The sequence below is a fragment of the Rhinoderma darwinii genome, chromosome 4 (assembly GCF_050947455.1).
Source record: "Rhinoderma darwinii isolate aRhiDar2 chromosome 4, aRhiDar2.hap1, whole genome shotgun sequence".
In the NCBI taxonomy this organism is placed as follows: domain Eukaryota; kingdom Metazoa; phylum Chordata; class Amphibia; order Anura; family Rhinodermatidae; genus Rhinoderma; species Rhinoderma darwinii.
Window position 1 is genome coordinate 125,387,748 of NC_134690.1, and position 67,989 is coordinate 125,455,736.

At 39.9% G+C, this 67,989-nt stretch overlaps 1 long non-coding RNA gene across 1 annotated transcript; it reads left to right on the forward strand.

The window, feature by feature from the left end:
- The first annotated feature begins 34,634 nt into the window (after positions 1-34,634).
- Positions 34,635-56,215, forward strand: LOC142760845 (uncharacterized). The gene is made up of 3 exons (XR_012883423.1): positions 34,635-34,873; positions 36,855-36,915; positions 56,044-56,215. It is a non-coding gene; the product is annotated as an uncharacterized LOC142760845 (long non-coding RNA).
- Positions 56,216-67,989: the final 11,774 nt, after the last annotated feature.

Genomic DNA, 67,989 nt, shown 5'->3' on the forward strand with positions numbered 1-67,989 from the left:
TGTCTAAATCAGTGGCATGTAAACCTAATAAAAATAACTCTTACAAAAAGGGTATGAATCCATCATTATCCTGTAGAATCATTTTTTTTTTTTATTTCTAATACTGACCTTGTGCCATCTGGATAACCCAAGAGATAAAATTTTCCCCTGAGTAATCCTGTTGCTAAATATGAATATATTTCCATATTTTCCCATAATGAATTATATGTTCATACAGATCTATTTATAAGTGTTATATTTTAGTATTTTCTCATTAAAAAAAATATCAGACATTTGTAATTTATTCAGTGCGATACTAAACTTTACTGGAAGCTACTCCTGTATCAGATACTATGAATTAATAGTTACACCGCACGTGTGTGAAGATGTGTTGATATTACAAGCTTTGGCTCCAGTGTCTCAATAAAGTCCATTTACACAGAGAGTTTATTGGTCCAGTGCCATGGATACTCAGGAGATATGAAATTGTCGTTTGTCGAATGGAAAATTGTTTGTGCATCAAAATGTGAAGTATAATATAATCAACAAAAACAAATGTATCTATTATTTCACTGGCTTGTATAAGATGAAATATATACATAATAAACAAAGGATAAAGGCACATTTGCAGGAGTTTGTATATTCTTCCCATATTCATGTGTATTTGTCCCCAGTTTCCTTTTGTGGAAAGTGGATTGCATGTGACAACAATCTCCCGTATTCGTAATAAATAGAGCGCGCAACATTTTGTTTAATGCTGTGTTACTATGCCTTGTGTATCTATGTCCATCTATGCTTGTAGCTACCTGGTGTCCACTAACACACTGTGGCAAATAATCACTGTTTTTTATATATATATACATGTGTTTTATATTTCTCTGTAATCTATAAAATGTATACCTTTTTATATTGAATTGGTGTTTAATACACTCTTTTTCGCTGTAGGTTATTATTCTTTTGAGTAAGTTAAACACCCTTGTCCATTGTAATTAATATTGGGCATATGTTTGCCACCCCTCACACACGAGATAGATATTTGGGTTAATTCCCAATGAAGTAGAGGGGGTTTATGGTTGATCTCTGTTTTGGTATAGCGTATTCTTCATATGTCTGGGCTGTAGGGTAGGGTGGCAAGACGGAAGTTTTTTCTAACAATGAAAAACATCCAAGCCCGGCTATGTTTTGCAAAGACCTACATCAAGTTTGCCAAAAGCATGTGGGAAAATGTGTTATGGTCTGATGAAACCAAGGTTGAACTTTTTGGCCGTAATTCCAAAAGTTTTGTTTGGTGCAAAGCCAACACTGCACATCACCAAAAGAACACCATACCCTCAGTGAGGCATGGTGGAGGCAGCATTATGCCTTGGGGCTGTTTTACTGCAGCTGGAACTGGGGCTTTAGTCAAGGTCTGGGTACAGTTATCTTCAAACCCGGCCGTTGCAGTGAGGTGTCAACTGTAACATATAGCCGACACCTGCTGAGTCAAATGTTGGGAAGGGGCTAAAGGGGTTGTGCCAAGATCGACATTTATTACCTATCCACAGGTTAGTACAGTGCTCGGTTTGCTACCTGAGTCCTGCAGCCTGAATGGAGTAGCAGCATGCATTCTCGACTACCGCTCCATTCAAACTCCCCCTTACGGCAGCTGTCCAGTGAGAAGGAATGAGGGGGCCCCTTCTAGTGAATGGTTGGAGTCCATCAGCAGGGCGCCGAGCGATCAGACATTTATCACCTTCTCAGTGGATAGGTGATAAATGTCGATTTTATGTTTAAAAATCATTTGACTCCCATTGGGAATCACAGTGTGTGAAAGCTGTTTGTACAATCATTACTATCATCATAATAACTGGATCTAAAGGCCCTTTACCACGAACCAATTATTGGGTGAACAATGTTTGTTCAGGATTTTTGCCATGTGTAAACAGGGCAAAGATCAGTTGATGAACAAGGACTCGCTCGTTCATCGGCTGATCGCATGTTTTATTGTTTTATGCCTCAATAAATATCATCGATGTCTGCAGCACATCTCCCTGTGTAAACAGGGAGATGTGCTGCCGACATGATGCAAATGCATGGGGATAAGTAATCGTAGCAACGATCTTTTGTCCCCATACTAAACGATCCTTTAAAGGGAGCAGTGAGAGCCGATCGAGAAGCTGTATTGTCAATTGGCGCTTGTTTTAAAAGTGGTAAACACGGGCGATATCTGCCTGTGTAAAACCACGTTTTGTCACATCTTTGCACAGTTGTTGCCTGTAAACCCAGCCTTAGAGCTTGAGGGAAATCTGTTTATCTTTTATTTCCTTTATTCAGATCAGACATACAGCATTATGAAATCAACAGTGTCATTAGATTACGCTATTGTTTCCGCTAAAAAACGGAAACCTTATGGAACGGAAACAAACAGAAACCAATTCATTACCAATGAACGGTAATGCAAACGGAAGCTATGGTTTCCATTTGACTTTCAGTTCATCGGTTCCTCAGACGGAAAGGTCGAACGGAACCCATGAACGTAAGCCGGACGCTAATGTGAACAGGCCCTAAGACTAATAGCCGTTCTTGTCCTCCCAACACTTTTTATGTAGGGGTCCAGTAGAAAGTAGATTATTTGCCACATATAATAATATGAAACATTCTAAAACTTGCATTTCCCTGCTATTGCATGCTTGAAAATGTATCACGGCTCCCTATTTTCAGATAGAGTAATTTATTGTCCATCCCTGCATGTCCTCAAACATATTATTTATATTATGATTAGTATGTGTGTTATGGGAACTAGATGGGTTTGGAACCATTTTAGTTGGCAACGAAGAATAACCTTTTTGTGTTGAGACTGATTGATTTTGAGCGCTGTTTTTGGTTATTGTAGCATGTTTGTACAACAAAGGATTGAAAAATGTAAACACAACAGAAGTTACATAAATACTCAAAGGAAGATTTGTCTTTTTTTTTAAACTTTCTGACATCATAGCTGCAGTTACTTTACGTCTACTGAGTCTCTCTTCTTCTGTAACAAAACTCTTTGTTCAATTTCAGAACTATATGTCTCATCAAAAAATATAAAATCTTGTATTTTACTGAAAAAAACGAAAGCACACCTGCACGCTACTTTATCACTTGAGGCCAGCCATACACATTAGATAGCTGTCGGAGGAACACTTTTTTGTCCGAAAACTATCTCTTCCAACTACCCAAAAAATGTGCTCACTCAAATGATCTTGCATGTTTATTCCAATAAAGAAAGGGGCTTTTTTTGCCATGGCAAAGTGTTATTCCCATTGCATAAAGTATAGCGACTGCGGCATTTAAGTGGTTTACAGAGGGAGGGGGCTCCCTCTGTCACCCATCGGTGGCCCGCAAATGCGATCGCGGGCCTCTGTTGGGGTGCCATGGCAGCTGGGGGCCTAACAAAGCCCCCCCCCCGGCCTCCCATGACTATATGCCTACTGGGCCGTGCCAGAAGCATAGCCTAATAGATTGCCTGTTTTACACTGACAGGCAATAATGCGTTGGTATACTAAGGGTATGTGCACACACACTAATTACGTCCGTAATTGACGGACGTATTTCGGCCGCAAGTCCCGGACCGAACACAGTGCAGGGAGCCGGGCTCCTAGCATCATACTTATGTACGATGCTAGGAGTCCCTGCCTCGCTGCAGGACAACTGTCCCGTACTGAAAACATGATTACAGTACGGGACAGTTGTCCAGCAGCGAGGCAGGGACTCCTAGCATCGTACATAAGTATGATGCTAGGAGCCCGGCTCCCTGCACTGTGTTCGGTCCGGGACTTGCGGCCGAAATACGTCCGTCAATTACGGACGTAATTAGTGTGTGTGCACATACCCTTAGTATAACAAAGCATTATATCTGTAATCAAAACATCGCATTGTGAACTCCCCCCAGTGGGATTTAATAAAATAAGTAATTAATGTGAAATAAAAATTATTAATAAAGATGCACAGTAAAAAAAAAGTTAAATCAAAAGTGGTTTTATTTAGTAAAAGTGTAAAAAAGAATGACCCAAACAACAAAGTTAACATGTAATTTACCGTAAGGTGAACGGCATAAAAAAAAACCCTGCAAAGAACAATGGTGGAATTGCTACTTTTTTTCCATTGCCCCGCAAAAAGTAATAAAAGTTGGTCAATAAGTCCAATGTACCCCAAAAAAGTACCAATGAAAACTATGTCTCGTCCTGCAAAAAACAAGCCCACATATCATTAAATTGACGGAAAAATAAAAAAAGTTACGGCTCTTGGAAAGAGATGATGCAACAACAAATAATTTTAGTTCAAAAGTGTTTTTATTGCGCAAAAGTAGTAAAACATAAAAAACCTATACATATGTGCTATCGTCATAATCGTACCGACCTATAGAATAAAGGTAATATGTTATTTACGCCGCACCGTAAATTCAAAACGCATAGAACTATGGCAGAATTGCTGTTTTTTTTCTATTCCCCCCAAAAAAAGGTAATAAAAGTTCATAAAAAAATTATATATAACCCAAAATGCTGATATAAAAAAAATGCAACTAATTCCGCAAAAAACAAGTCCTTTATTGACGTGAAAAGAAAAAAGTTATATCTCTTTGAATGCGACGATAGAAAAACGAAAAAAAAATTGCTTGTCATTAAATAGACTGGTCACTAAGAGGTCAATTTGCTTTTTCATATTTGAACAGCTTTTCTATGTAGGTTTCATTACTCTTAACATCAGTAGTTATTCCTTTGTTTGCATAATTATACTAGAGTTCTTTCAGATCAAATTTATAGTAAATGATGGTGTTAAAAAACAAGAAATGTATTGCTATTGCATTGTTGTGTACTACTAGAAGTCTTGTGGCTCCATCATGCAACATCACAGCATCCTCTCTACAAAAGAAGATTCAGGAATAAAGTCATTTTCACATCTGCGTTGAAGGCTTTGTTAGGAGCCTCGGTCACAGATCCGGTCCAAAATGACAAAAAACATAATGCAGTATGCTGCGCTGTTTTTTCCGGTAAAACGACGGACACCATGATGGAACCCAATGGAACCCATTGGTTCCGTCAGGGCACTATTTCTGTCCGTCCGCCATTACTTTCAATATTTTCTGCCCTCATGCTCCGTCACAACAGAAATAGCAACGCCGCAGGAGTGAACAGAGCCTAACTGTCTCAGTGAAAATGTGTTGCCCATAGTTTAGTTTAGTGGAGGAACGCAGATCGGTTGTTATGGTTAACAGGTCACTCTTATTTCTGAGACAGTTTTGATACATTAAATATTCTGTAATACAACAAAAATGGCAGGTATAAAATGATATTTCTTCTTTAACATGTTCTGCAACCACTTTGACATATGCCCTTAAATGATGTCTTTGTCTACTGTCCCAGTCGCCTTTCCACAATTTTTAGATATGGCATTACCAGAACACACATCCCTATAAATATATCCATTAACAAGATTGATAAAATAATATTGAATTGATTCAGTAGAACCGGGCCAATGGTATTTCTTAGTGTTCAACTAAATATGGTCAAAGTGAGAGACATTGGAAACACTACATGATGATGTCTTGGTAAAGGGAATGAATGCAATATATCCACTTAACTAATCCCACATTCTTTACTCAGTAGCATATGTCAAGAAAACAAAACATATTATTTGGTTTCTTTTATTTATAACCTAAATTTAGTCTGCATACAAGACAATACACTAGGCAGGTATCCTTTGTGGGCTATAGACATCATCAAATTTGTCTAAATTTACCAACAAACAGGTAATGTCTATGTCTACATCTATAGAATATTTAACAACTAAACAAACATTTATCCAAGCATTACCAACCGTAATTTCTCATGTACAGATGTAGGAACTTACTGCAGATTGATATCACACAACAAAGCCATTGAAAAGCCATTGAAAAAGTCAAGTTAAAGTTTTTTGCCACAGAGAATTTAATGCGTTAAGAGTCAAGTTAAAGAGTTCTACATCTGTACATGCACATTCAAATTAGCTGAAAGCACACATTTCTTCCATTATATCAGGGATACAGAGCAAAGGATTGCATGGGAAAAGACTATGCTATCGGATCTATGTTTATCCGTCAGTAGCCCTCACTAGAGGGTCTGCCAGACGCCATAGATTTATATGTCCCTTTTGATTGATCGGTGGTTTGAAAGTCATTTAACAAGTATCTAATGGTTATTTCCCTTAGAACGATCCTTGCTGAGACTAAATGGAATATAGGTCAATTCGTCTATAGTGAAAAACAATGGAATTGTGTATTTATTATTTAAAAAAACTGTGTATTGTTACTTTCTATTGGAATCAAACAAACAATATTTTCCTTTTCTATTTACAATCGTAGAAGAAAATGTACAAAATTTATATTTTCTCTACCTAATTTTATAGGAGTCAAGTACTCCTTGTCTACCACGTACTTACATAGATGTAGCAAGAGCTAAATGGTTGGAAATGTTGCTTTTGTTAAAATAACATTTCTCAATTTGAAAAATGGGAAGAGAATTGTTCTAATGCTTTTGAATTTAGAAATTGTGAAACGGCAACCTGTAATGACTTTCAGATGTTTTATTGCTACTAAAATGTCATTGCAGAGGTTTGACTGTGGACTTCCTTCGCACAGACATCAGAACCATTTTTCTCAGGATAAAAGAGGAAAGTGCTGATTTTGTGGTGAAGGCCAAAACCAGCATCAAAGAAGATGGAAATGATAACCAGAATGGGGAAATGAGCTGCAGACATGGCACGTGATGATTAAATTGTCCATCTGCTCCATCAGCCTCCACCGCAGCTTATGAACAAAGCGTATACATACGTTATATGTTCTACCAAATGTAAAAGCATAATTGATTTACACCACATTTACAAGATTTTGCTTTACAAATTGGGTATAAAAGGATATTAACCTAGAGGAAGATGTGGCCTTTTTCATTTTGAAGTTCCATTCTCTCTTAAAAAAAGAGTTGTATTTTTATTATGAATGTCAAAGAGATCTATAAAATAATACGTTAGAATATCAGATGATGCAATGATAAAATGACCTCATGAGTTTTATGTGGGTTCCACATCATTCCATAGGCCTAACATTTGAACTATTTACTTATTTCCCCATTCATTCACAACCAATTTCCATGTGTTAAATCCTATTGTTATTACAGCCCTACGCCATTATTATTATTATTATTATTATTATTATTATTAATAAATGTCATCAGTTGACTGGTAGATATGCTACATAACATTTGTAAAAGTTTTAGTAAATTATACATGGTATGAAATCTCGAATGGTTATTTCTTATTACAAAAGGACAAAAGGTCAACTAACTAGACAGTAACATGGCTTTTGCGTGTCTGTGTGCCTGTAAATGAAATTTTACGTTTCACTGTGTGTTTCTTATCACACGATTCCAGATGCACGTTTTCTCAGTTGCAGCCCTGCTGAATCCGTTCGTGGCCCCTCTTATGATTTTGTAAGGTTGTGTAACGGCAAGGACTGCAAGGTTAGTCACAATGATGAGAGAGTTAGGATCAGTCACATGACGGAATACAACCACGCCGATTGAGCTCATTGACTTTGATGGGGTCCGTCGGATTTCTGTCATGGTGTCCGTCATTTTACCAGAGAAATGAAAGCAGCATGCAGTGCTATTTATTCTGGAATTTTTTTTACGAATCTACAACAGAGCCTCCAGCGCAGATGTGAACATAGCCTAAGGCTTACTAAGGACACACTCAGGAATGTAATTCAACTGCCATGGAGCACTAGAACAAACTTCACTCCAACAAGTGAAGAAGGTGATGACTACATGGCAATGATTCCACTTGTTATCAGGACGCAATCTACAAAAGGTTTAACCATTAAAGTTTAATACAGTATTGTGCACACTAAACTATATAGTTCCACATTAGTCCAAAATTTATTTTTACATTCAACTTTTAAAAGTAAAAGTTAACATACAAGGCAACAGGACGCTACAGGACAGATGATTTTCGGAAGAGCTCGGTAATAAAAGGCTCTATCCTATCTAAATTAGCACTGATCAGAGGGCATCGAAAGAAAATGAGGTACAATAACATATCAGCAATGAATATTATGGATTTAATGAATAGAAAAAGAAAAAACAGAAGCTTTGCCAATGTTGATATTCTCATATCGTGCTTGAGTAAATGACTCAAATTAAATGCCATGTTCCATACAAAATATATTTCAATTAAAGTGTAGAGCGATCCGCTCATTGTGACTGCCATGCACGTTAGACTCTGTACAAGTTAAGTATTGCATTTCTGTTCTTTGTACAAATGCTCCTGGCGTGGAGAGCCAATTAGATAATTATTGTACAGTGCATTCAAGCAGGAAAAAGAGAAGCCATTGACTCTTCCACTAAAACATCCTATCTAGTTTCTCGTCCCTGCTACTGCAATCATTTCACTTTAGAATAAATGAAGTATCCAGCCTAAGTAGTTGCAAAACAGGAAACAAATTGCCTCGCTGTTTTCCAAATTACCAACTGCTTGCCCCTGCCATTATCTCTCGGAAGAACTAATGACTTTACGCACATGCAATTAAACAATTCAATCAGTTTAAAGGAAGCTCCGACACAAGACCACGGGCCTGTTGTGGTTAACTGGGGCTCCAAAACAATGTCTACAAATAGAAACAACTCACACAAATATATACAGCCTCACACATTCATATATGTGTCTTTACAAACATTTACAAAAACTCACTTTAATTGATTAAATTAAACAGTTCATTTTTTATTTTAGAAATATTTTTTGCTTTGAAGTTCAATATTGTAATTACACTTATTTTTATTAAATGCACTCAGTCTGTTAATCCTCTAAAGTATCATTGCTAAACCACAGGGATAAATATATAAGCGATCCACTATACCATTTACCTTCAAATGCATAAAGGAAGCAACTAAAACAAGATGCAGTTATTCAATTTGGTAACAAATGTCCCTGTCATTACCTGTAATAGGCAGGAGACTACGTAATTTACTGAATCCCACAGTTTCTAACACAAAGTAATTGCCTTTAAGTGACCACATAATTAAGTGGAGCTACTGAAGAATACTGGATCGGCATTTTATATTGCACAAGGACAGAGTTGGCTAAGTCACCCAGGATATACACATGCAATGACAGGCATATACAATTAGAGGGGTTTTTTTCCCCCATAAATGGATATACTACTATTGTAATGTGTTTTTTTTGCATTAAACAATAAAAAAAATATAAAAAAAAAATATATATATATATATATATATATGGACAAAAGTATTGGGACACACCTCTTAATCATTGAATTCAGGTGCTTCATTCAGTCCCATTGACACAGGTGTATGAAATCAAGCTCCTAGCCATGCAGTCGTCTTTACAAACATTTATGAAAGAATGGGTCATTCTAAAGAGCTCATTGAAATTTACCGTGGTACTGTAATAGGATGGCACCATTGCAACAAGTCAGTTTGGGAAATTTCTTCCCTTCTAGATATTCAATTGTGAGTGGTATTATTGCAAAGAGGAAGCGTTTAGGAACCACAACAACTCAGCCACGAAGTGGTAGACCACGTAAAGATACAGAGTAGGGTCACCAAGTGCTGAGGCGCATAGTGCAGAAAAGTTCCAAACCTCCTCTGGCATTAACGTTCGCACAAAAACTGTGTCCGTGGCGCTGCATGCGAGCCTTACATCACCAAGCACAATGCCAAGCATCAGATTGAGTGGTGTAAAGCACGCCACTACTGGACTCTGTAGAAGAAGAGGAAATGTGTTCTGTGGAGTGATCAATCACGCTGCTCTATCTGGCAGTCTAGTAGACTAGTCTGGGTTTGGTGAATACCAGGAGAACGTTACCAGCCTGACTGCATTGTGCCATCTGTAGCGTTTGGTGGAGGAGGGATAATGCTATGGGGTTTTTCAGGGGTTGGCCTAGGCCCCAAAGTTCCAGTGAAGGGAAATATTAATGCTTCAGCATACACAGAGATTTTGGACAATTGTATGCTTCCAACGATTTTGTGGGAACGGTTTGTGTAAGGTCCTTTTCTGTTCCAGCATGACTGTGCCCCAGTACACAAATCAAGGTCCATAAAAGCATGGTTGGGCTAATTTGGTGTGGAAGACCTTGACTGGCCAACACAGAGCCCTAACCTCAAACCCATCGAACACCTTTGGGATTAACTAGAATGGAGATTGCGAGCCAGGCCCTTTTGGCCAACATCAGTGTCTGACCTCACAAATGCTCTTCTGGATAAATGGGCAAAAATTCCCACAGACACTCCAAAATCTTGTAGAAAGCCTTCCCAGAATAGTGGAAGCTGTTTTAGTTGCAAAGGCAGGACCAACTCCATATTAATTCCTATGGATTTAGAATGGGATGTCATAAAAGCTCCTGTAGGTGTAATGTGAAGGTGTACCAATACTTTTTTTTAATATAGTGTATTACAGGCTTTTAGTCCGTATATTGTATTGCTGAGCTCAGGAAAATCCCTTTAAGTAGATTCTTGTATTTAACTATAACTTTATATAATACATGACGTATATTTGAGGCTCATCTTCAAATGTAAATGTTTAATAATAATGATAATGTGGAACTAAGAAAACATATATAACAACCTCGATACTCTGTACAGCCATACTGACATATATCAACATTGGTAATATCAATCAACTATTAATCAATTAAGAGTCCATGGGGGCCTTTGGCAAGGGAAGCAGAATTCAATTATATAAAAGGTTTTGGGGTATGCAACTTAATTACAAGTCATCATGATTTCCTTGTTTTAGGCTGTCACATTTAGTTGACAGATGAAATAAATATTTACTGTAGAAAAGGAAGCATTTATTTCCTGCCAAGTCCTTAGAACAATCATAGACTTTATACAATTGAAATAAGAAGCTAGAAAGTGATTGTCACACTTCCCTAAATTCTCCCCAAGCATTGTCTCTTCAATTGACACGATCCATTAAGCACTACAAGGCTTTCCTTATTGCAACAAGGAAACATGGAAAACAGACAAAATAAACAAAAGAACATACAAATTCTGGATTCTTATTATTGCTATTGTAATTTACAGACTCTTTCATTTAGAAACTCTGCTGAATGAACTACAGAAGAGGCACAAATTAGAAAGAACCCATTTCCTGATTAACAACACTGTGAATAGCACATATTTTATAAAGCAACCCATGTTATTTACCACTTGGAAGCTTTCAATGTGCTGTAAAAGAGCAGTGAAATACAGTATCGTGCTTTATTTAATGACTTATTATACTGTCAATTAAGTCTACTTCTAGTATACAATAATATTACAGTGACTGGGACACCAGAGAACTAAAGGATCCTCCAGTGGGCCCCAAGGCTAACTTGTTTTTATTTCGTATGGATTGATTCACAAATAATCAATTAGACCTCATAGAAGAAGCGTCCTGTGCAGGGGCAGAAACTGGTAGCAGAGGGCCCATGTGCAATAATTGTGGGCCCCACCTTCCATCAATGACAATCAAACTACAGGAATAATATATTCTTCATATACACAATTAAAGTAAAATGCATGCATGCCAATGATATGCTGTACATATGCCACACAAGTGTTATTCCCACACTGGACAAATGCCAAGTCACATCTGGTGCACACGCTCCACTTACATGCTAGGTACCTGCAGCATATATGCCACTAAGGGTATGTGCACACACACTAATTACGTCCGTAATTGACGGACGTATTTCGGCCGCAAGTACCGGACCGAACACAGTGCAGGGAGCCGGGCTCCTAGCATCATACTTATGTACGATGCTAGGAGTCCCTGCCTCGCTGCAGGACAACTGTCCCGTACTGAAAACATGATTACAGTACGGGACAGTTGTCCTGCAGCGAGGCAGAGACTCCTAGCATCGTACATAAGTATGATGCTAGGACCCCGGCTCCCTGCACTGTCTTCGGTCCGGGACTTGCGGCCGAAATACGTCCGTCAAATACGGACGTAATTAGTGTGTGTGCACATACCCTTATACATAGCACACATGATGGAAACGCCCCACTAATACACTGGACACGAGCCTCATACGCATCACTCACACACTGGACACATGCCAACACAAATACACAGACGGTACAATCACGAGAGATAGAGCGCATTGATACAGCAGCTGATACAACTTCTGTCTCAGAACCAGGTGAATAGAGGAGCAGAGCTCCCAGCATATGGCATCTACAGTATTTTATTGAATACTGTATATTTCAAACCAATATTCTATAATACAAAAACCTCAGTGTTATAAAGAACACACTGGCTTCTGAACGCACGGTTGTACAACCAAGACATATTTGAGACTGATCAACAGAATAGTTGTAGATTGACAAATAAATACCTATTAGCAAGTAAGGATACCTTGTATACAGATAGACTGTATTCGTTTTCAATTATTTGTTAATTAGATTTTAATTAGTGTTTATGTTTGTTTTATTGTGACAATAAAAGGACCACATATCTGAAAATTGACAATAACCTTTTCAACCCCTGGGCAACATGCACCACATGTATGGGTCTGGCGCAAGGATGGTGTGGGCCAGTAGCTGTGTCCGCAACAGGTGTCAGCTGTGTATTGCAGCTGACACTCTGCTGCAATGACTGGGATCAGAGATGACTCCGATCACGGCCGTTTAACCCCTCAGATGCTGCGGTCAACAGCGATTGCGTCATCTAAGCAGTTAGAGGGAGGGGGACTCATAACCCCAGAGTGAGCAATGTGACTACAAGTTATACCGAATATTTATTCATATATATTATAACTATATATATTAATTTGGCTCAGCTTCTACTGCTCTATAATATGATTCCCACAGATGCTGCTCACAGACAGTATCTGCTCAACATGACAGGTTCGCTTTCAACATCACTTGGTTCCATGACAATAAAAATGGAACTTAGAACTAGAAAAGAGGAAACATAATATTATCATATCCAATCATGTGTTCAAAAACATGCTTATTGTGTATATGATAGCTTTCATTAATGTCTTATTGATATGAGTAATTTGTTTCTGAGTTTTTAAGGAAAAAACAGTGGTGTCAAATCAGCAACAAACAGCACCTAATATTAGCGACATTTACAGACACATGAGAACTGGGAGCTAATATAATGGGGGGATGTATCAATTGATTTTCACCAGTACTATGGTTAAAGGCAGAAAATGGCGGGAAAAGTGGTGCATATCTAGGCGTGGTTTTATTTCTGCGTTTAGCACAAGATAAGTCTAAATAAATTTGATGCATTGCCCTTCAGCTTAAAACTGGCGTATAAATCTAAATAAATCTCCCTTAACAATTTCAGTCAGAAATAACAACAATTACCATTATACCACTGTTAAAACTGCTCTTGGATTGCCCTTAAATATAGAACTAATGATTAACTTTAAACTATAATGTGATGAACATGTTACAGTATTTCATGACGGCAGCATTTTAATTCTACATATAAATTAAATCCGTTAACATACATGATTGAGAAACACTGTGAACAGTACAGCGACTGCCTAATTATTCCAATGACGGGTTTTAGAAGGATTATTTATTTTCCGCCTTACAAGAGTACAACATGCGGACATTGTCCTAAACTCACTCTGTGGCAGAATCCTATATAAGAGGCTTCATGAAAGAAAACATTAGTACAAAGTAAATAATGGCTAAAATTCACTGTGTCCTGCACCTTCATGAATATGCTGAGATATTACCTCAGAAAACACCAGGCCTGTGTTTCACAATGACCTTAAAGCACCTTCACAGTAGGACATTTATTTTAGAACACAGTCAGCGGAGGCTAAATTGTGGAGTGGACAATACATTTTATTAATAATAATTATGAATCATTTATTGTATGCTAGATTGTATACAGAGGTAGGTTTACTACTATTCTTTACTTTGTCATATGTATGAAGGCCTGCCCACAATTTACCAACACAAAGGTAAATTTTTATTTGTATCAGTTAAAGTTGGCATGGCCATTGATAGGAATGACAATGAAAATAAGCTGTGTGAACATAACCTTAGGGTACCCAGTATTGATAAAGCTGCACCCAGCACACATTTTTTTTTTTTTCCGGATTTGTTACAGCATTTCAGCAGCAAAATTTTTATGCAGACGTTGCTGCAGATTTCACTCTAACTACATTAAAGGGGGAAATCTGCTATGAACATCCAGAAAAGAATAAGCATGATGCAGATTTGAAAATCCACAACATGCTCTGATTTCCACATAGAAAATGGTCAGCAGCATGTGCATGAGATTTTTGAGTTTCATTCACTTGCCTGCAAGTCCTTTGCACCCGAAAATTAATCCATCCTTGACAAATCCACTATGTGTGAGGGGCCTTTTGTGCAGCTTTATGAATGCTGGGTTGACTACTGGGGTCCCACTGCCATCGCCAAGTGAAGCTACACATTATACCCTGAAGTGATGCGGCAGGAGAAATGTTGTGTTACATGGTGCTCATTTAAATGAATGGGCAAGCATATAATATATGGTCTGCTAAAATGAAAGCCAATGGTTGCAATGGCTCTCCACTTTAGTTAATACAGGGGGTTCCTGAGCAGGGGACTCCCACTATGACATCCATATGCCCTGTGAGAACAAATGGACAGTATTGTCCTTATAGGCAAACCCCTTTAAATTAATAATTTGTGAGAATATGGTTTAACAAAGTACACCACAACTTTGCGCCTTGAAACCTCATTCAAGGTCAATCGAAATAGAAGATATTGCATAGCTAAAAAACAAGGCAACCAAAAATGAAGGGGTTTTACCAGTGGCGTAGCTGTAGGGGTTGCAACAGTTGCAACTGCGAACGGGCCCCTAAGCCTGGGGGGCCCGCCGGGCCCCCGTTACCACAAGTGTTGGTCCCGCTTCCAACTGAATCTGTGTCCACAGGACGCACATTCAGTTGGGTTTAATGCTCCAGCATTCACTCTGCCGCGAGAGACTCGGCGCAGGCAATCGCGATGTAGTGACGTCATCGCGCCTGTCTGCACCGAGTCACTCACAGCACAGTTCCGAGGAACGGGGATAGGTAAGTAATTATGTTATTATTTTTCTATTAGGTACATACATATGGGGCATTATACTGGGTATGGAAGGGGGGCTCATATGGTAGCATTATACTGTACGGGGGCATTATACTGGGTATGGGACAGCTATGGGGGCATTAAACTGTATGGGGCAACTATGGGGGCATTATACAGTATGGAGCATTTATGGGGGGCATTATACTGCGTGGGGCATTATACTGTATGTGGCAGCTATGGAGGGCATTATACTGTATGGGAATCATTATACTGTATGGGGCAGCTATCAGGGGTCATTATACTGGATGGGTCATTATAGTGTATGGGGCAGCTATAGGGAGCATTATACTGTATGGGGGCATTTTACTGTATGTGGCAGCTATGGGTGGAATATAATGTGGGGGAAGCTATAGGGGCATTATACTGTAGGGCAGCTATGGGGGGCATTAGACTGCAGGGGGCAGCTATGGGGGAATTATACTCTGGGGGCATTATACTGTGTGGGGGCAGCTATGTGGGGCATTATACTGTGGGCAGTTATGGGGTTCATTATACTGTGGGGGCAGCTATGGGGGCATTATACTGTCTGGGCATTCATGGGGTCTGTCGGGCAAGTCAGCTGGGCATAGGCTTGCACAGGGGTCTGGTGGTGTTGGGGAGGGGTAGGGGGGCCCAAGCTGAATTCTTGCACCAGGGCCCATGAGCCTTTAGCTGCGCCCCTGGGTTTTACACTGAATCACCTTTATAACATAAATGTCAAACAGACATATTATAAAAGTGTGATTTGATTGGCGACGGTCTCACATCTGGGATCCTCATTAAGGCTATGTTCACACGGAGTATTTTGGGGGAGGAATATCTGCCTCAAAATTCCGTTTGGAACATTGAGGCAGATATTCCTCTCCCTGCACGCCGATTTTCGCGGCAATTATCACGCCGTTTTTCGCCCGCGGCCATTGAGCGCCGCGGGCATAAAACAGCGAGAAATACGCTTTCTCCTGCCTCCCATTGAAGTCAATGGGAGGTCAGAGGCGGAAGCGCCCGAAGATAGGGCATGTCGCTTCTTTTTCCCGCGAGGCAGTTTTACTGCTCGCGGGAAAAAGACGCCGACGCCTCCCATTGAAATCAATGGGAGGCGTTCTCGGGCCGTTTCTGCTGAGTTTTGCGACGCGGTTTCCGCGTCAAAAAACTCGGCAAAATACCCCGTGTGAACATAGCCTAAATGTGAGGGGATACCCTTCCCTGTTCTCAATGAAGTAGTTTCTATGGAAATAATTGTTTATAAACATAGAAAGGGTAAGGCTTTGGACAAAAAAAATCAATATTTGATATTACCTTACTTAGATAACTCCTTCCCGACCGCCCACCTTCTTTTGACGGCAGGCGGTGCAGGTGCTCAGTCTACAACTACATCTTTTAGCTGTAGATCAGGCTGTGAGCGCTCAACCTCTAAGCAGGAGCTATAACTAACAGCTCCTGATCTTAGAGGAGCCTCCTGAACACAGCTGGGGTTGGAAAACATTCGGACCCCAGCAGTTTAACCTTTTGATTGCCGTGGTCCGTGACCGGGGCATGATCAAAGGAAATTTACCTCTTTGATCGCATCACCGGGATTCCCCCCAAAAATGTACCCCCAAACTGTGGGGGGAAAAAAATACTATTTCTCTCGCATAAAACAAGGCCTCATACAGCCACGTCAATGAAAAAATAAAAAAGTTATGGCTGCTGAAAGGCAGAGAGGCAAAAACAGAAACGTTTAGTTGGTCATTAAGGTCTTTTCAGGGCCGGTCATTAAAGGGTTAAAATATACATTTAAGACACAAAATTATGTAGTTATTTCATTTTAGTGCACTTGAGATTGGGTGTTTGGCTCCGGAATTTCCTCATATTCCTGAAATTAGAAATGACTATGTTCATCCAGATCCAGAGGGAGCGCCATCATCTTTTCAGAACGTCGGAGCAGATTTATCAATGCATTTATGCCTGTTTTCTGATATAAATAGACAAAATAATATGGCATTTAAGCGAAACACTGAATTTATGAAACCCCTGCGCCACTTAACACGTCACATACGAATGTGTAGGAAAAAGTGGATGGGGCTTGAGAATTGAGCTGGGCGCAACACACTTTATTAACATTTCCCACCACTTTTCTACCTTGAATTGAGGTAAAAAAAACAATGGCAGCGCTGATCTGGTGTGCCAATATTATAACATCTCCCAATTCTATCAAGATTGTTACACATTAAAGAAATGATGACACACAAATCACACATATCGCGCTTGCTGCTGGATTATTAGTAATACCTTAAATCTATATACGGTAATCTTACAATCATATTGGCATCTTGCTAATGTGTGTAGACTGTGTTCACATTTTATGTGGTATTTCTAATTATGAACAAATAGATGAAAGATTGAGAAAATAAAAGTACGTGAAAATAACAATATCTATAGAAAACAGCAAAGTAAGCAAATTGTTAATGAGGAAAGAGATAAAGTGAAGGGGTTTTGTGGTTTGGGTATGTTAGAGAACACATCTCAGATATCCTTTAAGCAAACCTCAGCCTGCCAGCTCGTGGAGTTAATGAGCATTCAAGGCATAATTTACCTCTTTAATAGGAAGCTATATAAAATTCAGGAGCACAGTGGACCTTGCAAGGTGAAGGGGACATTTTAACTAACATTCTTCATAAGTCAACATTTTAGAAAATACCTCACTAATTCAACAAAGGAATTTTCACAATTGAAACTATATTATGGAAAATAACAGAAGTCTCAAGAATTTGGCTCATTTGTGCTACTATATATTGTAAATAAACACCACAAAGCAATTTTTTGCTATATAATTTTACAGACCCCAGAATTGCAATGTTTATAATTATAATGACTCTCTAGATTACCTATGATTTACAGATTTTTCAGACCTGCGGGTTATTAGATACATGAATAGGCAATAAAGAGGTTTTCCCACGAGGGACATATATGACATATTCACAGGATATGTCATAAATGTGAGTTATATGCGAGTCCCACCTCTGGGACCCTCACCTATCTCTAGAACGGGGCCCCCTAAACCCCGTTCTAGCTTTGTCTGCTATCACTGATTCCCGGCCACTTCCAGACTTTATGGTCGGGAGTTACGAAAAAAGCGTAGCCCACTGAGCTACGCTGTTTCCGTAACTCCCATAGTAGTGAATGGCAGTTACGGTAGCAGCGTAGCATGCAAGCTACGCTGTTTCGGTAACAACCATTCAGCTCTATGGGGCTTGCAAAAACAGCGTAGCTCAGTGAGTTACGCTGTTTTCACCTTCATGGTCGGATATCAGACGACACACAAAGAGGTAGAATGGGGTTTAGAGGCCCCGTTCTAGAGATAGGTGCAGGTCCCAGAGGTGGATATGTCAGAAATGTCCCTCATGGGAAAACCCCTTTAACATTCAGTATATCATTTAAAATTTCTTAATAATTTCTTAATACATTTCTTAATCTTTTAAAGATCTATAATAAAAGCTTGCACAAAAAGTGGTATACAGATTCTACTTTGTTCTTTTTAATATACGTGATCTGCCTTATATTTATATTCTTGCCCTAGGGTGTGGGGCTCAGCACTATACATCTCTATGCCTCTATTCTAGAGACTCAAAGTGTTATTGTATTAAAGCTCTGGAGCCCCCCAAAAAATTATAACATCCCTGGAAGTCTGAGGACCCCAAAAACAGGCGTTTAACCCTTTCAGGACCAGACTAATTGTCATTTTTATGCTTTTGTTTGTTCCTCCCCGACTTCAAAAGGTCATCACTCTTTTACTTTTTGTTGACACAGCCATATGAGGGCTTAATTTTTACGGGACATATTGTACTTTCTAATGGTACTATTTAATATTATGTGTGATGTACTGGGAAGCCGGAAAAACATTCAGAATGGGGTGGAATTGGAAAAAACAGCAGTTCCTCCATTTTCTTATGGGTTTCGTTTTTATAGTGTTCACTGTACAGTGAAAATGACACGTTCTTTTCATTCTGCCGGGTCAGTACGATCATGGTGATACCAAATTTATATTGTTTTTGTTATGTTTTAGTAAGTTTAAAAAAATGGAAATGTTTGAATGTTTTTGCATAGCCATATTGTGACCCCCGTAACTTTTTTATATTTCTGTGTACAGAGCTGAGTAAGGTGTCTTTTTGTATGTGGAAAGATGTAGATTTTATTAATACCATTTATACCATTAATATAAATTTTTATTACATTTAACTGTGATTTGACCATTTTGACTTTGTTTCCCGCTACGACGTTCACCGTATTGGATAAATATTTTTATAGGTCGGGCATTTTCGGACGTGGGGATACCTAATATGTTTATTATAGTTTATTTATTTTTATATGTGAACTAGAGAAAGGGGGGGGATTTGAATTTTTTTACCTTTTTTTTTTTTTACTCTTATTTCACCCCCCTAGGGGGCTTGAACCTGCGATCATTAGATTGCTTAGTATTGTAGTCTATGGCAAAATCAGTGCATTGCTATTGAGACCTGCCACCCGCCTGTCGAAAGAGGCCACTGCCATTAGGGAATACTGTTGCCATGAAGGGTTGTACTTGATCTGCAACGACATTAAACTAACCTCCACATGAATGCCAGAACCCAAGGTTTCCCAGCAGGACATTGCCCAGAGCATCACACTACCTCCACCAGCTTGCCTTATTCACATAAGGCATCTTGATGCCATCTCTTATCCATGTAAGCGATGCACTTGCACCCTGCCATCCACATGATGTAAAATAAAATGTGATTCTTTACCAGGACACCTTCTTTCATTGCTTCATTGTCCAGTTCGGATGCTTATGTGCCCATTGTAGGCGATTTTGGTGGTGGACAGAGGTCAGCATAGGCACTCTGACCGGTGTGAAGATATGCAGCCCCAAACGCAGCAAGCTGTGATTCACTGTGTGTTCTGACAACTTTCTATCATAGCCAGCATGGAGTTTTTCTACAATTTGCGTTACAGTTGCTTTTCTGCAGGATCGGACCAGATGGGCTAGCCTTCGCTTCCCATGCAAATCAAAGAGCTTTGGGCGCCCATGATCCGGTCGCGGGTTCACCTATTCTCCATTCTTGGAACACGTTTGGTAGGTACTACCCATTGCATACCGGGACACCACACAAGTCCTGCCGTTTTGGAGATGCTATGAAACAGTCGTTGAGCCATCACATTGTGGCTCTTGTCAAAGTCGCACAGAATGTTATGTTTACCCATTTCTCCTGCTTTCTAATACATCCCACCCCTTGACAGGTGCTTAATGTTATGGCTGATCGGTGTGTGTAGCTCCCAGTTTGCACATTTCTGGCCTTGATATTGCACATGAGTACACCATGAACGAGCAACACTAGGTGCTTACCCACTCTTAATATTTTATTTAAAATGACATTTTAGGATAACATTAGTTGGGCAGTAGAAAATGAGATATAAAATGGACTAAATTCTACCTTCATGTAAAAGTGCTGTTCCATATGGACCCCAGAACTCGTTGTCAGCTAAACACAATGGTTGCGGCAGTGAACCCCCCAGAGATCAGCTGGGAAGATGCGGGCGGCTGCAAATTGTATCCAACAATAAGCTGCTGCAGGAGAAATTTGGTACCTCATGGTGCCCACTAAAACAAAAAGGCAACCATGTATTACATGTTCATGCTGAGTTTCCACAGTTGGAGCCACTAATAGAAGAGATCCTGTGATGTCTATATGTCCTAATTAATAAATAAATAAATATTTTGCCGAATACCTATTTCTTCGGCCTAGGTATCAAATTATAATTAGGCAGCCTTGTTAATTATACAATTACAGCTTGGTATATCTTTTCCTGTCTGATTGGTTTCTATGGCATTGCATGTAAAGTGTTACATTAAAGAGACTCTGTAACTAGTTTAGTAATGCCCTATCTCCTAGGTAATCTAATAGGTACTGCCACACTGATAATACTAGTGAAAATTGTGTCCCGAAACGTTTATTATTTTAAAATATGCAGAGCCTATACTTGACAACTGGGAGGTAACAGCAGCGATTCTCCTGAGGTGGAGCCACCTCCCAGCCTCTGACGCTGTCCAATCAGCATGAAGCTGCTTCACACGCAGTGTGAGACTAAAGCTGGAGGGACGGGTGATCACTTCAAACTGCCATATCTCCGGCTGTGGACTACCTAGAACAGCGGTTCTGGTGGCATATGAAAGAGGAGATTCTAATCTTTCATAGGACACCAGCAGTTCTAGCTGTGACACAACCAGAGATATCGCCAGTTGATTACACAGTCGGAATGGAAGCTGTATACTATATGAGCACACTGTGTTGCTGGGCAGGGGAGGGGGAGAAGCTGTATGCTGATTGGACAGCGTCATACAGAAAACATTACATCGCCCAGAGTAAAAAGAAGGAGTCACCTCTTATTGGGCTATTAGAGACACATTAGCATATTTAGAAAACTGCTCATAGCTTTGCAAATAATCGTTTTTGAAAACAAATCACACTGTAGTTCTCAGCAGCAAAGCGCCTATTAGATTAATTAGAAGGGAATTAAATACACTGAGGACAGAGCCTCTTAAGGAAATATCATGCTACATGACAGATCTAGTGATTGACCCAGATAGGAAACATTTTTATATTTGAAAACTAATTTCAATGTAAAAATCAAACCTATATAAATTACACATGTCCATCAAATTCAACCACGAAAACTGCCAGATTAAGAATTCATGTTTATTTTTTTATTATTATAATTTTTATTATTATTATTATCATTGCATCAATGAATTTCCCCCCTTATTGTAAAGTAATTAGAATATTATAAGGTGAATATAGGCTGCAATTGCCCTCTAATAGTGGAGGTTTTTAGTGTAGTAGCTCCGTGATCTCGCGAGATTTGGTTTCACTTGCCGGAATCTCACAAAAAAAGAGTCAGAAGTGTCAGGATTCTGAGTACACATGACGTCCAGGCTGGATGGACATGTGTATTCATTATCAGGACACTGTAGTAATGTTAGGGCTTGTGTATGAGGCTGCACATAGTGATATAACTATATCGCTAGTGCAGTGTAAATGAATGGAGAGGAGTGCATGATGCCGATTGGTCAGCGTCATGCACTCCTCTGTACAACGCCCACTTGGTCGAAAGTAAAAGTACGCCCACTTGGGCATTAAGAAAGCTCATTAGCATAAACCAAAATCGCTCCTAACGTTGTGAAAAAAGATCATTTTTTAAAATAAAAAGCATTACTGTCACCTACATTACAGCGCCCATCTCCTTTTGTAGGAGATAGGGCACTTATAATGTGGTGACAGAGTCTCTTTAAAACGGCACACCTTAAAAAGACAACTTCTTTCTCCCCAATCATTCTTTATTATATGACCAAGTCTATATTTATAGCCGCTTCAATTCTTCAACAGTATAAAATGCAAATTGTTGCACGGCAGCAAATGGAGCCCAGTCTTTTTAGGAAGCCACACAAGGCCGTGTAGGCATCTTATGAAGACTAATCATATTATAGGTCTAGGATAGATTTACAATCAGATTTGCCACTAAGAACTCCATGTAATCTCAGTTGAGGACTGACACCATTTTATCTTCACACGATTCCCTGCCTCTCACACAAGTAATTCAGTCTCTTCCACATTGTCAGTTCTGACAGGCTGATTTAATCTACAGCCTCCTGCATGCTTCTGACCACTGTGCTGAGTCATTAACCTTGACTCACATAATTGAATTCAAGGTTGATTGCCTGTGACCCTTCCCGGTAAGGTCTTCAAAATGTACATATTCATTACGAGCTGCATCGCTAAACGGATTGCACAGGGAAAGCTGTAGAAATCAGGTTACTTGGTATGCAGGGGGCGAAGAGGGCACTAATTGCATGTTTGGCTTGAGGATTAGATTATGAAAAGTGAGAAAAAATGAAGATACGACTTGGCCGTCTCTATCAGTGATTCCAATTGATAACCTATTAACACAACCCCTTTCTTATGATCAGTTTAAGATGACATGTCCATAAATGTTATTATTCAATTTATGAAATTTGGCATCAAGTCAATACTGTTGAATTTATGTTCAAGAAAATTGTTCAGGCACTTGAAGCATTTGCCAATATAGAGTAACAACCAATTCTCTACTAATAAGGTGAATCTATATTATGTTAAAGAATACAAATTTATTGAAGAATTTAACACATCATTCTACCAAGATGTCATATAGATTTAAATATCAGTGCATCAGCCTCAAAAACTCTTGCATACTCCAGATTTTTCCTTCAGGTTTCTATATGAAAGAAATAAATACAAATGAATGCATTCTGTACATTTGGAAATTTCTTAGTGATCATCAGATAACACCATCTACATGTAGAGAAGTGACATTTGTATGTCCTGGTGGTAGCGATTGTGGATACAGAGCTAGGAATCAAACCCAAGCCCTGGTGCCTGAGTGATACCAACGGCCCCTCTGCTACATAGGAAGACCCCAGTATAATAAATGGCAAATGGGGCTCAGTTACAGATTTTGCATTAGGGCCAAGGAGGGTCATGTTACGCCTCTGGTTCTAATTGTCTAAGTAGAACCCAGGAAAAATCTATTAACAACTGGATTTCCATGAGGATTTTACAGTGGATTTGTCCCAATTCTATTCCTGCAACAGAGCATGCTGAATATTTTAATTTTATTCCCTCAAATCCAAGAATGATGCATGTGTATAGGATTCAGAAATCTATGGTGCAGGACCGAAAATCTGCACCAACTCTTTGTGTGTACCCACAGTAAGAGAGTAGAGGCTTGTACACACCAAATACAACTCTTTAACCTGATAAGGACGCTGTCTATTTTGGACCAAAGGATGCAGCGATATTTTTAGTTTTTTCATCTCTGAATTTTGAAAGCCATAACTTTTTTTTCCCCCATCAAAGTAGACATAAAAAGGGCGAAAAAAAGGAGTGGTAGGATCCAGCGCTAGGTGGAGTAAAATGGAAGCAATTTCCAAGTTTAATGGTCAAAGTTCGATAAAATCCAATGCTGTGAAGTCCTGGTGTGAAGAAAGCAAGAGGAAGATGTCCTCAGAGCCTACGCGTTATCGAACTTTGACCATTAAACTTGGAAATTGCTTAAATTTTACTCCACCTAGCGCTGGATCCTACCACTCCTTTTTTTCGCTGCTTCCTACCGTGTACCGACACGAGGATACCGGGCGCTACCAGTGACACGTCCCATTGTGTCAGGTGAGCTGGAGGATTCCTCCCCACTTCCTATTTTTGCTGTAGACATAAAAGGGCTTGTTTTCTGTAGGGCAAGATATATATTTTTTTAGTATTAAGAGTTATAAATGAAAAGCTATGTCAACAAAATTACAAATCGTTTTTGAATGTATACATCATACATTATAGCAAACAAGAATTGTTGTTCATCAGCGTACTTAATTGTCACATACATTTAAAACAATATTGCATGCAAAAATATACAAATATTGGTTCAGATAGAACAGAGTAACATACAGTATATAAATAATAAAGAAAAAGAGAGAAAAAAAGACATGTTCCTTGAAGACATGTTCCTTTACTGTTCCCCTTTAGCCTTATTTACACGAGCATGTGCGTTTTGCGCACGCAAAAAACACAGCATTTTGCGTGCGCAAAAGGCACTTAACAGCTCCGTGTGTCATCAGTGTATGATGCGCGGCTGCGAGATTTTCTCGCAGCCGCCATCATTATGACACTCCGTTTGGATGTTTGTAAACAGAAAAGCACGTGGTGCTTTTCTGTTTACATTCAGAGTTTGACAGCTGTTGCGTGAATCACGCTGTTCGCACGGAAGTGCTTCCGTGCGGCATGCGTGGTTTTCACGCACCCATTGAGTTCAATGGGTGCGTGATGCGCGAACAGCGCACAAATATAGGACATGTCGTGAGTTTTACCAGCGCACTCACGCTGCGCAAAATTCAAGCACTGTCTGCACTGCCCCATAGACTAATATAGGCGCGTACGACACGCGTGAAAAGCACGCGCGTCGCACGCGAGTATATTACGCTCGTGTAAATTATGCCTTAGTCTGCTACTTTCCTCCCCACGACCTTTCTGTCCACTTAGAGAGGAAAAGTCAAGAAAACAATGCGGGTATCAAGCCCTAACATTATAGTTATATGTCATACAAACTTGGCGCCGAAACTTTGTCATAGTGATCTCCAAAGAGCATTATATTATTTACTTTGTTGATCACCTCAGAGACGAGACACTTAACAGGACAAGATGTAATTTTTAATGGCACCTTTTTATGGAACATATAATGAGGTACATATACATTTATTATCTTTTTTTGGGTGGGGTAGGTAGGAAAAAATAGCAATTCCGCCATTATTTTATGGTTTTAGTTTTTACGGAGTTCCCCTTGCGGTATGAATTCTGTGGTTCGCTATGATTACAGCGATACCAAATGTATATAGTTTTTTTTGTTTTTCTACTTCTGCCCAATAAAAAACACTTTTTTTTAGAAAATCGATTATTTTGTGTCGCAGCATTCAAAGACCCCTAACATTTTTATTTTTCCGTCAAAAGAGCTCTAAGAGGGATTGATTTTTGTGGTACAATTTTGGGCTACATTTATCTTTTTATCACTTTTTATATAGTTTTTTGGGAGGCAGGAAGATTAAAAAAAAACAGCAATTTTGGCATTGCTTTTAAGTATTTTTTTTTTATGGTGTTCACCATGTGGGATAGACATTGTAATAAGTTTTTCGTACGGGTCGTTACAAATGCCCTTTTTTCTAGAATAAATTGCTTTATATATGGAAATAAAGCAACTTTCGTTTTTTTTAACTTTCTGATCGCTTATATAATGCATTGAAATATACATGGCTGATCTGGGGCAATTATTAGGCACCTAGTTGCCATAGCAACTCTTTGTTACCTAGCAATTGCAAATAAAACAAGCGGATCTATATCGGCGCTGCTGCTTGATGTGGACGAGATAATTGCCCGAAGTCAAGTTTTTAAGTTTGAATAAACTCTTTTATTCGCAACGCGTTTCAGCGCCGAACTGGCGCTTTCATCAGGCATAGGGATACAGAAAACAAGACACAAATTTATATAGGGCCAGTTCAGATTAAACAATTAGGTAAAAAACCGCGAAAACACATCGGAGGGTCAAAGGTCACATTGGGCGGTCTGATACATTATAAATAAACAAAAGTTTTAATACATAAGTAAAAGGGTATAATTAATGAGGGACTATACGACCTATTGGGAGATGATAATGGAACGTAGTAGACTAAAACTAAGTGCAGTGTATAAAAGACAGTTTGTCATTAAAAGTCTTAAAACAGTAGTTAAGAGTGGGTGAAACATAGTTTTATTGATGCATTCATGAATGGAGGAGTAGTGTAGTATGTCAGTTGAAGTGTTTACATGTTGCCACGGAGACCAGATGTGCTACGGAAGCCGAGGTGCTCCATACCAGATGGAACGCATGGTGAACCGCATAGGGTGGAACGCATGATGGACCGCATTACGTCAGGGGTCGTGGATTTGCTCGGACAGTAACGGGACCTGAGGACGACTGTTCCAAAAATGAAGAAAAGAAGTATAGAAGTATGGGGATCGAGGGAAGGGTGAGTGAGGATGAATTAGTAGATGTAAACTAGGGCCATGATATGGCCCATATGCTAATTTGTCACCTGTCGGTGTTAGCTTGTATAGAACACTGGGCAATTTTTATGGAATAACGACAGTGGTGTTGCAGTCTATGCCAATATTCAAAGACCAAAAATATTGTACATTACGCTTTTATTTATTTGAATAAATAAATAAATAGACAAATATGCGATGGGTGATACAAAATAAAGAAAGATAATAATAATACTCAGAAAAATGTTTGGAGATGAGGTGTGACGGGGTACTGCAACTACTTTATTTGGTTAATTTAAGGAAGGTGTATGATTTCATAAGGTGTTTCAATGATGATTTTTTAAAAGATGATTTTTTTAAAAACAGATAGTGAATTAATTAGTCCAAAGAGGACTCTGCGATGTCATTTAGACCAAAAGGATGTAGTGTGTTCAATTTAAAGATCCAGTAGTTTTCCCTTTGTTTCAGCTTGCTAAATCTGTTTGGGACATCAATGTTAATGTGTTCTATTGGTGTGATTTTGATTTTGTTAAATTGGCAGTCATGTTTTTGGAGAAAATGTCGGGAAATGCTGTGTTTAAGGTAACCAGTGTTTACATTGAACCGATGGTTGTTAACCCTGGTTCTTAGACATTGGGTTGTTCTTCCAATATACTGCAGTTGGCACGGGCACTCTAATAGATAAATGATGTATGAGCTGCCACAGTTAAGGAAAGTTTGTATAATGAAGGATTCTTTGGTAACTGTGGAAGTGTAGTTATATTTTTTATGGCTGATGGAATTGCAGCACAGGCAGCGTGAGTGTCCACATTTATGTGACCCTTTTATATCAGACAGAAAGTTAGTATGTGGTATAAGATGCTTCCTTACTCTACTAGGAGCCAGAATATTTTTTAAAGTCAGGGATCGTCTGAAGGTAATATTTGGTTTGCATGATAATGTATCTTTTAGGTATGGGTCGCTTTTGAGGATGTGCCAATGTTTGGACAGAATATTCCTAATTGTTTTATTGCCTCTATTGAAAGTAGTGATGAAGTTAAGGTTAGAGCTATTGGTGCTTAATTTGGAATTCTTAATAGAGGGGTTCAGACATGACACTTGAGTAAGTTCTGAAGCTTTGGATCGTGCACCTTTTATAAGGTTAGTTGGAAAACCCTTGTCTCTGAATCTTTTTTCGAGGATTGAGCATTCTTTGTTAAAATCTTTGTCAGTACTGCAATTTTTTCTGATCCTCCTGAATTGACCAAAAGGTATATTTTTCAACCAGGGGCGGTGGTGGGCGCTTCTGAAATCAATATAACTGTTAACGTCAACTTGTTTGAAGTGTGTTCTCGTTGTAAATTTATTACTGACGATGTCGTAATTGATCGTGAGATCCAAAAAATCTATAGATGTGGGGGAAAAAGTGTATGTAAATGTTAGTTCGTAATTATTTTTGTTAAGGGTTTCGATGAAGCGCATAGCTTCCTCCTCAGTGCCTTTCCAAATTAGAAACAGGTCATCTATGTAGCGTTTGTATAATAGTATGTTACTTTTATAGGGGTGTTCGCCATAGATGTATGTTTTTTCAAACGCCCCCATGTACAAGTTTGCATAGGATGGTGCAAAACGGCTTCCCATTGCACACCCTTTTATTTGATGGTAGAATTTATTGTCAAAACTGAAGATGTTGTGTTTAAGAATAAAGTCAATACAGTCTGTTAGAAAATCAACCTGGGGTTTGGAGATGGTGTTAGTTAGGGAAAGAAATGAATGGGCTACTTCTATGCCCCTATTGTGCGGGATATTGCTATATAGGGTGGTTACATCTGCTGTCAAAAAACAGACTGGGGATGCTGAGGGATCAATTTTTAAATCATTAAGGTCTCTGATCAGTTGTGTAGAGTCTTTGAGATGGGATGGTAGGGTAAGAACTAGGGGTTGAAGATGAAGGTCAATGAAGTGTGAGAGGTTGCTGGTGAGGGAACCTATTCCCGAGATGATGGGACGCCCGGGGGGATCTGTAAGTGATTTGTGAATCTTAGGTAGGTGGTAAATGAAGGGCATATTTGGAAAGGGAACAGAAAGGAACCGTTTTTCTTTTTTATTTATCAATCCTGATGAGGATGCTGACTCAATCAGATTCTGGTATTCCAGTATGTAAGTGGATAGTGGATTTGTGCTCAATTTGCTATAAAATGTGGTGTCGCTCAGAATCCTCATAGTCTCTTCGAGGTATTTTTCTTTATCCTGAACGACTATGCCCCCTCCTTTATCGGCCGGGCGAATTATGATATCTTGATTTTTTTGGAGGTCCCTCATGGCCTTCCTTTCCTGCGTACTTAAGTTGTCAGGGTAATGGGACGGTAGATCAAGAGTTCTAAACTCATTACTTACCAGGGACATAAAAGTTTCAATCATAGGGCCTTGGTGGTGGGTTGGGTAAAAACTGGATTTAGGATGGACTTCTACTGGAATGACCCTGGGTGAGATTGGGTTTTCAGATAATTCTATGGTTGGGCTAGATGTGGGGATGAGTTTGGTCAAGGCAAAATGTCTGGTGAGGGTAAGCTTTCTTGTGAATCTGTTGAGGTCCATGAAAAGCTCAAAGTTATTGGTTGACGATGTAGGGCAGAATGAAAGGCCTTTATTCAAGAGACTGCGTTCATCACTGCTCAGAGTATGTAATGACAGATTGAATATTTTTATTTTTATTGCTGGACAAGATTCCTCTTTTTGTTCAGGGATGGATGTTGTTTTGTGTCGTTTTTTACCCCCTCTTCGTCCTCTGGGTCTGTACCTAGTTTCCTTTTGGTAGAGATTTTCTGAATTTTGGGGAAGAAACTGGTGATAGTTTGAGCTTTGGGGCTCATAATGTAGGGGATCAGTGTATCCTTGCTCATGACAGTGGGAGTTAATGGAGGTCTGACTAGTTGGGAGGGTAATCCTAAAAAAGATGCCGCTGGATATGTAATGTCAAAAACCGAGTTAGCCAAATCAGTGCTGGGGTTATTGGACCCCTGGGTGATGTTGCGCTCCTCTGTAGGACTAAAAGAATGATCGTCAGGTGAATTGGGGTTAGAAAAGAAGGGAGTGTCATGGATTGATAATTCGAGGAGAGATGGAAAATGGTTGCCATCCTCCTCGTCAATGGAGTCATTGATCAAACACGTGTGGGAAAGATCAATGGAGGTTGGGGGTACTTCCATTGGTTCAGATGCGGAAGGGAGCTTAGATAGGTGTATTGCTAGCTCAGAGGATTTAAATGCGTTCATGGGTATTTTGGGACTAAAGTGGCTGCATTTGTAGGGTAGGTTTGGTTGTGAAACGTGACGAAGGGTGGGAGTTGGGACTGTGTTAGCACACAGTAAGCTAGGGACCATAATTGGGGTGTTTGTTCTCAGAGGGTGTTTATGGATCTCCAAAATATCATCTCTTCCGTGTGCTATAGTTCTATCATATAAATTGGGTCTAGACTTGGAGCTATTCCTGAAGGACCTGCTGTGGGTTGTGACCCTATTCCGAGGAGTGGTGTGAATGGATACGCTTGGAATGTTCCTATTAGCAATGATGTTGTGATTGGATACGGTGGTGTCTTTGTGTATCGGAGGAATGGTGCTTGATTTCCAATCGCCTGTAGGGTTACTGGCATAGTCTGATTGATCTCTTTTGAATTTTTTGACTTTTCTCATAATGAGATCCTTTTCGTATAAGATTAGTCTTTTACTGGTGGATTCCTCCAGCTTGGGGAAATCACAGTGATCACTATAGAGTAGTAGTTGTTCCTTGATGAAAAAAAAATCATCTTTTAAAAAAAAAAAAAAAAAAAATCATCTTTTAAAAAATAAAAAAAAAAAAAAAAAAAAAAAAAAAATCATCTTTTAAAAAATCATCATTGAAACACCTTATGAAATCATACACCTTCCTTAAATTAACCAAATAAAGTAGTTGCAGTACCCCGTCACACCTCATCTCCAAACATTTTTCTGAGTATTATTATTATCTTTCTTTATTTTGTATCACCCATCGCATATTTGTCTATTTATTTATTTATTCAAATAAATAAAAGCGTAATGTACAATATTTTTGGTCTTTGAATATTGGCATAGACTGCAACACCACTGTCGTTATTCCATAAAAATTGCCCAGTGTTCTATACAAGCTAACACCGACAGGTGACAAATTAGCATATGGGCCATATCATGGCCCTAGTTTACATCTACTAATTCATCCTCACTCACCCTTCCCTCGATCCCCATACTTCTATACTTCTTTTCTTCATTTTTGGAACAGTCGTCCTCAGGTCCCGTTACTGTCCGAGCAAATCCACGACCCCTGACGTAATGCGGTCCATCATGCGTTCCACCCTATGCGGTTCACCATGCGTTCCATCTGGTATGGAGCACCTCGGCTTCCGTAGCACATCTGGTCTCCGTGGCAACATGTAAACACTTCAACTGACATACTACACTACTCCTCCATTCATGAATGCATCAATAAAACTATGTTTCACCCACTCTTAACTACTGTTTTAAGACTTTTAATGACAAACTGTCTTTTATACACTGCACTTAGTTTTAGTCTACTACGTTCCATTATCATCTCCCAATAGGTCGTATAGTCCCTCATTAATTATACCCTTTTACTTATGTATTAAAACTTTTGTTTATTTATAATGTATCAGACCGCCCAATGTGACCTTTGACCCTCCGATGTGTTTTCGCGGTTTTTTACCTAATTGTTTAATCTGAACTGGCCCTATATAAATTTGTGTCTTGTTTTCTGTATCCCTATGCCTGATGAAAGCGCCAGTTCGGCGCTGAAACGCGTTGCGAATAAAAGAGTTTATTCAAACTTAAAAACTTGACTTCGGGCAATTATCTCGTCCACATCAAGCAGCAGCGCCGATATAGATCCGCTTGTTTTATTTGCACTCTCTCGTACCCAAGCGGTCACCCTGGTGACCGGCCCGGATCTGGCAGCAGCTACCCTGTGGAATCCAGTGCTGAACTCCTCCAACCTCACGGTGAGAATATATATCCCCTTCCCTATCTCACCTCCAATTCCCTTGATCCACACCTAGTGGCGCCGTGGTTTTTTTCTCCTTATTTTACCTAGCAATTGCGTTCGCTCTGATGTGGTGACAGAGGAAGTCCCCTCCGTTTGTCTAACCACTTAGATGCCGTGGTCAGCATTAAGAACCGAAAAACGCGCAACAATTTCATTGCTTATACATCAAATTGCAGTGGGTTTGCAATGCCGTTATTGGTTGCCTAGTTTTTGCAAGTGAAACATTACACCAGTGTTTTTGGTCATGCAGCACACTACTGCAACGTGTGAATTAAGTCTTAGTGAAGTTTTCTGATCTGGAATAGCACTCGAGAGCCTGAGCAAATTTGAATCTCCATCACAACATATAAGTCCCAGGTATATAACATTTAATAATATTAAGCATTATTCATGATTAAAGAAGTATTACAGTTGTTTATTCTAAAATGAAGTTAAACATTTTTTTTAATACACTTTTTATATAAATTCCTTACCTATGCTGTCATTCAATAGGAATCTTCATTGCTTACTTCTAATAGATAAAAATCTGTCTTGATCATGTGATGGACACACAGGTGGACGGCTCGTTACAGTATGTGTATCAGAGCTGTGTCTTGTGATCAGTCGTGCAACTGTGTGATCATCACATGAACAGGGTAGATTTTTGTCCCTTGAAGTAACCCCTTCCCGACATTTGACGTATACTTACGTCATAGCCAGGTAGGGGAAGTATGGAGTGGGCTCACAGGCTGAGCCCGCTCCATACAATGCGTGTGTCGACTGTATGTTACCACTTGTTTAACCCTTGTTATCCCACTTCCCCCTAAAGCATTGTAAAAATAAACATAATTGGTATCGCTGCGTCTGTAAATGTCAAAACTAATACAATGTAATGTAATGTAACATGCATGGTAAACACCTTCAGGCCGGATTTACACGAGCGTGTGCGTTTTGCGCACGCAAAAAATGTGGCGTTTTGCGTGCACAAAAAGGCACTTAACAGCTCCGTGTGTCAGCCCCGTATGATGCGCGGCTGCGTGATTTTCGCGCAGCCGCCATCATTATGACACTCCATTTGGATGTTTGTAAACAGAAAAGCACGTGGTGCTTTTCTGTTTACATTCATAGTTTGACAGCTGTTGCGTGAATGACGCTCGTCCCACGGAAGTGGTTCCGTGTGGTGCGCGTGATTTTCACGCACCCATTGACTTCAATGGGTGCGTGATGCACGAACAACGCAGAAATATAGGACATGTCGTGAGTTTTACACAACGGACTCACGCTGCGAAAAAATCACGGACTGTCTGCACGGCCCCATAGACTAACATAGGTCCGTACGACACGCGTGAAAATCACGCGCGTTGCACGGTCGTATTACACGTTCGTCTAAATAAGCCCTAAAATAAATGTAAACCGCCAGAATCGCTATTTTTGGTCACTTCATCTCCCACAAAAAATTAAATAAAAAGTGATCAAAAACTTGCATGTACTCCAAAATGGTACTATTAAAAATGACAGCTCGCACCACAAAAATATAAGCCTTCATACCCCTCAATCGACTAAAAAATTAAAAAGTTACGGCTCCCAGAATTTGGCGACATAAAAAAAAATATTTTACAATTAGTTTTTTCATTGTAAAAGCACTAAAATATAAAAAAAAACTATATATATTTGGTATTGCCGTAATCATATTGACCAGCAGAATAAAGTTAACATGTTGTTTTAATTGCACATTAAACGCCTTGAAAACTAAGCGCAAAATACAATGGAGGAATCGCTGGTGTTTTTTCACATTCCACACCACAAATAATTTTTTTCCCGCTTCCTAGTACATTATATGGTACAATAAATGGTACAGTGAAAAACTAAAGTTATGGTTTTTGGATTGTGGAAAGGAAAAAAATGTAATCAAAATCTGAAAAATTGCTGCGGCGGGAAGGGCGTAAACAATCGAGGTTACCATTGAATGAAATATGTTGACTTAAATTTACCAATAAAACTACAAAAACAATAAAGTGTAAAATGGAGTAAAAAAACAAGAGACAAATCAGAAAGGGAGATAGAAAGGGAATAGGAGGGGATAGCAAAAGTTTTATTCAGCTCTCAAAATACGGATCACAGTGAAATAAGGTGGTGGATTTGAAAAATAACATAATTTTATCTCATTCGCCTATCTGGCCTATCTTTGAGCATTGATTACAGGAAGTATTTTAGGTATTTGACCTTATTAACATGTAAGTTCATCCCATTCAATATGGACACAACATCCTGTCATTTACAGTGAAATATGGTCATGTCGCTCTGCACTTGGATTGCGGTTATTCTGTGTAAAGCAGAAAAGTTGTGAAGGCAGAATACAAACAGTAATATTGTCAGAAAATAATAAACACCACATATGCTCCCCCTTAGTGTCATTCAGGATTCTGGTTATATAACAAATGTTCATGGTTGAGATTATTATTTTTTTACCCTGGACAAATTTTAATAAGCAATAATTAAAATACTTACCATCTCTATTTACTATCTCTCTTGTAAATGTCAGGTGAAAGTGAAAGTTAAGTGGGTGGTAAATAAATAAATAAATAAAGGGGTATTCTCATAATGGACATTTGTGGCATAGCCACAAAGCACAAAGTTATGTCTTCGTGTAAAGGGAATGCACCCAGTGATCTCATAGTACAAGAATTATGCAAAGAATGATATCATAACACAGGAATAACACTTACTGAAAAGGTCACAATGTACACTGTGACATCACAGCACAGGGAAAAAAAACATAATGATGTCACATGCAGGTATAATGCACAGATGATGTCACAATACAGAAATAAGGCAAAAAGAGATGCTGCAGAGAGATACTGTACACCGCAGGTGGTAACCATGTGTCTCCGTAGTAAAACAGGATAGGAACCAGTGGCATGACTACTATTGTAGCAACCATAGCAGCTGCTACGGTGCCTTCAGCATGAGGGGGCCTGTGCCGCCCAATGGCAGGCCCCCCCATGCCCGGTGCCAGCGCTAGCAACGCCTATGGCTGCTACAGTGGTAGCGACGCCCCATTCAATGTTATCTGCGTCCTTAGGATCCCGCTGGCATTGTGGAGCAGCTCCGTTTGTCGCGGAAACGTTGTTAGGTTGCTAGGTGAGTAAAATTTTTGGGTTGTTTTTTTTGGGGGTACTATCAACAAGGGGGAGGTTGGGGGGCTGTATGGCACTGTCTACAACGGGGAGGTGGTGGCACAATCTACAGCTGGCACTATCTACAAGGCTATGTGTGGCACCCAGGGGAGGGGAGGGGGGCCCAGTCAAGAGTTTGTTATTGGACCCAGTCCTTCCTAGTTACGCCCCTGATCGACCATATTCAATCATCCACACCTCTTCCATCGTCTACAATATTCACTAATTTCACCTTACCTTTGTGTAGAAATGGGCCCCCTTTCTTTTCATAGTTTCTTCCTAGTCCCGCATCAAAGGCTATTCACACCACTATTACTACACCAGCTCATTTCAGAAGTGTGTTTATGTCATATCAAAGCACAACCAATAGTAACTTTAGTTCAATACTTACCATTGGTGCTGTTAGGACTTGAAGACAAATTTTTAATTCCCTTTTGCAGTGGTGTGTGTCTTCTGTGACAACCATGGTGTAATTCTTCATTGCCTGCTGCTATCTTTTCCATTTTTACTGTTCCTTACTCATGTACTAAGTCTCATAAAAGTTTTTGCAGCACCTTTCTCCTCTCCGGAGAGTTCTGGTTAGTCCTGTCTTGCATGATGTGGTGAAAAATATTTCTCAGTTTTGTGTAGGTTATGTTACTAAGTTACATCTGATGTTCATTGGTGCTTGACTGCAGCACCTATTGTAACAAGCGAAAGACATGTACAGTATGTGAAAGACAATTACTCACTACTACCACAGTCTTGCATGGATTCGTTTTGTAGTAGACAAGATTATACAGGTAATAAATCCCCCAATCACTCTCATATGTAGCAGGACTGTCAGAATATGATTTGATCAGAATGAAGATTCTATGCTCGAGAATAAAGGCACATTTACAATAATACATTAGTATCAATAATCATCCTATGTTAATTTAAAAAAAAAAGTTTTTTATTTGGTATATTGATCAGATATAGATAAAAATGGCGCAACAACTAGTACACAACTGCATATACTCCATTTGCCTCTGTACAGGTTCCATGTATATGGTTCTGCTGTGTACATGAGGCCTAACTCAGCAGCAACTTATTGGCAACCATTCCATACACAGGGGACTTTATTGAAAATTATTTTGCTATAACTTTTTTCTAATAAGCCAGTATAAGGTCGCATGCACACATCCTTCACGGTTTTCACGTCCGTTTAAAACGGATCCATGTGTCTGTGTGGTTTCCGTTGGCACTCTGCATCCGTTCCGTTGTTCCGTTTTAAACGGACATTGTGCTTCCGTTTGTCTTCCGTTTTAAGCGGCCCTTTAAAATCCATCTTGCGTGTTGAATGCTTGGAACTTTGTCACGCCCTGCCATTGCTTGGCATCGGGTCCTTGAAAAACAGATGGCACACGGATGATTTCCGTTTGCCGTTCGTTGTTTTCACGGATCCATAGGCTTCAATGTGCGAGACGGACACTGAAAACTGACAAAAAAATTTTATTGTAAACATTTTGTTTTTAATTTTGTTTTTTTTTGTTGTTGTAACTATCCATATATCTTTTTTTTAAAAAAATATTCCAGTTTTCACACTGGCCACTAGATCAGTCACATCAAGCTGATGTTACCTGTTTTCTGTCTCTTGTCAGCTTTGCTGTGTAGACTGGGGGAAGCTCAGCAATGGGTGAGATATTTATTGACAGTTGTATTGTACTGCTGGAAGCCTCCATAAGGCAGAAAAGAAACACTACACATACAGATAAGGCTCTGCATACATTTCCCCTGTAGTAGCCGACTAGATAAGTCGATTACCGTATCGTAAGGTGGGGTAAAATTTCGCAATGAATGGTTAGTATGAACATGTTCAGCGGTCACACGATCAGCAAGAAATTGCTCGGGTCATTGATCAAATGTTTTATAATGGCCTAAAAATTATAGTTTGTTGGTCTTTTTTTATCTCCTCTTGTAAACAGGTATCTGCTAGTCGTTATCAGATGAGACAGGAAGAAAGGAGGAAAGACAAGAGATGTCAAAGTGATAAAAAATACATTATTATTACATTTAAATGCATGTCTTTCGAACATTAACAACTCGCTATATTATCAATCGGCGCTAATTTATTAACAACTTATCTTCACATGTAAAAGGACCCTTAAGGCCCTTTTACACAGGCCAATAATCAAGGCGAACGAGCGTTCATATAAATGCTCGTTGCAGATCATTGCCCTGTGTAAATAGGGCAACGATTAGCCGATGAATGAGCAAACGCTCATTCATCAGCTGATCGTATTGTTTAGGCAGTAATAAATATTATCGTTGTCGCCAACATATCTCCCTGTGTAAACAGTGAGATGTGCTGCCGACATGACAGAAATGAATAGGGAGAAACGATGATAGTAACGAATGATCGTCGCGATACATATCCAATCATTGCTCCTTATGAAAGGAGCAAACGACCGCCGGTCAACGAGCTCTCTAGTTGATCGGCGCTCGTTTTCACAGCCCATATTGGCCGGTGTAAAAGGACATTTACTCTCTGGTCTTTAGAGGTATGGGCTCTACTCCATCCCTTCCTGGAGACTGGAATAATCTATATCTATACGGACAATATATTTAACCCGTTAGTGACCGGCCCATAGTGTTTTTACGTCGGTCACTAACGGGCCTTATTCCGATGCCATAGACTTTTTACGTCGCGGCATCGGAATAAGTAAACAGAGCAGGGAGCTGTCAAATCTCCCTGCTCTCAGCTGCCAGAGGTAGCTGAGGGCGTCCCTGCTCTGCCGGGTGAGATCGATATTAGTATCGATCTCACCCGTTTAACCCCTCAGATGCGGTGCTCAATCGCGAGCACCGCATCTGAGTGGTTTTGGAGAGAGGGAGGGAGCTCCCTCTCATCCAACTGACACCCGGCGATAAGATCGCCGAGTGTCAGTGTCTCCGATGGCAGCCGGGGGGGCCTAATAAAGGCCCCCAGGTCTGCCTGGAGCGAATGCCTGCTAGGTCATGCTGGAGGCATGACCTAGCAGATGCCTGTCCGTTTTAAACGGACAGGCATAATACACTGCAATACAGAAGTATTGCAGTGTATTATAATAGCGATCGCAGAATCGCATGTTAAAGTTCCCTAGTGAGACTAGTAAAAAAGTAAAAAAAAAAGTTTAATAAAGTTAATAAAAAAAAAATTTGAAAAAAAATGAAAAACGCACTTTTTCCCCTTACAAACTGCTTTAGTATTAAAAAAACAAAATAAAGTAAAAAAGTTACACATATTTGGTATCGCCGCGTCTGTAATGACCCAGACTATAAAGCTATTACATTACTTAACCCGCACGGTGAACGCCGTAAAAAAATAAATAAAAAAAGTTGGAAAAATTGCTGTTTTCTGTGAATCCTGACTTTAAAAAAATGTGATTAAAAAGTGATCAAAAAGTCGCATCTACTCCTAAAGGGTACCAATAAAAACGACAAGTCGTCCCGCAAAAAAAAAAGCCCTCATACAACCGCATCGGCAAAAAAATAAAAACGTTACGGCTCTTCAAATATGGAGACACAAAAACAAATAATTTTGAAAAAAAAGCGTTTTTACTGTGCAAAAGTAGTAAAACATACAAAATCTATACAAATTTGGTATCGTTGCAATCGTAACAACCCGCTGAATAAAGTTATTATGTTATTTATAGCACACGGTAAACGGCGTCAATTTAGGACGCAAAAAAGAGTGGCGAAATTTCAGATTTTTTTCTATTCCCCCCCAAAAAAAGTTAATAAAAGTTAATCAATAAATAATATGTACCTCAAAATGGTGCTATTAGAAAATACAACTTGTCCCGCAAAAAACAAGACCTTATACAGCTATGTCGACGCAAAAATAAAAAAGTTATAGCTCTTGGAATGCGACGATGGAAAAACGTAAAAAATGGGTTGGTCATTAACGTGTAAAATAGGCCGGTCATTAAGGGGTTAAACCTTAATGACCAAGGTATTTTTGACGTTTTTCCATCGTCGCATTCCAAGAGCTATAACTTTTTTTTATTTTTGCGTCGACATAATTGTATAAGGTCATCTTTTTTGCGGGACAAGTTGTATTTTTTATTAGCATCATTTTTAGGTACATATTATTTATTGATTAACTTTTATTAACTTTTTTATGGGGGGGAATAGAAAAAAACCCAGAAATTTCACCACTCATTTTTGCATCCTAAATCGACACCGTTTACCATGTAGTATAAATAACACAATAGCTTTATTCAGCGGGTTGTTACGATTGCAACAATACCAAATTTGTATAGATTCTGTATGTTTTACTACTTTTACACAGGAAAAACACTTTTTTTTTCAAAATTATTTGTTTTTGTGTCTCCATATTTGAAGAGCCATAACTTTTTTATTGTTCTACCAATGCAGTTGTATGAGGGCTTTTTTTTGTGCAAGACGACTTGTAGATTTTATTGGTACCATTTTGGAGTAGATGCGACTTTTTGATCACTTTTTATAAAAAAAAAATTATGTCAGAATTTTCCATTGTTTTTTATTTTATTTTATTTTATTTTTTACGGCGTTCACCGTGTGGGTTAAATAATGTAATAGCTTTATAGTCAGGATCGTTACGGACGCGGCGATACCAAATATGTGTAACTTTTTTACTTTATTTTGTTTTTTAATAGTAAAGCAGTTTGTAAGGGGAATAAGTGGGTTTTTCATTATTTCTTTTTCCACATTTTTTTTTATTAAACTTTTTTTTACTTTTTTACTAGTCCCACTAGGGGACTTTAATATGCGATCCTCCGATCGCATTTATAATACACTGCAATACTTCTGTATTGCAGTTTATTACTGCCTGTCCTTTTAAAACGGACAGGCATCTGCTAGGACATGCCTCCGGCATGACCTAGCAGGCATTCACTACAGACCCCCGGCTGCCATCGGAGACACAGACACTCGGCGATCTTATCGCCTTGTGCCGGTGGGATGAGAGGGAGCTCCCTCCCTCTCTCCAAAACCACTCAGATGCGGCGCTCGCTATTGAGCCCCGCATCTGAGGGGTTAAACGGGTGAGATCGATACTGATATCGATCTCACACGTTTGAGCAGGGATACCCCCAGCCCTCAGCTACCTCTGGCAGCTGAGAGCAGGGAGAATTAACGGCTCCCTGCTCTGTTTATTTATTTGAATGCAGCGCCATGAAAAGGCTTATACATCAGAATAAAGCCCATTAGTGGCCGCCGTGAAAAGGTGTATTGGCGGTCACTAACGGGTTAATATATATCTACTGTAAAACATCAAAAAAAAAACAAAACAGTATTTCTCTTCTACAGACTTAGGTCAATTTCACATTGCAGTATTTAGGTCAGTTTTTTTATTTTAGAAAATTTCCACTGAGATTAAAACAAAATCTCACGTCACCCCTCTATAAATCCCTTGTAAGGCCACTCTTGAATATGGAATTCCGTTTTGGGCTCCACATTGTAACAAGGAAATAGGACAACTGGAGAGGGTGACTAGATTATTAAATGGGGTGGGAGGTGTCGCTTATAATGAAAAGCTAGAGAAATTGGGCTTGTTCAGCTTATTAACATTTAGAAGTATATGTGTGGTCAATACAAAGAACTAGTACATACAGATGTAGCCGTCTTTATCTTGACTTTTAACGCATTAAATACACAGTTTCAAGAAACTTTAACTTGACTTTTTTAATGACATTTCAATGGCTTTTGTTGTGTGATATCACGCTGCAGCAAGTTATCAGAGTCAAGATAAGATGGCTACATTCATAATCTATTTTTTCCAAGGACTCTACAAAGGACCAGGGGACATCCATTGCGTGTGGAAGAAAGACTTTTAAGACATCAATATAGGAAAGGGTTCTTTACAGTTAGAGTAGCAAACTATGGAATGTCCTACCCCAAGAGGTAGTAATGGCAGATACTATGTCAGCATTTAAAAAAAAAGGCTAGATGATTATTTACTGACAAATGGCATTAAGGGTTATAATTAATCAAGCAATAAATGACGTGTAATTTATTGAGAAAGTTTGGACTTGATGGACCTGTGTCTGTTTTCAACCTATTTAACTATGTAACTAAGAAGTGCTTTTATGCTGCAATATAGACAGCAACTATGTATGAATGAGGCCTGACATAATTCTTAGGCTGGGGCTACTTAAAGAGGCTCTGTCACCAGATTTTGCAACCCCTATCTGCTATTGCAGCAGATCGGCGCTGCAATGTAGATTACAGTAACGTTTTTATTTTTTAAAAACTAGCATTTTTGGCCAAGTTATGACCACTTTTGGCTTTCTTAAAATTAAATGTTTTTGCCCTCCCAGCCTGCATTTGTTTTTTACAGTATAGGTAAAATGTAACTATATTATGATCACTGTTACCGAGGTTTTCACGAACATTGACATTCCCAACAAGCTCTGCATTATTAGAAATGACCAGATCCAACAGAGCTTCACCTCTAGTCGGGTCTTGCACAAACTGGCCCATAAAATTTTCCTGCAACAGGTTGAGGAAATATCTCCCCTTTGCAGTTGAAGCTGAACCATGACACCAATTAATATCCCGGAAATTAAAATCTCCCATTATCACTACAGTACCCGCCTGTGCAGCCCGCTCCATCTGTTTATATAGCTGAACATCCATCTCCTCAGTTATATTGGGGGGTCTATAGATTACACCAAAAGTAATTTTTTCAGTGTTTACCTCCCTTTCTAGTTCCACCCACAAGGTTTCAACCTCCTCACAGTATTCACCCACTATTGTCTCTTTCAGACTCGCCTTCATATCATTTCTCACATACAGACATACATCACCACCTTTCCTATTTGTCCTGTCTTTCCGAAAAAGTGTAAAACCCTGTAGATTTACAGCCCAGTCATGTGAAGAGTCCAGCCATGTTTCAGCAACACCAACTATATCTATATTTTCTTCCAGTATCAAGGCCTCCAGCTCCCCCATTTTGCTTGCTAGACTTCTGGCATTTGTGAACATACACTTTAACTTGCCTGTCAGTTTTTCACTTTTATTATCAGAAATGTGATTTGACATTAATTGGGCCTTTTTATTTACACTGATGTTTTGTAACGAAAGGATCTCCTTATCTTGTTGTCTATTCATCTCCCCACATTCTGTTTCTCCCCCCACCAATATAGTCTGACCCCTCTCTAACCTGGCTACCCCTTTTTTTTTCTACATTGACCTCCCTCCTCAGCCCTAGTTTAAATACTCCGCCACCCCAGCTAGAATTCTCTCCCCCAGCACAGCGGACCCCCTTCCATTTAGGTGCAAATCATCTGCAGAATACAGTTTGTACCCCAATGAAAAGTCAGCCCAGTGCTCTAGGAACCCAAATCCTTCTCCTCTACACCAAGACTTCAGCCATGCATTTAACTCCCTGAGCTCCCGCTGTCTTTCCTGTGATGCGCATGGCACAGGCAGTATTCCTGAGAATACTACTTTGGAGGTCCTTCCCTTCAGCTTGTAGCCTAGTTCTTTAAAATTATTCTTAAGGCTCCTCCACCTACCATTTATTCTGTCGTTGGTACCGACATGGACCACGACAGCTGGATCATCACCAGCCCCTCCCAGCAATTTGTCCACCCGTTCCACCACATGCCGAACCCTGGCACCAGGGAGACAGCAAATCATTCGGTTGAGGTGGTCTTTGCGACAAATTATTCTATCCGTCTTCCTGATTATAGAATCCCCTACGACTATCAATTGTCTTGGCTTACCTGCATTACCATCCCGCCGAGTACTAGCTGGGCTGTTCTCCCGGCTGTTAGGGAGATCAGTATCCACTAGGGCTGCCATTTCTGAGACTGACACCCTCGCATCATCACCCAACTTGGCAATTTTGCCTGGAATGTCAGAAACCGGATCGGCCTTCCTTTTTTTTGTGGCCGACACGATGCAGGACCTGGGGCAGGAAGTGAGTGACGTCACAGCGTGATCTCTCGAGAACACGCTGTGTGTCTGCACTGCCAGAAGCTGGGCGTTCTGAAGAGAAGTGGATGATAATTCTCGTCAGAACGCCCAGCTAGTAAAAAAAGTAAAAACTCCCCGATGTACGCACATAATACACGCCCAGTTGGACTTTTACTGTAAACACGCCCAGTTGTACTTTTGCAAGCCTCATTTGCATAAATACAAAAATGGTCATAACTTGGCCAAAAATGCTCGATTTTTAAAAATAAAATCTTATCTATCTGCTGCAATAGCAGATAGGGGTTGCAAAATCTGGTGACAGAGCCTCTTTAAGAGACTTTTTGTTGCGCAACTTTCCAATTTGAACTTTTGAACTAATCTGCAGTCTATTGGAAGCATGCAACTCAATTCATTATTGTACAGTAGAATGCCGCTGTTGCTCAACAGTTAAGATTTGAAAGACGCGCTACAAAAAGTCGCAGTGTAGCCCTAGCCCTATTCTTACAATACATTCACATGTTCAAAAATTAAATTCATAAACACAAGAAAACAAAAAGCTCTACATCTCTTTAGTAACCTAATATTTTTGGCAGCAGTGAATACATAAATAGTTACGTACATATTTAATAAATATTTTCAAACATGTAATAGTGTTTGTTACAATTTATAATAAAATAAAAAATATAAAAGCAGATATAATTCTTATAAAATATTCTATCCCTATGTGAATATTATATCATTACTTTCATCTTAGCCCAAAATGCCTTAGCAGCATATTTTTTAAAACAATATTTCAAACTTCCCTTCCTTATAATTTCTTGGTTTTATTTATTTTCAGATTTTCTACTTTAGTTTGGGGTTTTTCTCCGATTTTAAATTACGGTCACTTCCACACAACGTTTTACCTGTCCAATCACTATAGCATCACACCTATTTCCCCAATATATAACAGCTTCTCTTGTGCTTTTAATTGAATCACATGAACACAGCTTCAACTGGCAGCCAAAGAGAGAGAGTCTGCAAGCTCTTGAAACAGTCCTTTAGACATCTGCCAGAAACGCAGGGTCCTGTCACACATTTCAGCTAAAGTGACGTAAAGACAAAGAGAAGAGGAAAGACAAATGCTACTGGAGTCGCACATCCAAAACGATTTAAGTTACTTTATTACAATATACATGAAAAAGTACAAACAATGAGCACAGCAGTACTCAAAAGGGAAAAACATCTAAAAACAATTAAAAACGAAGAGAGCACATGTCCATTGCCTAAATAAATGCCAAACTATTGCCCTATTTGAGTTTAAAAAGGTGAAATGTCACTTAAAAGAAAGGACACCCGGAAAAATCTGCATTTGAACGACTGAAAATGCAATGTCAAATAAAGAAAGCAAAGACAATGCAAATATATAAAGACAGTGTGCAATATAGGAAAAGATGCGATTACCACACCATACTGGTGGAGTTAAAGACCGGGTCCTGTGAGGGCAAAAGTGGGGCTGTGACCCCACACGTATCGCCATTGGTACCGCTTCATCAGGGATAACTCTCTTTGGACAAAATGCAGTATTTTAAATCCCACATCGCACAATATAATCAATGGATACATAGAGTTGACATAGGAATGGAACTAGTGGTGGCTGTGATGTACATGGCCAGGACTTCCCTCAGCCCAAAGTCCCTGGTCTTCAAAAAACACGATCCATCCCACACACAGTTTAGGTGCCAAATCTAAGCAGGAACCAGGAAGTTAAAGACAGTCACATGATACACAGTTCACGTCCGAGGTGCATCCGTGCTCAGCGCTGCCGGATGCGATGTCACGCATCCCCATTAGTTGAGAGTCTATGGAGGGATGCATGATGCGTGAAAACAACGGACATGTCCTATTTTCCCACGGACCCTTCACACGGTCCGTTGAAACAACGGCTGTGTGAACGGCCACATTGAATTACATAGGTCCGTGGGACGGCCGCTGTTTAAACGGCCGTCCCACGGACGTTTAACATGTTCGTGTAAATAAGGCCTAAGAGTCAATTTAAAGATTGCTACATCTGTACAACAGGTCGAGGAGGAGAGCCACAGCGATGAGCTAGATGAAGTGAGGGCACAAAGGGAATGCTTTTAACCCCATAACCCTGCCCTTGTGTAGACTACTCCACATAAGACTGGTAATACTGAGAGCTCCCTGCTCCATTTAACTGCTTCCTCCTGCATTTGGACCACAAAGAATTTCGAAAAAGAAGAGACCAAAATGTATGTGCATAGTGCTAGCAGGTCAAAGGCAGAGCAGGATTTTTATAAGGTCAACTTCAGCCAATAGATGCAGAGCAGGAAGTGATGCCAGAGAAGGGGGCATTGTTTTGGAAACCTATTCTGTAGAGTGCAGTGATTGTTATTGTCTGTAGTATAACGGACCTATAGTGTACAGAGCCATATGTCCTAACATTTTCATCCCCATTCGCAGGACATTTTAAGCCTATATCTACCCAGGAATACCCACAAAACATACGCTCCAACTTTGCGACTCGTTCAAGCGACAATCCCGTGAAAAACAATATAATTGGGAAGTGTATACAGGGCACCTTGAAAACTTACATTTAGGGGACCACAGTGTAAGACAACAGCCCTGGTATGTTACATGACAGTCAGAGTAGTAGATGGGAGGTTCCTGTTACCTGCCACCCAGAGACAAAGCAGAATAATGCCTGCCTCTTTTCCTAAACCTACTACTCACATAGTCTCATCTCAGAAGGGTGGAGGAGGAGATAAAATTGATGCATCCAAGAAGAGAAATTACTTTTATTATTTTATTATTTATTTATTTGTTTCTTATATGGCGTCAACTTATTCCACAGCATAGTAAAGATGTTTTCACCCATCCCTGTGCCCAGTATGTTGTCCTTGGTTGGATTCAAACCCAATGTTGCAAGGCAACAGCATTGACCACTGAGCCACCAAGCTGCCAATTATTTGCCATTTCAATTGCACAGCCCTCTATGTTCTCAGATAGTACTCTCTAGGTCTCCCCCGGGTAATTATAGACCAGAAAGCTTAACATCCATCGTGGGGAAAATTTTGAGGGGCTATTGAGGGACTATATACAGGATTATGTGAAAAAAAAATAGTATTATAAGTGACAGCCAGCACGGTTTTACTAAGGACAGAAGTTGTCAAACCAACCTGATTTGTATTTATGAAGAGGTGAGCAGAAGCCTAGACAGAGGGGCCGCTGTGGATATAGTGTTTTTGGACTTTGCAAAGGCATTTGACACTATCCCTCATAGACGTCTAATGGGTAAATTAAGGACTATAGGTTTAGAAAGTTTGTAATTGGATTGAGAATTGAGAATTGGCTCAAGGATCCAGAGAGTTGTGATCAATGATTCCTACTCTGAATGGTCCCCGGCTATAAGTGGTGTACCCCAGGGTTCCATGCTGGGACCACTATTATTCAACTTATTTATTAATGATATAGAGGATGGGATTAATAGCACTATTTCTATTTTTGCAGATGACACCAAGCTATGTAATATTGTTCAGTCTATGGAAGATGTTCGTAAATTGCAAGCTGATTTGAACACACTAAGTGTTTGGGCGTCCACTTGGCAAATGAAGTTTAATGTAGCTAAACGTAAAGTTATGCATCTGGGTATCAACAACCTGCATGCATCATATGTCCTAGGGGGAGCTACACTGGGGGAGTCACTTGTTGAGAGGGATCTGGGTGTACTTGTAGATCATAAACTAAATAACAGCATGCAATGCCAATCAGCTGCTTCTAAGGCCAGCAAGATATTGTCGTATATTAAAAGAGGCATGGACTTGCCGGACAGGGATATAATATTACCACTTTACAAAGCATTAATGAGGCGTCATCTAGAATCTGCAGTTCAGTTCTGGGCTCCAGTTCATAGAAAGGATGCCCTGGAGTTGGAAAAAATACAAAGAAGAGCAACAAAGCTAATAAGGGGCATGGAGAATCTAAGTTATGAGGAAAGATTAAAAGAATTAAACCTATTTAGCCCTGAAAAAAAGATGACTAAGGGGGAACATGATTAATTTATATAAATATATTAATGGCACATACAAAAAATATGGCAAAATCCTGTTCCATGTAAAAACCCCTTAAAAAATAAGTGGGCACTCCCTCCGTCTGAAGAAAATTGAAAAGGTTCAATCTTCTGAGACGACAAGCATTCTTTACTGTGAGAACTGGGAATCTATGGAATAGTCTACCGCAGGAGCTGCTCACTGTAGCTACAGTAGATGGCTTTAAAAAAGGCTTAGATAATTTCCTAGAAGAAAAAAAATAGGGGCTCCTATGTGTAGAAATTTTTCTCTTCCCTTTCCCATCCCTTGGTTGAACCTGATGAACATGTGTCTTTTTTCAACTGTACTAACTATGTAACTCTGTAACTCTCAATTCATAGGAGTATTGAAAAGGAATTGCTCTCTCTCTTCAACAATAGGTTGGACTGCTTTTAATTATCATTACATGATTTTATTACATTCATTTATATTCAATTTATATTCATAATATGAGAGATATTTTTGCGTTCTACTCTTATTGAAAATATCTAAGATTTGGCTTGACCCAAGATGTGACTCATCCAATGATTGAACTCATCAGCCTGCAAGAACACACAATCACATCAATGAATGAATAACGTCTAAATTAAAAATAAGAATCTTACTCATCTCCAGTTATAATAACGGGAATGGTTCACATACTGATTTGTTTACATCTTTGGCCTTGCTAAAATATGATCCCTTCCTATAAACTTGGCATTAGATCAGCTTGTAATTTTATGACTCTCCATTTACAAACTAATCACACAAATAAACTCTAACTTGGATTTCTACTAACAAAATGAAACATGTAATTCTGAATTGTTTTTTCAGCAAGTCAGATATACTTAAAATTGATTTAGTAAATACATATGCTTTAGTAGGAAATACAATGGAATATGTTTTATAGAATAAATGCTCCTATTAATAGACTGTAACGGAAATTTAAATTCTACAAAAATATAAATATTGTTTAATTAAATACTTTAATATTTCACATTTTTCCCATTGAATTTTTTATGATCTTTAAGATTTTTTTTAATTCACAATATAAATACATAAACAAGTTAACACATAACACAGGTTTTGCAGTATTTCTGCATTTATTAAAAAAGCTACGTTATCCAACACCCAATTTTGACAATTTTGCAGGGGAAATGCAGGGGAAATGAGAACTCTCCAACCACTTCTCCGGGCAATATCATCGGAATACAGGTCCTCCCTCCCCATGTGATCTGATTATTCTCACGGGACTCTTTTAACAGCTATGTGAAAAACTGATATCAAATTATGGGAAGAGTATGGTTGCTATGGTTTATGCACGAAGCAGTGCTGCAGTTTAAAGCATGACGGAAGGACATAGCAGCACTGTGTGCCTCTGATGAGACAGGAGGTAGAATAATAATTTCCCCAGAGTTCAATTGGACAGTGCAGCTACTCAACAGTCACTAACTGTACCTTAAAGGAGCAGAGCTAAATAAATTCTAAATAGCATGTACTCAGTAGTAAATTACATATAATAAAACATAGAATTGTAATCCCACAATTGTACATCTGCTTAAAAAAACCAGAGGAAACCAAACTCTTGTTCATGTCACTGTACATCTAAAACTTCTGAAAGATGAATATATGCCAAAAGTTTAGCAAGATATTGGTATCTCTACAACATGTATCTTATAATGAATTTTGCCCATTGGGCAATGCAAATTGTTCTGTTCTATTCTGGTTATTTCTGCTAAAGGTGAATGAAGTGTAACACCTGCAGAGAAAGCATTGTGTATAGAGGATGCTGCAGTTAATGCCAAGCAGGGACTCACATCAACAGACTTTAGCACATCTTCTTCTGAAGTGCAGTGGACTACATGTCCCAGCAACACTTGCTTCTCTATACCCCTGCAGCCTAGGAGAGGAGCAGCAGAGGGGAGCACTGATTGGCTGAGCAGGGGATTGTGGGACAAGGCTGAGCAGGGAGGAGAGACGATGGCCAACTTTGGGAGAGACACATGGTCAGGAGATAGGGAGACTGTGAGTGCATTGCAGAGAGAAGAGAGTCCTGCACTGGGGCACACAGCACAGAGACCCAGAGACAGTCCTGACAGCCCAGCAGCTCACTGTATGAGAGGAAGAAATGCTGCAGCAGCATCACCTCTGCAAAACAGCCTTTCCGAGAGAGGTCCCGAAGGCTAGCTCCTGCTGATATTGAAAATGTCAGGCAGCATCTAAGAGGCCTGCTGGATACTGGAGTCATCCTAGAGTCCAACAGCCCATACGCTTCTCCCATAGTGGTTGCTCGGAAGAAAAATGGGGATATCCGGATGTGTGTGGATTACCGCACTTTAAACAGGCGCACGATTCCTGACTAATACACTGTGCCCAGGATTGATGAAGCTTTGGATTGCATACAAGGCAGCAAGTGGTTTTCTGTGCTTGATCTCCGGAGTGGTTATTACCAGATACCCATGAATAAAGAGGACCAAGAGAAGACCGCTTTCATATGCCCCATTAGGTTCTTCCAGTTCCAAAGGATGCCCCAAGGAGTTACTAGTGCTCCCACCACTTTCCAGAGGTGTATGGATAAGGTGATGGGAGACATGAATTTCCAGGAAGTACTGGTCTACCTAGATGACCTGATCGTGTTTGGGCAAACCGTAGAAGAGCACAACAAGAGATTGTTCAAGGTACTGGATCGGCTGAAGAAGGCTGGGCTCAAGTTGTCCCTCGACAAGTGTCGGTTCTGCCAGAAGACTGTGAAATATGTGGGACACATTGTCAGCCGGGAAGGGATCTCTACAGACCCAGCCAAAGTGGAAGCTGTAGTCAAATGGCCCAAGCCCACCAAATTGGGAGAGCTCCGGTCTTTTCTAGGATTCTGTGGGTACTACAGAAGATTTGTACCACAGTACTCAAAGATTACGAAGCCTCTGACTGCCTTCACCCAGGGGTATCCTCCTCCTAGAGGGACAAATCACTCCAAGAAGCCAGCTAAGCAGTCCTACTTCAAGGTTACTGAGCTGTTTGGAGAAAGATGGACACCTGCATGTGATGAGGCATTTGAAAAGCTGAAGTCCTGCCTTACACAGGCTCCAGTATTGGCCTATGCGGACCCCAACAAGCCATACGTGCTGCATGTGGATGCTTCCCTTGAGGGGCTCGGAGCAGTCCTGTATCAGGATCATGGTGGTTCTCTGCGACCAGTCTATTACATCAGTCGAGGATTGACTCAGAGTGAGCGCAACTACCCAGCACACAAGCTTGAGTTCCTAGCATTGAAGTGGGCAGTGGTGGACAAGCTGCATGACTACCTTTATGGGGTACAATTTGAAGTTCACACCAACAACAATCCTCTGACCTATGTGAGGACCACAGCCAAGCTTGATGCAACTGGGCATCGGTGGCTTGCAGCGCTGGCAGTGTACGACTTCAGCTTGAAGTACCGTCCGGGCACCACCAACATTGATGCTGACGCTCTATCCCGTCTGCGCAGGCAGTTGCTGTGTGATGACGAAGAGACCTGGATATAGGTTCCTGCCCCCGAGGTAAAAGCCATGTGTCGCAGACACCAAGCCAAGACTGTTCCTTTACGGGGCTGCGCCCATTTCTTAGGGGTTTCGGAGAAGGCCATTCCACCCTTGTTTTGCCAGTTAACTAAGGTGAATACTGAGTCCCTGCCTCAATTAACCAGAAGCCAAGTAGAGAAAGCCCAACAGGAAGATCCTTCTGTGAGAGTGGTCCGGTGGTCAGTGAAAAGGGGCTGGAGACCTGAAAGGAATGCTCTGAAAACAGAAGAGTCCATCTTGCTTGCTCGCCAGTCAGAATTTCTAGTAGTAAGAAATGGACTGCTGTATCGAGAGGCCAAACGGCAAAATGGAGAGGTGAGAAAACAGCTGGTGCTACCTGGCCAGTTTAGGGAGATGGTCATGAAGGCTTTGCATGATGACCACGGGCATCTTGGCATTGAAAAGACAACTGGTCTTGTTGCAGACAGATTCTACTGGCCAAGAATGGAAGCAGACATTGAGGGCTACTGCAAGTCATGTGCACGGTGTGTTCTAAGAAAGACTTTGCCCACTCGATCAGCCCCTCTTGTTAACATCACAAGTGATGGTCCACTGGAGCAAGTGTGCATTGATTTCCTCTCCATTTAGCCTGACGAGGGCAATGTCAGTAACGTCCTAGTGGTCACTGACCACTTCACCCGTTATGCGCAAGCCTACTCTACCAAAGATCAGAGAGCGGTCACCGTGGCCAAAACATTGTGGGAAAAGTACTTTGTACAGTATGGGCTGCCAGCCCACATCCATACTGACCAAGGAAGAGACTTTGAGAGTCAGCTGATCAAGGAGCTGTGTGAGATCTGTGGGATCAAGAAATCTAGAACCACACCTTTCCATCCCCAAGGGGATCCTCAACCAGAGAGATTCAACCCTACCCTTCTCAACATGTTGGGCACCTTGGACCCCAAGCAGAAAGGACGCTGGAGCCGACACATAAGTCAGTTAGTTCATGCCTACAATTGCACCAAAAATTAGTCAACTGGGTACTCCCCCTACTTCCTCATGTTTGGTAGGGAAGCCCGACTACCAGTGGATATTAGCTTTAGAGTATCACCTGACCAGTCATCGGGAAATACCTATTTGAAGTATGTGTCGCAGTTAAAGGAAGAACTGAAGGAGGCTTACAGATTGGCTGACCAGGCTTCCAGTCGATCAGGAAGGCGAAACAAAAACCGTTATGACTGCAGAGTCCGAGAGCAAGTTCTGCAGCCTGGGGATAGGGTCCTCATTCAACAGCTGGGCCTTCATGGAAAGCACAAGCTTGCTGATCGGTGGCGTCCAGAACCCTATGTGGTGGTAGAAAAGCTGCCTGGTGTTCCAGCCTATAGAGTGAAGCCTGAGAATGGAAGTAGGACCATCAAGACCTATCATCGCCAACATCTGTTGCCTGTAGGACAAAATATTTGTTTGCAACAGCCACAAGCAAATGGAGCCAAGACACCCACCCGGCCTCCTAGAAGGAGTGGCCACCATCGACGAGGGATCAGCCCAGTGCTTCTCCCTGAAGGAAGTGATAGTGAATCCAGTGATGAATGGGGTCCAGACTACAGATGGGTAAGCAACCCAGGCCCTATCATCAAAGATGGTGCAGATCGGTTGCTCGATGTGAACAACCAGGAAGAATCCAGTCTAGAAACCAGCATACCGTGTCCCCAGTCGGGGGAGAATTTAGAAGATATAGAGTCACCAGGTAACGAAGTAACCATCATGGAACCTGAGCCAGAAAGTCAAGAGCTAGGGGTCGAGGAGGGGGCTCCCACAGTGCACACTCGTCCCAGACGGGACACTAGGCCCCCAATGATGCTAACCTATGATAGAATGGGGCATGCTACTGAGGTACCCAGAGTATTACACCCCAATTTCATTGACATGTGGCCATATTTCCCCTCTGTGCCGATGTGGCATGGAAATGGTATGTGCGTGACTGATTGTGGTGCTGGTCAGGATGCTTTAATGCCAATTTGTATTTCAGGTGGTGAGTCTTCACTTTGTGCTCGAACACTAGCACCGACTCACCAGGGGGAGAGTGTAACACCTGCAGAGAAAGCATTGTGTATAGAGGATGCTGCAGTTAATGCCAAGCAGGGACTCATATCAACAGACTTTAGCACATCTTCTTCTGAAGTGCAGTGGACTACATGTCCCAGCAACACTTGCTTCTCTATACCCCTGCAGCCTAGGAGAGGAGCAGCAGAGGGGAGCACTGATTGGCTGAGCAGGGGATTGTGGGACAAGGCTGAGCAGGGAGGAGAGACGGTGGCCATCTTTGGGAGAGACACATGGTCAGGAGATAGGGAGACTGTGAGTGCATTGCAGAGAGAAGAGAGTCCTGCACTGGGGCACACAGCACAGAGACCCAGAGACAGTCCTGACAGCCCAGCAGCTCACTGTATGAGAGGAAGAAATGCTGCAGCATCATCACCTCTGCAAAACAGCCTGATTCCGGGGAGGTTCCCTGGTCTGCAGCACAGGAGGATTTTGCCTGCGACTCCATTGTCGTCCACGCGTCTGAACGCTGCGGCCCCGAGCTGGATCCCGGGGGAATATCATCTTTGCTGCAAGAAGTAGTGAGTACACATTGCTGGAACTTATTGTGCGGATATTGAGGACTTAGTGAGAGAATTGTTCTTGAGAGGAAGTTTCAGTATCTAAGTGCACCAATGGTTCCTGAAAAGCGCGCCAACGTCTGCGGCAACAGGGCCCCAACGTTTGGACTGTGTTCATGGCATTACTGCAACCATTAGTAACATTATAATGTGACAGTAACAGTATAAGTGTGTGCCAGCTATTACCAGCCCTATAAGTGTGTGTGAGTGATCATTATCCTGTGTGGGTCACTGATATACTGTATATGTTTGGTGAAGACAGTAGATTAACCCTTTGTTATCCCCATAACATTTCAGGGAATATTGCTAAGTGTTGTAGCAGCCAGGCCTGGCATATAGCTCATGCCCACCACTAGGGGGTCAATCACACAGAACTGTAACTGTTATGTCATTTGTGCTTTTTCTTTATTTGCATCATTCTTATTCAGATCGCCCGTGTTTACCTTTCCCTAAATAAAACGGTTGAGTAGTTTCACCATAACCGCTTGTGAGTGTGTACTGAGCTCAGGTGGGGGGTTTCCCGAGTCGACCCCTGGCAGAAGAGGAAGACCCTCCTGCTTTCCTAGAGAGCTCCTAGCAAGATTCGGGTGGATAGTGAGGTGAGAACTACACTACACCCTGCCTACAGAGGTCGGCCCAAAGGGGTGTTTACAGAAGGAAACCACCTATGTACTTATTCTGTGTGGAAATAATATTATCCATTAGATATTTTATATTTATATAAGGCCCTATTAATTTCAACATTTAATCCGGTGCACAATATGGAACAATATTGCATGCCGAATAGTTACGTGAGAGGTTCCATATCACAACTTCTAAGGGAGAACCCAATATAATATACAGTATCCGATGCCGCATGCTGCAATTTTATGTGTACTCTGTATATGAAAAAAAAACCTCTGTGTACTGCCATATTTTTATACAGTGGTATGCATGGCCCTAGGAAAATGCTTTAAAGGCTATGTACACATTTGTAAGCTACTTTTTTTAGAATTAAATTAATGTATTTTGCGGGCTTAAGCAAATTTCTAAATCACTTTTATTAATTTGTTTTTACTTTTAAGATACAGCTTCAATGTATTCTGTATATATTGAAGCTGTATCGTTCTGTCTCAGCCAATTCCGTCAGTTCAACTGAACTGATGGAATCGGCTGAGACAGAACAACACAACTTCTATGTATACAGGATACATAGAAGCTGTATCTTAAAAAGTTCAATATTTTTTAAATGAAAATGATTTGTAACGTTGCTTAACCCCTTAGTGACCACTAATACGCCTTTTTACGTGATTCACTAATGGGCTTTAGGCTAGGCTGATGTCTTTTCACGTCAGCCTAGTCTAAGTCCTGCACGGGTCTCCCGTGCAGGCAGGAGCCGGGGCTCTGCTGTCTGATGACAGCTGAGCTCCTGCTCCAACGCCCGCGATCGAAGTTTACTTCGATCGCGGCCGTTTAACCCGTTAAATGCCGCCGTCAATAGCGACCGCGGCATTTAACTTTGTTTACAGAGGGAGTGCGCTCCCTCTGTCACCCATCGGTGGCCCGCGAATGCAATCGCGGGTCTCCGATGGGGTGTCATGGCAGCCGGGGGACTGATAAAAGCCCCCAGGTCTGCCCTGGACATATGCCTGTTAGGACGCGCCGGAGGCACGTCCTAACAGATTGCCTGTCAGATTTACACTGACAGGCAATAATGCTCTGGTATACGAAGTATACCAGAGCATTATAGCAGCGATCGGAACATCGCACAGTAAAGTCCCCTAGTGGGACTAATAAAATCAGTCATCAAAGTGAAATAAAGATTATTAATAAAAAGTACAGTAAAAAAATAAATAAAACCATTTTTTTCCATAAAAAGTGGTTTTATTTAGTAAAAGTGTAAAAAAAAAAAAAAAGTACACATATGTGGTTTCGCCGCGACCGTAATGACTCCATTAATAAAGTTAATATGTAATTTAAACCGCAAAGTGAACACCGTAAAAAAAAAACGCAAAAAACTATGGCGAAATTGCAATTTTTTTTCCATTGCCCCCCAAAAAAGTCATAATAAAAATGAATTAATAAGTCCCATGTACCCCAAAACAGTACCATTCAAAACTACGTCTTGTCCCGCAGAAAACAAGCCCAAAAAATCACTACATTGATGGAAAAATAAAAAAATTACGGCTCTTGGAATGCGACGATGCAAAAGCAAATAATTTTAGTTCAAAAGTGTTTTTATTGTGCAAAAGTCGTAAAACATAAAAAAACCTCCACATATGTGGTATCGCCGTAATCGTACCGACCCATAGAATAAAGGTAACATGTTATTTACGTCGCATAGTGAACGGCGTCAATTTAAAAACGCATAGAACAATGGCGGAATTTCAGTTTTTTTTTATAATCCCCCCCAAAAAGGTTAATAAAAGTTATTATAAAAATTATATGTACCAAAAAATGGTGCTATTAAAAAGCACAACTAATCCCGCAAAAAACAAGTCCTCATACAGCTATGTAGACGAAAAAATAAAAACGTTATAGCTCTTTGAATGCGACTATAGAAAAACGAATAAAATAGCTTGGTCATTAAGGCCTAAAATGGGCTGGTCACTAAGGGGTTAAACAAAACATTCATTTAATTTTAAAAAACTGCTTACGAAGGTATACATAGCCTTTTACAACATATTCAGGAATCCGTGTGATATGGAGCCTACATACATTCATGTTCATGATGCCTTACCCCCATGCAAACATGGCTCTAAATATTGCCCATTCCTCCTTCGTTTTAAATGTAGAACTAATAGCCGTAACTAGGACCAACATTGGCTAGAACTTACTTAGATAGCTGGTCCTAACAATAACTAAACCTGGAACATATCTTCTAGGAATTAACACTAGCCAGAAGGAACAGCGTGATTGTTGACTATGAGATCTTTTCTTGAGTGTCTAATGTCAAATGCTTTGCTGTAGACAAATGTATGTCTCACCAATATTGGCAACCCGGTTTATGTGTCTTGTCTACAGGTAATACCACAGCAGCACTTATACATCAACAAGGAAGGTCACCGAGGGTCAGGAGCTAACATCAAAAACTAAATGAAAGAACGACAATTCTATTATGATGAAAACCCTCATTTAGCACGAGGAAGGACAGGCTGAGAAATAAAACGGGTTTTGACAGAGGCTGGGCCTTTCACTCTGAGAAAAGTGACTATTGGTTTATGTTTGAATAGAAGAACATGTTTTTTTAAATTGCTCAGATGCATGTTTGGTTGTAAGGAATTTGAGAACTCTCCAGTTCTGTGCACTTAATGAAAGGGGAAACCAGATTGTAACCACAAGAATCTGCGTTCACTTGAACTAGAACTTTATTTCTAGGTGTTGATAACATAAGATTTTACAATTATTTATGACATCAGTCAGATATCCTAAAATGTGTGTTCATCTTTGAGGACTGTTTACAAGTGATCTGTAAATATAATCTACCTAAAAAGTTCAGTATATTTGTAAATACAATGCATTACTTACTGTATCTTGTACTGATCCTGAGTTGCAATTTACCCCAATTGCTAATGGTTACTATTGGTATAGGTTACTAGTTATTTTCTCCAATATTTTCTCCAAAGTGAAGGATCCCAATCAAATGATAGTCGACAAGCTTATTGACAGGTACAGCCAATTTTATTTATTTTTTTCATTTTTTTTTCTTCTTTCCCACCTTCCAAAAGCCATAACTTTTTTATTTTTCCACCAACATGGACGTGAAAAGGGTTTTTTTTTGTGGGACAAGTTGTCGTTTTAAATATCACTTTTTAATGTAACAAATAATCTACTGGGAAACTTTTGAAAAATATTTTGTGTTTTACTACTTCTACAAAATCATAACAACTTGTTAAAAAAAATGTTGTGCCACCATGTTAAGAGAAAAAAAGCTTTTTTGTTTTTCCGTCAATGGAGCTGTGTAAAGGCTTGAATTTTGCAGGGCGAACTGTAGTATTTGTTAATACCATTTTGGGGTACATGTGACTCTCTGATACTATTTTTGGGGAGCAGGTAAGGTAACCAAAAAGCAGCAATTCTGGCATTCTTTAAATTTTATTTCACAGCATTCAATGTGCTGGATAAATAACATTATGTTGTAATAATTCTGAATTTTACCGATGTGGCAATACCAATTATGTTTGTTTTTTAATTATTTTTTTAACCCTTAATTACCAAAGTGCTATAGACAGAACTTGATATGAACGGGAGTCTTAGTAAAGAATCCTTATAAGGCATTAAAGTGGCATATATCATAGAGGATTCCCTCACTTAATTCAACTGAACACGGGCGTAGTTGTCATATGTATCTCCCCTAGGGACAGAAGACATCTATAGTGGGACCCTGTTGTTATTTCTTCCCCTACTTTATTGCTTTTACACAGATGTGTACCAAGAGCAATTTTAATGGGGTGAAAATTTTTATTATATACTCCATAGCCCCTGTATTGATTTAATATGCCCTTTTCTATTACATAATATATATGTAAAGTCTACATCTTGTGGGCATTGTAGAATCCCTGTAACTCAATGTGGGGACACCCAGGGCTTTCCTTTAGTTTCCGTTTGGTAGCTATTGGGTTAATTTATGATCGAAGGGAATATCACCAATTAAATAGCGATAATACGATCCACTACTAGTTATGAGCATGCGCAAGTTATATAGGTTTAGCAACACAAACAGTGGTGCTCGGTTCATCTGAGCATGCGCAAGAACTCATTAGTCTCGCAATAGTAATTGTGTTCCAAAAGACTTGAATCACATGACTCATTTGGTCCAATTGATGGAATTAGAGTGGTGCGTGTGCATTGTAGACGCTAGAACGCAGAGGATAGTTAATATTATACTATGTGGCATCCAATAGTTTTTTTTAATAATGGTGAGTGCCAGCTTGATTTTAATTATTATTAGAGGAAATACATGTTAATAATTATATATGTACTTATGATATTTAATGTTTTTGTTTACTGGGTTGTGAAAATATATCAATGTGAAATACACTGTTCACCTTGCACTTTATTCATATTCATGCCACAATTGATTATATTAATTTATTAATGTATTTGCACTTCAATTTGGAGTAGTTTAATGTTAATCACGTAATATGTCTAATAAGCCTACGCTCCGTATTTAAACCCTGTGATCACCATTGTGTAATGCTTGAAAATTACTTCATAGAAAGGGTGAAATGTTGCAATGAGATATTTGGTGAATAAATCCTTTTCTTACGTTTGGAGTGCTGCTTACTGCCTATCTTTGTACTATTCATGAGGAGAGGTCACTCCTTTAAAGACGTGCACTGATCGTGAAGTTACTTGGCTGCAGTGCTGCTCTAAACACTTACTTTTTTGCACTGCAATACTTATATATCGCAGTGTAGTGTGCAGCTTGCTGTTTCCTATTAACCCCTTTCCCTTTAATAGGAGAACCAACATGGCAGACCTGAGGGCCTACATTAACGGCTTAGATGCAAATCCTGGCCGTTGTGGGGAGGTGTCAACTGTGATATGCAGCTGCCATCCGCTCTGTATGGCTCAGCTTGAAAAACCTGCTCTGTATTTCCCCCCGCCTGACTATGACGTAAATGTATGTCAAATGTACATCAAATGTCGGGAAGGGGTTAATTGAGGACTATAATAATGCAGTTTGTTATACAACTCGTGGTGTAAACATGACACTACCCAGAATGCAAGATGAATGGTCGGACACCAGCACACATCTCCAGAAAATGTCAAAAAAAGGTTTTTGTTTATTCGTCAAGCATCATGCAAAAATTGGCAACATTTCGACCCATCAGAGGCTTATCTAGGTTTTCCGGCACCTGGGGCAAAAATTAAGTTTGCCCCCCCCCCCCCCAATGTCTTTCCCGACATGTCCTTCCCCCTTGCCATGTTTGTTTTCTCTACCAATCAATTAGGTGTCGTTTTTTTTTCCAAATTTTTTTTTAACTCGAGCATGAAACCATTTGTACATTTTACAAGCAATATAGTTCTATATACAACACCAGAACAAAGCTCATTACTTATTTACAGTACCAGAACAAAGCTCAGTACATAAATACAGCACCAGAACAAAGCTCAGTACATATATACAACACCAGAGCAAAACTCATTACATATATACAGCACCAGAACCAAGCTCAGTACATATATACAACACCAGAACCAAGCTCAATACATATAAACATCCCCAGAACCAAGCTCAGTACATAAATACAGCATAAGAACCAAGCTACATGTATGTGTGTGTGTGTGTGTGTGTGTGTGTGTGTGTGTGTGTGTGTGTGTGTGTGTGTGTGTGTGTGTGTGTGTGTGTGTATATATATATACAGTACCAGAACCAAGCTCAGTACACAAATACAACACTAGCACAAATGCAGCTCAATTTAGTGCAACCCCTGCCGTATAGGTTGCACTAAATTGTAAACAGCTCCCAGCATGGCCCAAACAATGGTAAGGATATGCTGGGAGATGCTGTTTCACAAAAAAAAATCATACCACCTATCATCTCACTGAAGATCATACAGTGACTACAATACAGATTAGAGGCAGAATAAACATTTACATTAAGTGACTCACCAGTGACATCTCAGATTCTAGTTGTTCTTTTTCTCTTTTCTTCTAACATCCGGTCCAGACCTCTTTGACGACTTCTCCCGGCCACAGCCCATTTCTGCAGTTTGCCGCTCAGATGTCTTCAGCATCTCACTTTTCAAACATTTCTGCACCTATAAATAAAGATAAAGTTCTCATGGTGCCAGACACTGTGCCCCTAAACATAATAGCACCATACACTGCAATTATAAAAGCACCACACACACAAACCTTCCCCCTGTAGATAGTGACCTCCCATAGAGCCCCTGTATATATCCCCCCTGTAGATATAGCCCACCCCTGTAGATAGTGCTGTACATATATCACGCCCTATAAATAGTGCCCTACATATAGCCCACCACTGTATATAGTGCCTTACATATAGCTCCCCCTATAGTGCTCCACATATAGTCCACCCCTGTATATGGCCCACCTGTAGATAGAGCCCCCCCCTGCCACTCACATTTTTATTAGGATAAAAAAAAAAACTTTACAAACTCACCTTAATCCCCTTCCCGCACCGTTCGGTTGGAATGCAGACCTGCTCTCTTCTGAGCAGGTCTGCTGGGATTGAAGGACGCAAGCGGCTACAACTCTGGCTGAGAAATGCCCTGCCACCAGCACTACTTCAGAAATGGCTCCCACAGTCTTCCTAAAAGAGATTCATTTCAGGAAGCTTTTGATCAGTGGGGGTCTGGGTGCCAAGACCCCCACTGATCGTTGAAACTAACCAGCAGCAGCGTTCATCCTCTTCGACTGCAATCGGCAACGCTAGTTTGCCTGAAGATGGGCTCACAGAGAAAGTCTATGAGTGATTTTTCATCCTGATGACGTGGTTATAGACTTTCTGTTTGAGAAATTCTAGACTTCCTATGTTAGATATCACTGTCCTGACAGTGCCTCTTAAAGTGACAGGTATCTACAGTATGTACAATAAAGGATACATAGACAGTCCATAGACTGTAGTTGGGGGCACATAATTCACTCTCTTTACAGATTTACAGGTTTGACTAAATTGTCTAGCTAATTTTCTTTATCAGTAAACTTTAGTTGTGTTGATAACTGGTTTCGTTTAAAATAATACCACATGATTTCTAGCACTTCACATAAACTATATCAGCATTCACCAATTAATTGGATTAGAAACGGTGTGACTTGTAGAGTATTCTGGGATTGAAACCAAAAGTTTGTATTCCCATCACTGGGACAGAAAAAGAATCATGTGAAGCGTGGCTGGAACTCCTACACGTGGAAATGGTTCAGAAGATTGAATTAAGTTTGAACTATTCTTTGTCCACTTTGGGCAGCATTTATTATAAAGTAATTGGCAGCAGTTCCATGACAGAAAACCGCAGCACCATGACATAGTTGACAGACCAACCAATTTCCACTTAGGTCCTCTCTGTATATCATAATGTATTTCCTATCAATGCAAGGCTCAAAAAGAAATAATGCAAACAACGGTAACACACCTTCTCCAGTTCTTGGTACTGAAGGCATAGTACTCAGAAGCTTAAAACTATAATAAGATGTATACTGAACCAACCATTGCCTGCACAGACAGGAAATGTTGAGTCAATGAATATTTTATAAATATGCCATTAGATGCTAGGGGCATTGCTGAGCAGCTATAGATAAAATGATACTTACGCATAAACTATGATCTAAATTGCTGTTACTATTTAACCCTGTAGAGTCAAATTATATGTACTGCATAAATCAGTTTTTCATTGTTATATATTTATTTCCATCATATTATGCTACTACTCAGATCCTTTACTAAAAATATTATCTAAAACACACAAGTGATATTCAAATTAATACCCAATCAATAAATATGATCACAACTACAGGAATAGATATATTTCTTTATTTGCCATCACATTCTATTCACAGTACAAATAATAATATAACTATAAGGCTGGGCTATAAAGCTACGTAAAGAGGCTCTGTCACTAGTTTAGTGATGCCTGATCCCCTAGCTAATCTGATAGGCGCTGTCACACTGATAATGCTAATGAAAATTGTGTCCCAAAATGTTTATTATTTTTTAACCAGTTCAGGACCGGGCTATTTTGCACCTTCAGGACCAGACATCGTTTAGCCCTTTTTAGCACGCGTTAGTTAAATGGCTATAACTTTTTTATTTGTTGGGCTAACGACGTGATTTTTGCGACGTTTTTTCCGTAGACAATGCAGGTTTCATTTTTTTATCGTTTTTATACACACCTTTTTTGCTATTTTAGAATTTTTATTCATAAAGTTTGAAAATAATAGTAAAAAAATAAGCTTTTTTACGTTTCAGCCATTTTTTTTTGGTAATAACATAGTTTCACCCTAAAATAGACCTTTTATTTGTGATCGTCATTGTCTACCGTAAATTTTAATATATTACATTTCTATATTAGAGTAATTGGGTCAGCGCTAGCGTTACAACAATGATTGGCGGGGGGAACTGTTTTTTTGGGGGGGGGGAATTTATGTGTATTTATTATTTAATTTTTTTTTGCACTTTACTTTATTATTTTTTTATTACCATGGTCTGTTCCTCAAAGGTCAAAAAAGACCTTTGGGGAACTTTATATATTTTTTTTCTTTCTTTTACACCATGTTTTTCCACTGTAACTGGAGCTGCACAGCAGCCCCAGTTACAGGGGAAATCAGCCCTCTCATAGCGACGATTGTCACTAATAGGGCTGTACTGGGTCTTGTTAGACCCAGCAGCAGTCTGTAAGTAACGGCACCCGGCGATCATGTGACCAGTCACATGATCACCGGGAGGAATAGAGACAGCGGCGCGGCCGCTGCCTCTATTCCTATACACAGCGTTCATTGAGCGCTGTGTAAAAAAACATCGGAGAAGACAGAAGCAGCTAAAGCTGCTTCTATCTTCTCCTCAGGGTCCCCGGCAGTCACTGACAGCCGGAGACCCGACATTCAGCTGCCCGATCGCGCGGGCAGCAAGTTAAAACCCGAGCCGTAAAAAGTCTATGGCTCGGGTTTTAAGGACCCTGACCGCTGGCCGTAAAAATACAGACAGCGGTCGGGAACCAGTTAATTTATTAGCTTTTTTTTCAAAATATGTAAATGAGCCTTTATTAGACAACTGGGAGGTAACAGCAGCGATTCTCCTGAGGTGGAGCCACCTCACTGCCTCTGACGCTGCCCTATCAGCATGAAGCTGCTTCACATAGTGTGAGAGACTGAGGCTGGAGGGAAGGGAGATCACTTCAAACAACCATATCTCTGGCTGTGGACCACCTAGAACAGCGGTTCTGGTGGCATAATCTTTCACATGAATCTTTCACCAGGATCGCAGTTCTAGCTGTAACACAACCAGAGATACCGCCAGTTGAATACAAAGTCGGGAATAGAAGCTGTATGCTGATTGAACAGCGTCATACAGAAAACATCACACCGCCCAGAGTGAAAAGAAAGTGTCACCTCCTATTTGGCTATTACAGACACATTTATATATTTAGAAAAATGCCCATAACTTTTAAAATAATAAAAGTTTTTTAAAACAAATTACACTTTTTTTACGTTTTTTGCCTCAATAGAAATAAATAAGGGCGATTTGAAGCATTTCTCGGCACTGATTCTGACGCTGTTTCTGCGTCAAAATCAGCACCAAAAACCGCTGTGTGAACTACCCCTGACTGTGGCTTCACATGGATGTTTTTGTCAGGCAGAAAAAATCTCCCTCAAAATTCTTTCAGGATATGTGAGGCAGATTTTGAAATGTCAGCGTTTTTTACCCTTTTTTTTTTTTACCCCTTTTTTGCTGCTTTTTTCACATTTGTTTGAAGGCTTTTTTTAATAAATCAAATACAAAACATAGTGCCAAAAACGCCTACAAGAAGACACTGAAACCTGTAGTTTAGATCTGGTTCTGGTTGAAAGTTGTTTCCCCTGCAGTTATCACTACTAATACTCTTAACATGCATGTTTAACTCTGCCAAAGATGTACGGAAAAGGGAGTGGGAGGGTCTCCTGAAAACTATGATGCTGCGAAACTAGGGGGACACACATGGATAAGCCATGACAATAATGGCTGATCTAATTGTTCCCAAGATTTGATGCTCATATCTGTCTAACAGATTTATATTGCATTCAAAACTGAGATAAATATTGAAAGGATTCTGCTATTTGTTTCCGGAGAGATCAGTCATTCCCTCCCGTCTTCTCACAAAGTCCATCTCAAACTTGTCTCAGGCTAAAGGCAACTATTGCAATGGGAACCCTCCCCAAAGCTCTGTCTCCTATAGAAGATTTGCCATGCTACATGCTATGCCACATCCTTTAGCGAAACCTTGGCCTTCAGCCGCTTGTCAGAAAAAAATAGAAGGGATCAGAAAGCAGATTCTGTGTACTTTTATTATTCATTTGTTTTCTGTTCTATTAAATGGGTTGTCCCAACAAATTAATTACTTCTGAGAATGAAGGACCCTTCCCAGCAATCAGCTGATCTCTGTCACTCTAATTCCGGCATTTGGCAAGAACATTTGAATGTGCATGCGGCCACACATAACCACTGCACACTTTAAAATGCATGGGCGACCAAGTAATGCATTATTGCGCTCTGTCCTGCAGAGGGAATGCGACCACAGCCAGGTCTGGAGGTGAAGGGGGCCCGCCAGCCCCGGGCCCCTGTGCAAGCACCACCTACTATAGAGTAGCAGAAAGCCATTGGCTCCCTAACCACTCCCTGCCACTAACTCTGGTTAGCCTCCGGCCTACTAGAGCATGGGAGAACACTGAGGAAGTCAGTTTGACGTCCTGGTGCAGGCAGCGCAAGACTCACCAGCAAGCAAGCAAGTAAGCGGAAGACACAGCCAATTTTTTCATTGACACAAAGGGGGTACTATTAATGGAGAGGCCTAACTACTTAATGGGGGCACTATAAATGGAGGGCCTAATAATTATATGGGGCACTATGAATGAGGGGGCAAACTACTATATGGGGGTCTAACTACTAGATGAGGGCACCTAGTTACTAGATGAGGGCACCTTAGTACTGGATCGGGGCAACTAACTACTAGATGGGGCCTAACTACTAGAAGGGAAGCACAAAAACAGGCCATACTTACTAAATGGGCAGGTTAACACCCCAACAGACAACCCACAAATGCTACATAGAGGGGAAAGTCTCAGGTACAATATGCTCGTGATATACAAAGATTTGGTTGTGTGCAATGATAACAGTGAGCAGCCACTCCCCTCAAGACTAGTGAGAGTGGATATCACTAGCATATTGTACCTAAGCGCTCTCCCCTCTATGTAGCATTTGCGGTTTGTCTACCTCCTTTTGGGAACTGGTGTTAATCTGCCCATTTAGTAAGTATGGCCTGTTTTTGTGTTTCGTTGCACATTAGTATGTCCCTTTTTTTGTGAATTGCTTCAATATAGGGATTGAAAAGTTCCAATGTAGGGACTCGCAAGACGGTGAGGACCCTTCACGTGGGTTGCAAGCTTGCGTTTTTGGGCTAAAATATCAACTAACACCTCATGTTTATCATGTATACTTTTTTCAGGAGGCAGCCAGGTCTCGTAGATAAATAGATAGATAGATAGATATAGATAGATAGATAGATAGATAGATAGATAGATAGATAGATAGATAGATAGATAGATAGATAGATAGATAGATAGATAGATAGATAGATAGATAGATAGATAGATATTTCCAAACTAATAGGCAGCACATGTTGTGCTGCCTATTCGTTTGGAAATATATATGTGAGACTGGAGTCTGAGGTCCTAAGGCTTGTGCACACACACAACTACACATACTTTGCGTTTATATGTGCTGCTCTTCCTTTTTCTACTAGATAGATAGATAGATAGATAGATAGATAGATAGATAGATAGATAGATAGATAGATAGATAGATAGATAGATAGATAGATAGATAGATAGATGATAGATAGATAGATAGATAGATAGATAGATAGATAGATAGATAGATAGATAGATAGATAGATAGATAGATAGATAGATAGATAGATAGATAGATAGATAGATAGATAGATAGATAGATAGATAGATAGATAGATAGATAGATAGATAGATAGATAGATAGATAGATAGATAGATAGATAGATAGATAGATAGATAGATAGATAGATAGATAGATGATAGATAGATAGATAGATAGATAGATAGATAGATAGATAGATAGATAGATAGATAGATAGATAGATAGATAGATAGCTTTATTCATCCCCAATGGGGAAATTATTGTGTTACAGCATCACATAAGAAACATAATACAAAAAACATTAAAACATTAAAACATGACATAAAAAGACAATAATACAATAAAAAAAAACTGCCTGCCTATAGTATGAAACACCAGCAATACTTGTACTATGTATGTCTATAATATTAACCATTCCCATGTCCATCTTTCCCTGCTAATGTCTTATTTAGAGGCCTATGACAGTAGGCAGAAATTACCGCCAATAGCAAGTTGTGGTGGGAAGAAATCGCCATGGCGGTCTGGGCCACATGAAGAAAAGTAGCGGAAAGTGACTGACTCCAATCAGAGAAGATGTCACTTTTGAGTCACTGGATTTAACTGTACTGTATTTACTTATATGGTTTTTGTTCTCTAACACTATAGTAATATTTGTTCCTTCTATAGTGGATAGTGGTATTATGTGGTAACTGTATGTCTGTATAATTTAGAGGTATATTATCATACTTAAAAAATTGTCTTATGGGGCTCGCACATCTGAGCAACAAGCATGGGGGTGCAAAATTTGCCTTGGGGCCCATAGGACTCCCCCAGTTAAGCCCCCGAGATCATGGACTGGTCTTTAGGATTTCTGCCCTAGCTAATAGAGTGGAGTCCCCTCTATGACACCCATAAGCCCTAATAGTACAACCCCGTAACGGCATACATGCATGGTGGATGTACGGTACCCTAATACATGGCGGTTGCCAAGTTTTTCATACAACTGGCACCTGCCTGTTACAGCTGGATCAGAGATAACGCTTAGCCTGGCCGTTTAACCCCTCAGATGCCACAGTCAACAGTTATAATATCTATTGACCGCGGCATATGAGTGGCAAGACAGAGGAAGAGGACTTCCTCTGTTCCCCTATTCCCCCTGCCGTGTACCAAAATCGCGAGGTGCCAGTTGGTTGCCATGGCAGCCGGAGGCCTGTTGCAGAGGCAAAGCTTAATAATATAGCTCAGAAAAAGGCATATGTATTGCATAAGCGATCCATAGACCGCTTGGTAAAGTCCCTTAGGGGTATTAAAAAAAAAAAGTTAAAATGTTTAATAACATTTTTAAAATGATCAGAACAATAAAAATAACTGAAAGTTAAAAATGCCGCCTTTTTCCAATTTTTCACATAAAAAATTATGTAAGCAAAAAAAACTTAATTGGTATCGGCACGTCCGTAAAAGCCAGAACTATTAAAATATCACGTTTTTTAACCTGTAGGATGAATACAGTAAGAAAAAAACATCTAAATGTTGTTTTTTTGGTAAACTTGGTGTCCTGAAATAATGAATTAAAAAGTGATCAAAAAGTTGTATGTGCCCCAGAATGGTATGAATAAAAACTACAGCTCGCCCTGCAAAAACCAAGCCCTTAAATGACTTCAATGGGCCGCTAGGTGCATGAAAAGGCACCAATATAGGACGTGAAGTGAGTTTCACACAACGGACCCTCGCTGCGTGAAAACTCACGTGTGTGTGAATAGCCCCATTGAAATCAATGGGGCCGTGTGCTGTGCGTTGTTTAAACGCACAGCACACGGATGAGATTGACGCTCGTGTCAATGAGCCCTATATTACATATTTTCATACCACAATACGTGGTGGCAAATGACAATCAGGTCTGCTACTTGTGTGTATATACATATATATATATATATATATATATATATATATATATATGTTTTTTATATATATATATATATATATATATATATATGTATATATATATATATATATATATATAGCATCATAATATAAAAAAAATACTAATGTATATTATGTGAAAAACATGCACTCTCCCTGTCCCTGCAGGAAAGAACACATTTTTCTATATGCACCCAGCCATATCATATAAAACTCTTTAGGATTTAATCGTGTGACACCCACGCAATAATTCAGTCTAATTGTGCAGTCAGGTTGTAAAGCTTCACTCTCTGTGATGTCTCACTCTGCTGGAAGAGAACGCTGTTAAACCGTCCTCACTGACATCTAATGTTGCAGGTTTTAAAAAATATTGTATAAAGACTGAGATTTATTTCCTGCGATGTTTCATTAATGGTTGTGGCAGGCAGCTGGCCTGAGGTTTGACACCCAATAAAATC